Genomic DNA, 72,089 nt, shown 5'->3' on the forward strand with positions numbered 1-72,089 from the left:
TTTCATTGCTCTATAGAAAAAATAAATATTCCATTGCCTTTTTATTTAATTTTTCCAAATAAATTATAACTTTACATTCCACACAGAATTGTGTCTTGGTTTCCAAATGCTTTTCTCTCTTTATGCACTCATTCCTTTGTTACCCGTATATTCAATAAATATTTATTAAAAATTTATTCTATTCCAGGCAATATTTTGGACACTGAGTTATGTTGACCGTCAATAATTGACATGTGCCTTTTCCTTCTGGAACTTAGAGTTTATTATCAGAAACCAAGTTCATTCAGGTAAATAAAAAATAAATGTAAAATATATGTGATAAATTCAAGCAGTACTTAAAAGGAAAGGTATGTGGTGGTGTGAGAATAGATGTAGGAGGACCTGACCTACCCTATGGGGAAGGGAGATGGGAGGGAGGATTTGAATTGAGATCTAAAGAATCAATAGAAGTTAACTAGGCAAAATGGCACTGTGGCCAGGGAGACGTTCCATGCCAAAGGAATAGCATACGTTTAGGAGCATATATACAGCTGCTTAAGTTTGCCCATCAATAAAGAAGATGGATTAATTTTTAAAAATGACATTAATGCAATGCTCCTGCCTCAGGACAATTATATTTGCTAATTCCATCCAACAAAATTTTCTTTTCCCCAAATATCTTATGAACATGGTCAAATAATCTCTTTGCATAGAGATTTTTCTTGACTACTCCATCTAAAAATGAAAATTACTTCCTCAGCCCAACAATTTCTAGCTTTTAACATGCTATATTTTTTTCCATCATAGAACACACTTCATCTGACATATTCTACGTTTATTTGTTTATGCGTTTATTGTCTGTTTCCTCTTACTAGGCTTCCTGAGAGCAAAGACCGCTTTTCCTCTGAATCATCTCTAGCATATCTATGTTCAATAAATATTTTTTGAATGCTCAGATGGATAAAATCACTTTTAAGAAGGCATATTGTATGCCAATTACCTTGTTATTTTTTAACATACATTCTCCCATTTCATCGGCTTAAAATCACAAAGTTTGCATTATTCCTATTATACTACTGGGACATTTTAGGCTTGACTAGTTCAATAACTTGCCCATGATCATACAACCAGTAAATGACAAAGGGAGGAAGTGGACTTAGCTCTATCTGACTCAAAAGCCCATACTCTTAAAAACTACACTGCACTGTGTTTTAATTTTATGCTTTGTTACCAGAAGCTTTGTTACTAGAACTAGAAATAATGTAGAAAGAAGAGGAAAATGAGTTCCAAGGTATATATTTCTTCTCACTGGGTCTCCTTTCTGTCTGTAGAAAAGAAATAGATGTTCCAGCACAGCTACAGATTTAGGGGGAGTTCCTTGTTAAGTGACTTTAACCAACATACTTATTAACTAGACATGACTCACCTAGTTCCAAGTGAGTGGCATCTCAACCCAGCGGATTCTTTGGTGTAGCTGAACCAATTCCTAATGAGGTTTCATATGCCTGGAATAAAAAAAGAAAGAAAGAATTTTCTCTAATTGCTTTCACAATTGATTCAGCAAAGGAGACAGGAACTTGCTTCCATCCCCCTCTACAGCCAGGTAGACATTTTATTACAAGGTCTTTCAAATGATCTGCAAATCACTCATCGTGACATTTTGTTGTCCTAGTTGGCTTAATTTCCCAGTTCTCTCCTCAAAGCAGCCAAAATTCTCACACCAACATTTCAGCATTTCCAGCCGGTTCCTTTCTGGCTTTCATATTTGTAAAGGTGCCAGTACATCCCTTTCAGCATATGAGCCAGGCCTGGACAATCTCCATAAACATGGGGAGAATCTCCATGACACTAATACTGAGGCAGACTTGGCAGGAGGAAATCACTGCTTTTCCCCAAACATGGAGAAGAGTACAATGTCCATGCCAACCTCCAGGCTGCCCGTGTATTTGGCACCTTTTTCATCCTCTAAACTACAGATTCTTTGATATTTGTTATCCATTTTTTTATTTTCTTGAGCCAATTCACCTTCTGGCATTCATGTACCCCAAACAGAGTCAAGAGGTTTTTTTTGATATATGTTTCTCTACCATCTTTAATATTCATTGTATAGGCAACTATTTTTTTTTCCTAGTAGTAATTTTCTCCTTTCCAAAGCAAGATTATAGACATTCTATGATAATATTCATAATTGACAATGTTAAACCAATAAAATAAATTTCATTATAAACTTGTGAAATAGGCAGCTTGTTTTCACTGTTCCTCAAGTGATTCATGTTTTGTATCTTTTTGACCATTCATTACCTTAAATTAAGTCTACATTAATGTCAGGGGTTGAGGGGAGGGCAAAATGGGTAAAGGGACACATATGTATGGTGATGGATAAAAACTAGACTATTAGTGATGAACATGATGCGTTCCATACAGAAACTGACATATAGTAATGTACCCAGGAAATTTACACAATGATATAAGTCAATATGACCTTAGTAAAATAATTTTTTAAAAAAACGACCTTAATGTCAAAAACATGGAGAGGGAAAAAGAGACAGTAAGAGGAGATGGTGATCACTGACCAAGAGAAAAATGTTACTTATTTCGCGATATTGCTGAAAACCAGCCCACCACTGTCCTATGTAAAACGTCGTCTCCATCTGGACCTCCCTTATCTTTATGGGTTATTCTTTCACATACACATAAAATGACCTCTTGTTTTCTTATGCAACCCTGTACCTGAAAAGCAGAAAAGTTTGTTGCAGCCATCTCAAACAGCCATGGTCAGAAGGTTTTCATTTAGGAAAAAACAAACAAAATAAACATTTAACGTGACATTTTGAACATTTCAAAACTACTAAATTATTTCATTATAAAGTAAGAATTCTTAATGTCCTTGGGTAAGGAAACTGGATAAAAAATACAGCATGAAGAACCAAATGACAAAGAAGATGAGGTTGTCCAGAAAGATGTGTGATAATATGGGCAAGCTGAAAAATCAGTCACCAGGCTAAGGATGCTCCAACATTGGAATTTCACAGCGCTATACATGAGCCAGATTTAACTTCACCTGTAGCTGAAGCCTTGGACATGGCCCTATAATAGAACTAATAACATCTTTTATTATTTTATCATGTTGTATAATTTCCCAGCTATATTAACAATAACCATTTCACTAGGTCTGACCAAATCATTTTCAAATTTTTAACATTTTAATAATATACTTATATTTGTGTAAAGTTTGTTATGAGATATTAAGAAGATTTATTTATTTTTGGTAATTGTCAAAGTGTCACTATTTAAAAATTAAAAATATTATTTCATTGACATTTTTCTTTAAAAGTTGACAATAACAGATCCGAGAATTGGAGCCCAAACATCTACCAGCAGATTAAAAAAATATTGTCAAGGTGTTCACTAACGTCTGTTAGAAATAGTTCAATATTGTGATATTGCTGAAAAAGGGAAAGTAAAATACAAAAATATGTGCAACAGGTAAAATTAAGCACAGAATAACTGTGAAGATAAAAAGACGATAAGGGATCCAGCTATAGCCCCACCTACAGGGGGAGATACGGAAGAACAGCTGCGGAAGAGTCAAATTATTATTATATACTTTAATGTTAAAAAATATAATAATAATATGTAAAACCACAGAAATTAATATACAGAAGTATTACTTTACACTTAATCTTACTACCCCATTTTCCAAAGTAGTATATTAACTTCTATGTTTTCAGTATAATAATTCTCCCCCAACCTCCCAACCCCGATACCCCAACATGCTCCTTCTCTCAATCAACTTCATCTCCCTGGCATCTAAAGTCTCAAGAAACTGCTATTACAATAGAACTAGTGAACAATATATTGGAATGATATAAGACATTGTAAGATTCAGTGAAAAAGATTCTCTGGACGGGGAGAAGTAGAGGAAAATTATAGTCAGTAAGAAGGAATCTTGGACGAAAGTGCACTCCAAAGGACCCCTATGCTCTTACCCCTTAGCTCCAGGTGGAGTCCTGGGGCAAAGTGTAAATGACATAATAACAAAAATGGGTTTTGAGGTTCTGAAATTATAGGGAACTTGTGTGATTCTTCCTAAGGTAATGGCAAGCCTCATAATTATCCCTCACCCAGTGTTGTAATGTTCTCTGCATGGTGTGGTAGAAACAGCAAAATGTGGCTAGGAGAGTACCAGTAAGGACTGTGATAGCCTTTGATAATTTCCCCATGCTCACTGGTACTTGGAGAGTAGCCAAGTATTCCTTGTGCTCTCAAGAAGGGAACAAAAGTAGCTGGCACAGTCAGACTTGAAATACCCTTACAATTGGAAAAAGTGGAACAGAATGTCTGTATGAACTGGTGTGTAGCATTTAACTGACCTAAAGGCAAGAGAGATCATTATTCATCTTGTGTTGTAAGTAGCTTGGTGTGGATAGAGTTTACAAGAGGGGAGAGGGTGGGAAGCTAGAGAGAATTGTGTTCCAGAAGCCAAGAGAAGAAAGAGTTTCAAGAGAAGAGGGACTATAGAAATCAGGACAGCCAAGGACTGAAAAGCATCCTATGGATTAGCAACCCAACAGTCGCTGGTAAACTGAGTGTCCGCAAGAACTGTGCTGATGAGTGCAGACACCAAATTGCAAGTTTCTAAAAAAGAGGAAACAGTATTTTAAGTGAAAATAGGTAATAATGTACTTATAATGGTACCACAAATATTGGCAGTGAGGACAAAGACGTAGAGCAAGCAGTCTACAAGGGGCATATATAGTTGAAGAAAGTGATGTTGTCATTGTTTAGACTAGTGGAAGAGACATGAATATCGTCAAATAACTATTGAAAGAAGCAAACAGGGTGCTTATAGGCAGCACAAAGAGGTGGCATAATTGAGGGAGGAAGTGAGGAGTCGGTGTACTTCAGATCACAAGAGAAAAGTTGTGTCTTAGACAGAAACGGTGGCCAGTGAACATTTTTTGTATTAGATTTGCCCTGGATATCCAGAGATTTCAGTGTCAGCATAAGCAACGAGGTATGAAAGCACGTTTCTATGGAAGCTTCGGTTTGGTCACTTTTTATTTAGTTCACTCTTTTTGATCTCATTTTGATCCAGCATGGACTAACTCTCCATTTTTTGATAGCCTTGTCTTTCTAAATATTTTGGATTTCTATTTCCCTTCTCTGCGTCTCCTTTTCATTTGCTGGAGCTGAGATCCCCCGTACCTTCTGCTCACACCTGATGGGAGTACCTGGTTCTGAAAAATGCCACATTATGTTTAAGGTGCATGTGCATCTGAAAATAGTTAGACTATGACTTCACACATTTTAGAAACAAAAATCACTACAAGAAAATCTCCCAGTTTTAAGGAATTCTGAGCATTTATTTGGAGTGCAGACCATCAATAACATCACGTAAGCCATAAAACTCATCACACTGAAGCTTGAACTTGCTAATATAGGGCTCCAGAATAAGCTCCATTTCTGTCACATTGACATAACTGTTACAAAAGCGCTGTAGTTCCTGAGACTGTCTTCTTCTCCTTCTCCTTCTTCTTTTCTCATGGTGGGCATGAATCCCACAGTAACTGTCCACAGGATGCTCAGGTACTCAACATTGATAAAGAAATCTCATCTGACAAGGCTGCATTCCAGAACCGCTCATGGATTCGTTCCAGGATCCCAACTGAAGTAAATAACTTAATTATTGTTCAGCATTTTGAGTGACTGACAAGATCAAAAGATCAAATACCATGGTGACAAAATGTGTTTTTACCATTCTAAATAGGGACAATACCAAAATATTGCTCTCATCACTATAAGTAAACCAGGATAAATAAGCTTTTATAATGGAATTTTGTAACTATTAGTCAATATAAGCTATGCAGAGTTTAAAAATGCAATGAACCTATTAAATCAAACCTAAGGCTGAGAACTGGAACAGATACATCATTGGACAAAGACCATGAAGACTTATTCAAGCTAAGGAAAAGTTATTTAATTTATATTCCAAATATTCAAAATAGATCAAGGTAATTGGTAAGTATTCTTGATCTACATCCTTCCTATTTAGAATGTGTTTTACTAGGAGGGAATAGTATCTGCATCAATGAAGGTCATTGGAAAAAAACAATAAAACAAAACAAAACAAAACAAATAGTTTTAATTGACTGTCATTTCATTTTACTCATTTGATTTTTAACTAAAACTATCAGGTCTAGATAGTGGGATAATCTGCAATTGTCTATTAAATACTCTTCATATATTTGGTTAAACAAATCAGATCAAAGGACTCTTAAAATTGACATTTAAAGTACCTCAAATAACCAAGTCAACATTCAGATAGTGCAATAGGTTATTCTCCTAAAAATGTCATGGTGTACACAAGTTGTGGGAAATTAATATCTTAAGTGCATTCAGAAAATTTTCTTCTTTAAAAAATATTTTTATGGTAATATATTTTAAAGTGAATAACATAATTAGTTTAATGAATGTTCCTTTTTGTTTGTTTGTTTTTTGTTAAGAAGATTGGCCCTGAGCTAACAAATGTTGCCAATCTTCCCCTTTTTGCTTGAGGAAGATTGCCCCTGAGCTAACATTCCTGCCAATCTTCCTCTATTTTTTGTATGTGGGATGCTGCCACAGCATGGCTTGGTGAGCAGTGTGTAGGTCCACGCCTGGGATCCTAACCCACGAACCCCAGGCCACTGAAGTGGAGCATGTGAACTTAACCACTATGCTACTGGGCTGGCCCCACAGTGAATGTTCTTGAAAATGCATATTTGAGTGCCGAACTGCAGAACTGCACTCTAATTTATGTACCTGAGAAGCACAGAGTATTGACTGCGAGCAATTCAAGCATGAATTCAGTTATATACAATATGGATTATGCTCTTGAAAATCCCCATTTTAGAATTTGCAATTTATTACTATGTCAGAATATACATGTCAGGTTATAGAAGCTCGTGAAAATATGATTTTCTACTTGCTAAAATAAATCAATATGGATAATATAACAAGACTATCAATAGCATTTATTTGCCATAAAACAGTAAAAAGTATATATTGTAAAACTAATTTTCATTGACTACCCTATGCTACCTAGAAACTTTTCATTTTCCTAATCTCCAATTTTCAAACTAACTTATAAATTTGTTTCACTTAGTTGATTAGTATATATATATAATCATATATATAGTATCAAACAATATAAATATAAAACATATTTATTACATATAATTAATATATTAATTATATTCTTATATATTATAAATATATATCATTATTAATATATTAATTTTATTATCTGTATAATATATAACATTTATATTATTATGTATAATATATAACATATATATTATATAATAAAATTGTATAATAAATATATAATAAATATATGATACATAACATTATATAATAATAAATTATCTATTAAATTATATAAAAATATATATTAATTATATTGTCATATATAGTAATATGATAATATATTAATGTATTATTGTTAATATGTTAATATGTATTTTAATATATAATATATTAATAATATATGTGTATACTCATATTTAATTTTAATATATAAATATAATATATAGTGTCAAACAAAAAAGACTTTAGTGAGATATATATATATATATATATATATATATATATATATATATGATGTTTTCATGCTTTCACTTACTTCCTATGTATCACATTTATACATACACTTCCATAGTTATTTATTTTTTAATATACAGTCAATTCTTGCTATTCACAGTATTATGGTCTATAAGGTCACCGTAAACCCTAAATTAGTAATACTTACCAATTGTTCTTAGGGGAAGTGCAAGGTTAGGTTCCAGTGTGCCTCTGGTCACGATATTTTTATCAACCAATCAATCAATATATAAATTTGTTTTATGTATGTTTCTGTTTAAAGGCGCCTTATTTAATGTATATTGTTGATTCATTAACGTTGAACTACAACCAACAGCACTCTAACTCATGCCTGAACAAAACTTATCTAACACATGTATTTTCTCCATAAGGCACATCACAGCCTTCTTGTGCTTAGGAACACTAGACAGCACTTCAGTACTACACTTGGGGGCCATTTTAAACAGCAAAATCACAACAAAAAACATAAAAGTGCAAGAAAATGTGGTACTAAATACACCATAAGAGGAACGCATGTTTACGGTGTGAAAGCTGAAACAGGAAGGCAGAGTGTCTCCTTGTTTGACCTCCCCCGGCTAATGTGCACATTGGTGACTCGAATTTTCCCCTGCTCTCTGCATGTCCTCAGATGACTGCAAAAGTCCCGTATTGAATTTGGAGTTACAAAAAAAATCTTAGCAAGCAAGCAAATTTGCAAATATGGAATCTGTAAATAATGAGGATCAACTATTTATCAGCTTCCTCTCCACTAAGAGTAGCAGAAATACAATTCTGGGCAAAAAATTCCATCAATTAAAAAAAAATTGTAGTGGGGGTAGGGAAGTGTGAGCATGTGCAACATGGCTGTCTCTGGGCTTAAACCAACATTCCTACTAATGTAAGTTTAATTTTTCAAGCCTTATTACGTATGTAAAAATCATCCAAATGCTTCTGTGAATTCTGAAGCAGATAATAAGTGGTGGGAAGGAAGAAGGGAGGGAACTGAGAAAGAAATAGACGGCAACTGGTGCAATGAGAAATGTACTGGTAAAGGAAATGCTCAGGGATTCAGAGGGATTTAAATCTGGGTCTATTTGAGTCCATAGCCATGTCTTTCCAATTCTGTCTTGCTGCCTGTCACTGAGGACATTGAATTCTTTAGTTAGGCTTCCCTATTTAATTAGACAGGCACACTACATATTTCTGAAATAATGGAAACACTCAACTTGCACCAAACTTATGAAAACATGTTGCTTCACAGAGATTGTCAGATGGAATTGTGTTTAAAATAGTCTGGTTCTGTTTTAGGGAAGGAAAATAACAGGAGCAAAGAACTTATTAATATTTGTAAAAAGGTAGTAAAATTACAGTTCATATAAATGAGAGTGTAAAGGAGGTTGACATGAAAGATATGCCAAAAAAAAATGAACTGACATTTATTTTCCACATGTGGAGAAAGATGGAATGGGGAAACAAATACCTAATGACTGACAGAGCCTCCATTACTATAATTGGAGTTTTCTTAATAAATTAAATAATTATTTAATCAGTAATACAAAGTGTGATGCTATGCCTTGGTCTTTACATCTTAATATTTTTTCGCTTGAAGAATGAGACAAGCTTTTCCAACTATTCATTTTTATAAAGGCAATTATTGGTTCTATTATGCAGGGTTACTTTTTTTCTCACCATTCCTGCCTGATGTTTTTGGCCTTCCTTGTGGTTCAAATTCATTCTTCCTAAACTGCGTTCTGTAAAAGTGAGGATCTGTCTTCGGTAAACTCAATTTTTGCTTGCTTTAAAATGCATTTCACCTGCTGACTTAAGTTTATTTTACTATGTGTACAAATCTTATTTAAACTTGTTTTTTCTTATACTTTGCACACTTTTAATTCATTAACTTTCAGTTTCTGTTTTTGCTATCGAGACATCTAGTATTATCTAATTGTAATCTTTCTTTTTCTCTTTCTTTGGGTATTTTATAGTATTACCACAATACTCCTCAGAGTGGACTTTTTATAATTTTTGCTTGGGTTTATTGTTTTTACTGAGACTGTGAAATCATTACATAATTAGATTTAGAAAATTCTCAGTTAATACATCATAAAGTATGTATTTTCCTATTATTTGTATTCTCTTCTTCTGAAACTCCGTTTATATATATATGTTAGATTTTCTATCTATCACGTCTTCTCACCTCTCATGTTTTTCTACCTTTACCTTATGCTTCATTATAGGGAATTTTCAGATGTTCAGTTTATTGACTCTCTTTTCACCTGCATCTAGACTATTGTTTTACCTAATCATTTGTGTTATATTAATAATAATTATTTTTCCATGTAAATAATTTACTTATTAATTGTATTAAAAGCCATTAACACAGGTTCTTTACTATTAATATTGTTAATAGTATTTATTTTTCTATTTATATCCCTTACTAATCTGACTGTTTTAAAAGATATTAACTTGTTCTTTATTCTGTTACATATTTTCCTTCCTTTAATATTGTGAATATACCTAAAGTATAAACTTTATTTATTAATTCCAATATCTGAATTAGTTTGGGTTCTAAATCTTTGTTGTTTCTTAACTCTGGTTTATGGCGACTTGTTTTTTCATGTGTTTTGTGATTTTTGATTATAAATTTTGATTGGTACAGCTTTATCTATAGGAATTCTATACTGACTTATCTTTTGGGATACCATTTTTTGTTAATGCTAATGTGAAACCCTGACTCCATAAGATGGCATGACAGCAGGGCTATAGTTATGAATTCTCATGGTAAATATTCTTCTTTGCATCTAGACTCAGTCTCAGGCAGAAAAATGTCCTTGTTTGTGTTCCTCTCTTTTATCAGGTACATGTAAGATACTTAATTTGGAGAATTTGGCTAAAGATATCTATCAATATAAATCAAAATTTGTATAATTAAATGGAAAGACATAAAATAAATATGATTAAGTGATAAAAAAGTACATCAGAATAAAAGGATTCAGACCAAGACAAAAATTACTTTTCATATTAATTTAGGTTTTTCCTTTTCATTAGTATTCATTTAGATTTTTTCCCTTTTGCCTCTCTTAATGTATTAATGAACTAATAAAGCTTAATATTTTGAGATTTAGTCCTAGAACTTTATAGTATTAATATGGTCTTTAGGTAGCCAAATATAACAGGTACTTTATTCTCTACATATCCAGAACACATGAACCAGTTAACTGACTAAAATGTGATATTCATAAGAATATCTTGAGAAAGTCTGTTTGTTGTTTCAGCCGCGAAGTTTACCTGTGATGTACAATAGATGTTCCTGGCAACACAATGACATATGGTTTTATACACTGAGAGCTCTGCCTCCCTTAAGACGCAGCAGTTCCATTCAACTTCAAAAATGTTTTTCACAAGATTAGAAATGTTGAGTTACAATAATGTGTTTTGTTTTTCACAAGACTAGAAATATTTTTCACACTTATTCTTTGTGCTATGGAGAAACCTGGCTTAGATGCCATGGCTGCTGCCTACTTCCTTGAATAGTCTGTGAAAATAACTTTTGAAGCTAATAGACTTTACATAATTTCAAAGAAATAAAAGAAAATTGCTAAAATAAGAAAATGTGCTTGTACTGTACCCAAGGCTAACAACAACTGCAGATGATGTGTATTATTTTCACGGAAATCAAGATGATACAATTAGAAAATATGAATCCACGGAGGGACTATACCGTTCTCAACAGAGAGTAATAACAAGAATCTCCACTTACCTTAGCTGTACGTGCTGCTTCTCCAGGGTTGCAAGGCCTGATTTGGTTTATTTGTGATCCTGCAGTAATTTCTGTCAATCACAATGCCTTAAAAAGAACAAAGAACAAAAAACAACCACGTCTAAACAGAAGTACTCTACAGTGTATATAAAACTCGTAGGGAAAGAAGGTGATAAAATGACTACATTCTTACAATTAGAACACGACTTGACAGCTTTAATCATTTATCTTCTCATCACTTTTAAATATCAAAACCACCTCCAGAGGTCTCATCAGAACAAAACATCACCTAATTGGAAAATGAAATTCCCAAACCTATGTCCCTATTTGGAAGTAGAATATGCTACTTTATTTTGAAGGAAATAGGTGTTTACAAAGCCAAATGAACAAAGTAGCATTTTTTCAAAATAAAATTGATATGTAACACTTTCCTTTTCTGATGCTATAAGGTGTTATTTTCCTTGGTTAAGATCTTGGGCTGTGAAGCTAAAAGATGTGATTTTGAATTCTTGCCCTGTTATTTTTTAGCTGTGTTACCTTGAACATTGCTTTTATTTTTGTATTTGTATATTTATGTAAAATGTGATGAGACGTCTCTTTGAAGGTATTAACAATTACGCAAGATAATACTCGTAAAGTGCCTGTCACATTCTTTGTACTAAATTGATGCTATGGCTATTATATTATTGTTACTCAAATGCAGTGCTATTGACAGCAAGAGATAATTTCCCCTTCAAGTTTTGTGCAGGACAGTTTGGTGGGAACTGAACCCCTGCAATGATTCCCAGGTGGGAACAGCCTCCCCCTCCCCTATCCTGGAAAAGCTCTTAAAGGCAGAGATTTGGTAAAAAGTGCCATTTACTGATTTAGCTCCTGCATTCCAAGTGTCCTCAATTATTGTAATCTTGGCTTACATAAAATAAGGTTTTCCCAACAATACCATCGTGATTATTCAATTAGTATTTTCCCTTATGTGGGGTCCCTTATGATTTACTTCCTATGAGCGATGTTCAGACCTCAGCTGTGATTTGTGCTTCATCTCAGCTCAAATAAACCAATTCCCCTACTGAATTTGCCTTCTAAATGAATGGCTGACATTGTGTCTATGTGTTGATTTTAAAAAGTGTGCTATGTACTTCATCAAGTGGACATGCTACCTCTAGTTTCATATGCTTTGCATTATCTATATGTAAGAAATCCCAAATTGAAATGTTTTTAGGAGAAAAGTTCATTGCGGTTACTTTTGTGTATCTGTAATATCATTCAGTAGTTGTTGATAAAAAAATTCATCAAAATTGACCTACATTCTCAGACTGAGATTATGAATTTATAGATCTAAAGGATAATTTTGAAAAGAGTTGTGAAACTGTAAAGAAATTGGGAAAGGAATGCTGATGGAAACTTTCATGGAATCTGATCTATGGTTTTTCCAAATACTTTATCTTATAAACCTGAATACATTATTAAATTGAAGTGATGTATACAGCATGAAAATAGTTGGAAATGTTCTCTTCCAAATGCATGCCTCTATATAACAGAAGTACGTAATGTAATTGGGAACATACTTGCAAATACAGCTTCAATGTGTATTTAGCAAATAGTCAATAAATGTCTGCCGTATACTGGGAATATGATGATTAATAGTGTAGCCCTGACTAAGGAGTTTTCCGTCTGGTGGAGGAGACAGATAGGCTAGAGTACAAGAGGTGCAATAATGAGATACGCACGGAATGGGGACACCTAAAGGACTCTTGAACCACTCTCAGATGTATGAGAATCTCCTCAAAAGACTAGGTAAGAATGTTCCAGATTGAAGGAGCAACATGCAGGAAGGACAGTAAGGCAGAGGATTAGGAAAATGGGGTGTGAAGACCAAAAGGTGGAAGCAGCTCATTGTGAAAGTGCGTAGAGTCTAGGTCAGGGGAGCATGGAGAGATGAGCAGACCCAGATCGTGAAGGACTTCATAGGCCACGATAATCAATTTTGATAATTTCATGAGAGATATGGGAAACTATTAGAGGGTGTTAAGAAGAAGGGTGGCATGACCAGACTAGATTTTGGAAAGATCAGTCTGGCAGAGGTTCTGAGAAGGGATTTGTAGAATGCACACTGCAGAGAAAGGGACTCAGTGGGAGCGGGTGGACACAGGGAAGCAGGGAGAGCTGATGGCCTCTAAACCAGAACGGCAGTGAGGATGCAGAGCAGCAGACAGCCTGAGAAATTTGTGCCTAGACTCAACCAAAGTGGGGACCAATCTCTTCATGTCACTTTTGGGTCACTTTTACCTTTCCACTCCAGGTTGAGATTATGCACATTTTGATGAGTTGAGAGGATCTTTCAGTGCAAGAACTTCCTGCTTTTCTGTCAGTGTGTCATTTGTGATCAATAACACAAACGTAGGCCACCAGGTGAACTGTCATGTCCCTGTCTAACTCTACATAGAATAGGTAAAAGTTAGTTGAGCCAAGAATGATTTCATTGCTAGAAAATGTTAGTCTCATCTAGACAGAACATATTGAAAAGAGAGAAAAAAAATGTGAACTATCTCAAAGCCAAGTATTTCACTTACAGATGAAATCATAGTTCAGTGCTGTCAGTGTTATTAAGTAAAAATTGTCATTAAACTGACATCTTTTCTAAGTACTAAATTAAGAATTATTATGTAAAAACTCTAATAATTATTACTAACATTTGTGAGGATTTTACCATTTACAAAATATTTCCTAATCCATTTTCTCACCATGAGAAAATTTTCATATGATATAATGTATTCTATGTGATATTAGCAATATATTTTGTAAATCTGAGATCACTCAGACTTTCTACGTATGGGTTAGCAGAGTCATGCTCTTTCCAAAACATATTCTCTGTTGAATGTAGCCAGCCACATCCTTACAGGAATTCATCTGTTTGAGCATATTATCCTTTATTTGAAAATCTCTTCATTGGCTTCCCATAAAAATCTGTATTGATTTTAAAGTTTTGTTACTCACTTATAAGGCACTTAATGGCCATAGACCAATATGTGTACTAGATCTATTGTCTCTATATGTCCCTTGTTACCCATTGAGGTCACGATGAGCAAGCTATTTAGTCCTTCCAAAAGCATAAACTCAAATCCCTAGAAGCTGAGGCTTTTAGAAAATATGTTCCCCGATTGTGGAATGTAGTTGCAATGTCGATTCATTATATTCCATCTGTCTGCATGCAAAAAGAAACAGTTGTGTTCAGTTACATCTCAAAATGCCTAAGATTATTACTTTTGGCTGTCATATCTCTGTATCTTAGTACATGTATATCTTTAATGAAGTATACTGATATGCTTTATCAAACTTATTAAGCTTCAAACTGATTATTTTTTAGGCCCGCCAAAGGACATCAAACTTCCTCCCACCATGATCTCCTACTGAAGAAATAAATGGGTTGTTCTGGCATTTGGATTCTAATATACCAGACAGGAAAAGTAATTTTAAAAACAGTATAAACTCTTTCTTTTATTCCCAAACATTCACTTTAGGATCTCAAAGAAAGAATTGTGGGTAAGCCAGTTAAGTTTAAAATTAGAATCATGAAATAAAATTTGAAATGAATACAGAGTGTAATTCTTGCATCTCAATATATAAAAATAAATGGGGACAAAACTTCCTCGTAGAAGAATTCCAAATAATCTTTGTAGACATTCTTCTCTCCAGAAGGTAGAGGTTGATTCTCCTCTCCTTGAGAATAGGCTAAAAAAGTAACTTACTTCCAAAGAATTAAGTATGGAAAGAGAAACAACCCACTTTACAGTGGCAGACATTAACTTCATCAAGATTAACAGCGCCAGAGATATATCATGATGATATCATGTAATCTCTGGTATAATTTAATGAGAAGTCCACTTCACTTCTGTGGTATTCCTCCCCCAAACCCCTAACCCCAATCTAAGCATAAAAAAACTATCAGACAAATCAAAATTCAGGGACACTCTACATCACACCTATCTCCCTTCAAAACTCAAAAGGTATTTGGCTTTCTCTCTCTGTCTCATTTCGCTTAGCATAATACTTTCAAGGTCCATCCATGTTGTTGCAAATGGCAAGATATCATCTTTTTTTTATGACTTTTCATCTTTTCATGTATTCCATTGTGTACATATACGACATCTTCTTTGTCCATTCATCCACTGATGGGCATTTTGGTTATTTCCAAGTATTTGCTATTGTGAATAATGCTGCAATGAACATAGGGGTACATATATCTTTTCAAATTAGTGTTTTCGTGTTATTAGTATAAATACCCAGAAATGGAATAGCTGGATCATACGGTAGTTCTATTTTTAATTTTTTGAGGAATCTCCATACTGTTTTCCATAGTGGTTGCACCAGTTTACATACCCACCAGCAGTGTATGAGAGTTCTCTTTTCTCCACATCCTCTCCAACACTTGTTATTTCGTGCCTTTTTAATAATAGCCATTCTAATGGGCATGAGGTGATATCTCATTGTGGTTTTGATTTGTATTTCCCTAATAATTAGTGATGTTGAACATCTTTTCATGTGCCTATTAATCATCTGTATATCTTCTGAAATTTATACAGTGGTATAAACCAATGTTACCTCAATAAAAAAAGAAAAAAATAGACTAAACATATGGAAGCAATTTAAAAAAACTGACAAGGTTATTAAAAACAAAGACAGAGGAATTGTCACAGACCAGAGGAGACTAAGGAGACATGATGATTGAATGCTATGTGGTTTTCTAGATTGGATCCTAAAACAGAAAAACAATGTTCATGGGAAAACTATGAAATCTGTAGTTAATAGTAATTCACCAATGTTTATTTCTTTGTTTTGTTTAATGTTAATATTAGGGGAAACTGAGTGATAGGTATACGGGAATTATTATTTGTACTATCTTTGAAACTATTCTATAAATCTAAAATTATTACAAAATAAAAAAGTGCATTTTGAAAAACAAAATGGATATTCCAAGTAATTATCTGGAAAGGCAATGAAGAAGCCAGACTTTTGTGGAAGAAAAGGTTTTCTTATTGCCTAATTTTTCACTATACTTTGTTGTAGAAAATATAGTTAAAATATTGAATTACATTAAAAGTTTCTAGAATGTATAGCATATCTGAGATTCCATAAAATTTGTTTATTCCACAAACATTTATCAAGCACCTACTATTCTTAAAAGTTTGCTAAATATTACTACACCTACCATATATTAAATATAATTGTATTATCAACATTTGCTTTAATTTACAATATCCATAAATGTTTTGATCCTAAATTTGAAGAAATGATAAGGTCAAGATGATAATTGTTATTAGCCGAGTAACACTTTACCTCATGGATTTTTTTTTTAGGAACTATTTCCTAGTACTTATCTATGTAACATGCAATTTCAACCACAGATATTGAGGTCCTGTTACTAAAAGTTAAGTTTGAAGGCTGTTTTTATTTTCTTTTATCGTTTTACCTTTGCATGCTTTACACTTTGTCTTATAATATTTTGGAATTTTTAAATACAAAAATGGAAATCCAATAAACAAAACATGATATAACATGCCATCCAAATAGAAAGCATGAGCCCAGAGTGCATCAAGGTCCCCTCCACACTAACTAACTTTTAGGAAATTTTGACCACTCTGAGCTCTATTTCGTTGTCTAAGAAAGAAAGAAAGAAAGAGGTGCTCTTTAAGAGAGCCTGTAGAATTCTAAATTTTATCATTCCTGATAATACCATAAAGAGAGAAATTCTTTGGTCTAAAAAATAATTTTAACTCTTCTCAATTTTATATTTTTGTGAAATGTTTTTGGCTGGATAATATACTATTAAAATCACAGCCATATATTAACAAGCATAACATCTGTGGACCTTTTATGCATATCTCCTTTGTACTATTTACATTAACATGCCCAATCAGTTAATCAATGCACTAATGCAATTTCAAGTGTATACATGCATGACATTGAACAAGATAACCTACTATAATATACTAGACACTCAGGCTCATACACAGCAAAATTTCTTTATTCTTTCTGGCAGCATACTCTTCTAGAGTACTTTCTAATGTCAACCACACCTTCAATCCTCAAAGCAAGCAGCAGTGGAAACAAGTCACTCTCCAGTCCCAGGTATTGCTCCTCAAAATATGTGAAGTTTTGAAAAATTGTCAGTGAGTTTGGAAATCTCATAAGATGAAATTTTCCTGCACAAACTGAAGTATTTGCATTTTATCTCTCTTATAAATATCATATGCATTATGTATGTTTTATAATGTTGCATGTTTTTGATATCAAGTACTAATAGGCTTAAGAAAAAATAGAGATAGATAGAGGGGGGAAAAGAAAAAATAAGAGATTGATGTAGGAAAATATGCTTTTTGGAAAAACAGGGCAACATTAAATGAGATGTTTCTTTCTCCGGCTAAGTACTTTCAACCAATCTGGGCAGATGATGTGAAACGAATACAATGGATCACGTAGATGTGGTCTGTGGTCTGTCAAGACCTTGGGCCATACAGCTATAACAAGTCACTCGTTCCTTTTCCTTTTCAGAAAATCTTTCTCAGCAAGAGGCAGCTAGTTTTTTCGCACAGCAAGCAAGACTCAGCATGTGAAGCTTTGAACAATCCTGCACTGCAGGGAATGTTTTGCAGAAACTGCATGACAAGATTGCCAAAAGGATTACCTCTTGATTTCCTTTGTCCTTGGGTTTATTTCATCTAATAATGGGGCAAAGATGGTGCCTTCTACAATGAAGAGAGAATTTATTCATGAGTCGCAAGTGGCAAAATTTTTTAAAATCCTTGTTGCTCATAATTTTCTAAGAAAACAATATCTCATTGAATACAAGGTATATGTTTTTTCTTTTAAAAAATGTTTACCATTATACTATAAATTGTAAGCATAGAACAATTTGTTTTTGCAACAGCTTGAAGCCAGAATCCTAAAAAGAAGTATTTCCCTTCTCTTTTTACTAAAAAGGTGTGAACAACCATCAAGAACACAATATAGATTTAAGTTAAATGAAAATCAGCCCATTCAACTACTACAAAATATTCTGTAAATAAAATAGTACTATAAATTCCAAAGATGTTACTTTGAGGGCTGGCAAAAATATATATATATATGCGTAGGTATCAATTATGATTGCAGTAACAAATATAGCTACCCTGGCCTAAGAAATAGCATGAGGTTAGTGTCAGAACACCTGGCTTCAAGTACCACTGCTGTCACTTAGCATCTGGCAGTCTGAGCGAGGCTTCCTTACCTGTGTAATGGGGATGACGATGTTTCGCCTGCTTAACTCACACAGTAAGTTTGAGGATACAATAAAGGAAAATGTATATGTTCTCATAGAATTATAAGGATATATTCCATGAGGAATAAATTAAAATCTACTGCACAGAAAATTTATCATCGTAGTGTGCTATGTTCAGTCTACCATAATCATTCTGATATATCCAGATATTCTACTAGTCATAAGGTCAGGGAGTTATAAGAGTACATAGGAGTGTGAGGACAGAGGTGAGCTGGGATGAGAAAAGGCTTTCTTCATGAAGTACGTTTGATACTGAGATCTGAAAAATGAATAGAAGTGGCAATTAAAGAGATCAGGAATAAAAATAGCCTCCAAGTAGATGCCCAAGCAGATGGAAAGGTTGGTGATAGCAAGGGGAGCTACTGAGGCTGGGGTAGAAAAGAGGTGCAAGAGAGTGGTGTGACTCAATCCTGGAGAGTGAGGGAGGTTTCAGCTCATGTTAGCCTGTCAAATATAAGTCTCAATCTAAGGAATAACAAGAAAACATTGAAGGGTTATTTACAGCAGTAGAGTGATATAATCAGATGTCCAATTTTAAAAGACCATTCAACAATACTGTGGACAATAGATTGGAGGAGGACAACTGTAGACCAGAGGGACTAGTTATTTGGTTATTTCAAAAGTCCAAGCCATAAATGCTAACTGGACAAGAGGCATGGCAACAGAGACAGACAGAAGTGAAAGGTTTTGCGATATATTTTGGGGAAAGAATTGTCAAGACTTGGTAAGGGCTTGAATATGGCAAGAAAGAAGAAAGAGTCAGGATATCTCATTGCTGAGATGCTCAGTGTCTGATGGTTTGTTTACTGTGATAGGGAATTCTAGAGGAAGACTATGTTTGCCGAGGGGATGTCAGGTAAACAGTGGAGGTGAATGTCAAAGGAGACATCTATGCTACAGATGGAAAATAGAAATTCTTTGTCGTAACAATGGCAATTGAAGTCATCAGTATGGATAAAATCAACAGGGAAAGGGCATTAGAACAAGAAGAAAAATAACCCGGGACAGCAGTTGAAGATCTCCAAAATTAAGAATGTTTGTGACAAATGTGCCAATAACGTGCTTACAATGAAGTGCTATTGTGTTTGATACTGCAGATAAAAAGATTAATAATTTTCAGACATTCTCCACAAGTTCACAGTGTAGGAAGGAATGAAGTAGACATATTCAAGCATCTATAGGTGCTATTGGTTTCTGTAAGAACACAAAGGAGGGCCACTTTTTCTAGAACTGTGTGTATGGGAAGAGAAGAGGGAAGAATTCTCTCTTATCTGTCCACTCGATAGATATTTATAGAGCCCTACAATATTCCAGGCACTATTCCAGTTGCTGAGGATAAAGTGACTAAAATACACAATACCCATGCTCATAAGAAGCTTAATTTACCTTATAAAGGAGACAGACTATATACAAATAAACCAATAGACAATAGACAAAGTAATTTCATAGACTCATCATACTATAAAGATAATCAAATGGAATGATGGGATGAATATTGGTGACTTCAGTGAGGGGAGGGGTATGTAATCTGGTCAAGGAAGGCCTCACTAAGGAGATACCCTTTGAGCGTAAACTAAGAATGACAGGAAGCAGCCAAACATAGGACAATTTGTGAGAGAGAGAGAGAATAGTAAGTGCAAAATCTCAAAGTTTGGAACTCAGTAAGTGTGTTTGAGGAAAAGGCAGGACATTCAACAAGATTGTGGCAACATTCAACTAGACGTAAGCAGGAAAGAAATTTTTCAGTAAGGTGATAAAGTAGTCTATTCTGATCATTCTTATTTCCTCAATGAAATATTAGGTAATATCATCAAGTGTCATTGAGGGTGGAAGAGAGAGTGTTGATATGTGAGGAGACATATGGTATGAACTGTTCACCTTGAATAGTAGGAGCATGAACAATCAGAAAAGCATAGTGAGATTTTTTTGACAGCGTAGAGCGATACATGATCTTAAATTTAAGTGAAAAAGGTCAGCACATCTGTGTTGTTTTTTCTTTCAGGCCATTTAATGAGTTCTCTTCTCGTGTGAAATTTGCAATAAATTGGGTTAGAGGTTCTAGTTTTGCCAGTGGAATACGACAGAAGGAAAATGGTGCGAGAGAGTCATTGTAATAATGTCTGATAAAATGCAAACTGGGGAAAGAGGGAAGTAACTCTATGAGGCAGATGAGGGTAAAGGACTAGAGTCCTTGGTGAGTCTGAACAAATACTTAAGTAAAAGTATTAGATTATGTGGGCTGGAAATGACTGGCCAAGAGTAGAATTCTTTACATAGTGATTTTCCATCTTGTGCTGTTAACAGCGATGGCGAGTTCCACAGCTGCACTGTCCAGTATGATAGCCATTAGCCACTGTGGCTATTTTAATTTAAATGTTGATTAATTAAAGTTAAAAGCACCAATACAGTCACTCAGTTTTCACTAGCCACAATTCAGGTGCGCAATAACTGTATGTAACTAATCGTTATTGTACTGGACAGTGCAGAGATAGAATGACTCCATCAATGCAGAAAGTTTCATTGGACTGTGCTGGTCAAGGTCCCCATCTTTGAAATGGCTGATAGAGGCAGAGGAAAAGAAATATTAATGTAAATGAGGAGGACAGGAAAACAAGAAGCTATGATGTTGGTTGAGTGTGTAACGTTTACAGGATCATAGAGGCCTAAGACAAAGAATGGTCTTTTGAAGAAAACTGGAAGCAGTTTCAAATAGCTGAGAAAATGAGGATTGGAGCCCAAACACACTGACACACACAATTTCACTTTCATTAACACAGTCAAATCCATCAGTAGCCTCCCTGGGGAGGCTTGTTAGGAGCCTTGCTAGAATCCTGATATTTAGTTTCCTGTTGTTTCAACAGTTTACCCTCAAATGAGTGCCACACATAAAAGCAACTCACTGCTGTGTCATCAGCTTCTCACCAGTCTGCTTGTGTAAATAACATCACCATTCCTCTCAACAAGCAAATGATTATTCAAAGTGCACATCGTAATGCCTTTAGTGACAATAAATGAACAGCTAATAATGTGACAGATAGGGACGTCATTAGGATTGTCAAATCTAATAGAGATAATATACTTCCAATTGGCAAAAATGTATTTGTATATTTAAATGTGAATACATATACACATATACGTGTAATACTATATGTGTAATACACACATATACACGTGCGCACAAGATATATACATGTATATACATATCCCTATAACGTCATGCTTTGCAAGGAATCAGATAATTAAATAAAATATTATTCATTAAATCTCTTAGCCAGGATGCAAAAAAAACCTTTCTGAGCAAAATGGTAATAGAAAAAATACTTGGAAGACTGTAAGGGATTTTCTACTCTATTTCTTCCCATATAAAATCAAGTAAAGAGAAGCAATTATCAAGATAATTCAGGGATAGCAAAGAAAAAAAATCTTGCCTACATTATCTGAATAGTTAATGAAATACTTGAGCTTGAGGCCTCAATTATCCAAGTAAATGAATCCCTTTTCCACTATATTTTGTATGTAAATTTAATAAATAAATTAAATTGGCCTAAGGTGCTAATTTGCCTAAGGTGCTAGAGAAGCTCTTTTCTTTCCCTCAAGGTACAATTAAGTCTCTGTTAGACTAGGTTCAATGTTATTCAACATATAACATGTATGACCGTTATTCCTAGGAACATTCTGGTAAACTGTGATCAAAGCATAGTAAAGCTGCAGGCTATGCCCACACATAGCCAAAATACCCATATCCAAATGTAGAAATCAGCTTTCTTTGCCTAAATGAATGCCATAGGAATATCGCTCATTTGGTAATTAATGAATCTTGATAGCTTAAACTTTTCTTTTTACTACTATGTTTTTAAAATATTGAAATTATAAGCACAAAAAATATTTAATTAACACCATCAAACAGGTCACAGCCTATTCAATTTGGGCTTTGTTAGACATTTTTCACAACAAATCGTAAAATACAAAAATATTATTTCTTGTCAGATGTTTGAAGTCAGCCTTGCTTAAACTATCAGAGTTCTGAACTGGTGAGATGTGATCAAGGCATTATTTTTATAAGGCAGACATAAGAATACCTTGGAAATGTTTAGGAAAAGAACTCCTAAACCCATAGTATACCCTTGATAAATACATTCAAATTAATTGATTTAAATGAATTCTTTAAAGAGGCGTGGAGTCAAATTTCCAAAGAGAGTGGTTTTATTTTTAAAATGTCATTATCATCCATGGTCTGTTGCCATCTCAAAATTCAGGACTAAAGTGTATGGCTATAGGGATATCGGCAAGTAGAGCAGATGTTCTGGGCTAAGTCCACTGTGATTCCAACTTTATCGTAGCATGTTGCACATTTTGAACTTATGCTTTCAAATTCAGAGAACAGAGATCAAGTGACTGCCCAAATAAATCAATAAGAAGCAACTTGTTTAGTAAATTAAGTATCGAAATGCTATGATCATAGTTTCTTCTCTTTGGTAAACTGAGTACTGTACTGTGACTCTCCCTCTGACATTCTTTTTTCTTATATATGCCTAAAATTTGAAATTAGATATGCCTGCAACTTGCCAAGAATGTAGCAGTACTGCACTGCCCTGAGGTTTTCTTCTAGATGAGATTCAGCTGCCTTGCATCTGAAAGCAATTGAAGACAAACTTTAACATGAACAGAAATGGATTCAGGCCGAATGTCCCACAAGTGGTAGAGAGGGCAAATAATAGATTTTTGGAAGTGGTAACCATGTTAGGCCAACCCTAAATTCAGCAAGTTAGATTCATGATGCCAACAATAATGGTCACAAGAATCAAAAATAAAATTGAATGTTTTGTATTTCCTGCCACTATGCAGACTGATGGTGGTTGATCATAGCCAAATACACTTTAATATCTTCACTTATCTATGATTTCAAACAACTTTATGAATATTTGGTTTACTTCACATTCATAACAACTCTGTGAAATAGGCCAGAAACATTATCCATATTTTCCAGATAAGAAAAGTGCACCTTTCAATTACATGACTTGTTCAAGGTTTCTTGAGTAAATAAGTAGCCCCACTCACCTTTACTCTATGTCCCATTCTATTTTCATCAAACTATATTTTCTCAACCTTATAGTACATCTATATCCACTCAAGTTCATTATAAACTCCATTAATCTGCTAAAAGAGTGAAGCACTGTTATTTTCTTCATGTCTTTCTTAAATTTCTAATAGTATTAAACACGTATAAATTGAAAGTATTTTCTGAATCAAGTAAATTTGGAGGGAGAAAATTCATTGCATTACAATGCAGTAATAAATTTGTATCTGACTATAACTTTTAAAAATATCTACATTTTGAATGAATTAGTGAATCAAATTGTATCTATAAACAATTCCTTATTTAAAAGTGATGCCTTGTTTAAAACTGATAAAAAATATGCAAAACATGACATACTCTAGGAAAGAAAGATTTTTCTTACTTTTAACACATTGAATATAAAATATACCTAATCTCTGATTTCTAAAGTACACGATAATTTGATTTCCAATGGGGTTTCCAATAAGAATTTGCAACTTTTCTTGGCACTTATACTTATTAAGCCAAATTTTATTGTACATCTTTTTAGGACAAATCCATGAATTAAAATAATATTGTTATTAATTTGAATGAAATTTTACACTCTTTCTCAACATTATTTGAACCCTTTCTAATTAACTATATAGAGCCTTACTTTAATACCAACACAGAAAGATAAGGTGTAGAAGTTTTGATTTGTTTTGGAGAATTTTAAATTTGGAATCTGTTGTAAGAAATCCTATGAAAAATAGGAATTAATTGGAACATCTGTTAAAATTCTTAACTTAAACTGAAATTCATTTAGTATCAAATTTCTTTTGAGCCTATTTTCCAAATCCTCAACAGATTTCTCACATATTTCTGCAATCCGTATCTATGATAATCTTGAAACGATAACGTGGCTACTGTCTTCACATCTCTTGGACCTAATGAAGCACCTTGGAGTGTAATTACATGGCATTTCAAATTACACCAATCAAGCAGTTAGCCTATTATTATTGAGATAATTTCATAATAGCAGGGAAGTTGAAGATGGCCTATGGGGAGAAAAAGATTGTACAAAAAATAACTAGTTCCGGCCGGCCCCGTGGCTTAGCGGTTAAGTGAGTGCGCTCTGATGCTGGCGGCCCGGGTTCGGATCCCGGGCGCGCCCCAAGGCACCAGTTCTCCGTCCAGCGCGAGGCCGAGTCCCACGTACAGCAACTAGAAGGATGTGAACCTATGACATACAACTATCTGCTGGGGCTTTGGGGGGAAAAAATGAATAAATAAAATCTTTAAAAAAAAAAAATAACTAGTTCCTTGTAATTTTATTTCAAGTGCACATCATTTACCTTTAATAATATTTGAGACCTGAGCTGATAACCAGCTTAAGTCAGTTGCTTCCTCCAATATAGAAAAATTAGGTGACTGTTCAATTGTATTATTTTAAATTTAACTATTTACTTATTTTTATAATTGAGCAAAGAATTTTACCATTAAAACCTATGAAATTTGACAGATAAAATAACAGCAAAATAAGAGCAATATTTTCTTCAAGTTCTAAATATTTGTGAAGAAAAGATAGAAAATTGAATTCTAGTGCAATTGTTATTCCATGAACACAGACCACCAAAAACTGAAATTTCCTTCTTACCCTCATGGCCAAAAGTACTAGCTAATGCTTATTGAGTGCTTTCTGTATATCAAATACAGCCCTATGAAGCTGGTATTATTACAATGTCCATTTTCTGAGTGGGGAAACTGAAGTCCAATGAGGTTAGGTAAAATGCCCACAGTCGTTGAGCTGGTAAGTGAATTTAGTCTTCTAGTCCATCTAGTCCAGAATCCATGCCCGTATTTACTAAGTTTATGTGAATCTGCTTCTAGATGTTTGTTGCTTTTTTTCCAATGGCGTTATTTCACTTTTTTTTTTTTTAATCCCAGAGACCAATAGCTTTCTTATTGCATTGGCCAAAGTGGAAATTAACTGCCTTATATTTGATTGCATTATTCTAGCCGTGTTTACCATGCAGAAAATTGTCACCTGAAAGAGTTTCCAACTCAGAGTTAAATAACTGTATATAGTAGGGTTTTACTATTGTATTCAGAGTGGATTTTTGGTTTTCTTAACAAGTTTATCTTGTTATGTCAAGCATAATCGAGATGTTCCCTGAGATCTAATCAATGCATCAAATCCCATTCAAACTATATCAGCTAGATACTCTAAGCTAGTCTTCCTTGATATGTTCATCCTGGTTACCCAATCAAAACTATGAAATTTAGAACAATCCACTGTATTTTTTATATCCTATACTAAAATATGCTGACACTTTCACTTTATTCCTTTACTATATACAACATGGCCCTAACCTTTGCATTATGTGTCATTGCTTCCTTGGTGTCTCCTCAGTGAGTAAAAGATGAACCTCAAACCCTGTCAAGTGGTGATCAATATCAGTCTTCAAGGAATAGCTTACTACAATAGAACCTCAGGACTCCTTAATAGGACACACTGTTCATCAATTGCTTTAATATATAGTCTGTCAATAATTGTAATGCTATGATTGAATGTAAGGTACTTCACATGCTATATATAGCATTTCCAATGTCAGAAGATAATGTTCCTATATGATAGTTCTCTCATATAAGCTGATATCAATATTTTAAATGATAAACAATAAGATTACATCTAAACCAACCACATTAATACATCTAATACAAATCAAGACTAGCTAGCCATAGTCTTATTTGTTTACAAACTGCTAGATGTTTAATGCAAAAATATTAAGAAGAACATTTTGAACCAAATTCAGTTATTCTACTTTTCAACATAAGGGGACAATGATTTAATAAAACCTAGTAAACTGGGACTATTTTCTTCACTATTTTATGCACATTTGTGATTAGAAACATATATTAATCACACTCAGGACAGGCACAAGGGAAGGATTTTGATAGAAACCAGAAAAAGCCCAAAGCTATGATTATGTTTAAGTTTTGTAACATAGCCAAGTCCATTATTCATATTTATAATTTAAAAACTCATAGTGCTCTCAAAATATTTAGACCCCTCCTGATTATATTAATATTTGATATTTGATTAGGTTAAAATGCAAGTGTGAACCCTCCATATGGTGCAGAGTAGCACAGAGACAATATGTTCCATGTGGCCAAGCCACCTTGGATCTTTCAATAATAAATATTCACAAGCTCCATTAACACCACATCATCATTACTTAAATTTTAACCTGCCAGGTTTTGGGTCAGTGATAAAATTTGGTCAGTATTCTCACAACAGCAGAATTAATGTAGAAAATGCAGGGCACAGAAGTGGACAATTTTGCTGAAATAAGTAAAATGAAATCCTGGAATAATATTCTCTCCAATATAAAAAATGGGGAGAAATAAGAAAATATACAGCAAGACTACTGAGAATCAGGAAAAAAACGTTTAACCAAATTAAGTCTCTCCCTCTCCTGGTTGCCCAACTTTAAATTCTTGTATGAATTTTCATTTTTAGGAACATCTTAAGAAACACTATAGCAAATTGATGTAAGAAGATTAGAAGGCAATAGGAATGTCAAATAAGGGGAGATAATGGTTCTGTAGGCACATGTTATTATTTCAGACTTGAGAGCTGGATGGTGAAGTCATTTTGCAAGGCTAAATATTTTAGATAATTTTTTACGAGCAAAATATTTATGAAATATATCACTGGAAGGTTAGTGCAGTTGTTTAGTACATGGAGAAAAGGCGACCAGAGTAACAGAATTGATCCCTGGTTTGGCCAGTTAATTTAAATGTTTCGTGTTAAAGGTAAAGTTCACAGGGTGAATAATTTTTAAGAATGATGCGTGGTTTATAAGAAGATCAAATAAAACAAATTTGGCATTTTTGGTTTCCTCTTCAGCATCCATCTTCCACTTTGGAGGAGCCATAATGGGGAGTCAGAGTTCACTCCAAGAACAAAAGTGAATCTTGAGAACCAGACGAAATGAACTGGTTTGTTCTATCCCAGTGGTCACGCGAAGGGGTGTGTAGGAGACCTAACAAGGCCTGAGCCTCAGAACTTCCCCTTGGTTTGCCTGGACAAAGAGAGTCTTTCTTCCTTTCACGTGCGTTCACTTGGAAAGTGAAAAGCTGCAATTATTTTTGCTATCATAATAAAGCCAACTTATCACTGAAATGGATACATTACGCACAGCATAGTGAATCACAGAGAAACAGATCCGGAATCTTGGTGACGAGAATGACTTGATTGAACCATACTGAAGTTCACAATATTTCAGGACTGATTCAATTATCTATGCCAATAAATATCTTTTACCAAAATGGATTTTTTTCTTATTTGCAGGAAAAGCATCCTAAATGATAAAAAACGGAAAATGAGTAAATGGACTAAGACCTATTCCGTTCTACAATTGCGAAAAAAGAAAAAAGGCAAAATATACACACACACTCACAAGTAACTCAAAGCATATAACTTATTGAAAACAGTTTGATCTTATTCAAATTCTAAAAATTCTGAAATCAGATAACTATCTTTTCTTGCCCTCACTTTCATTATTTTTAGCTCCCTGTTTTTAGCCAGACTTTTCCCGTGAGAGTTGAGGGTAGAGAATATCAGAATTTTCCTGTAGACCTTAAAAGACTTATTCCTTGAACAGCAAGGGGTTGTAGCATTCATTGAAGAATTAAAGAATGTCATAGCTTTAGGGAGATGGAGGAGGTCAAAGAGCTTGGATATTTTGGGGTTCTGATACTGTATGACCCTTTCACCCTTGTGACAGTGACACATCACATGTATGCACTTGGACAGATGCTACAGCAGCAATCTCAGCAACGTAATCTGGCGCTCCACTAGAAAGAATTTTCCTTCGCTCTCCACTAACCGCCTAATCTTAGCTTATTCTTCTGGGAATCGACGCTCTCGGCATTTTCTTTCACCACTCTGTAGAGTCTGACTGCAATGTAAGCAACACCTGAATGGCTCATTGAAGCCATTATTATTAGTTTTAGAGAAACTCGTGGGGTCTGCATTGACTTTTATCCTATCTCATTCTACCTTTGCACTGAGTAGGACTATATTAGGACAAAGATGCCTCAGTTCCTGAGCAAGCAGGAGGCAATATTATTTTTTAAACAGCAAAGAGCATAGAGGTAGAGACAGTGATGGATTTAGTAGGGTCTTAACTACACAGATTATGGAAATTAAGATTCTTTCTCAACAACTTTACAAAAGAAAACTTAGAATCAATGGGGTTTTTATTGTCTTTTTTAAAACTCTAGTTTCTCAATATTAATTTAAAGCCTTTTCAATACTAATTGTGTATTATCTTTGTTAGCGGGTACAAAAGAATTTATGTGGGACGTGACAATATACACATGTATTTGTGTATACATACATGAAATGTATATTTCAAGTAGTGACAAAGAAAAAGCACAGGTTAGCATTGCTGGTGATGGCTTTGTTAACACTGAGAGGTGTGATTCTAAATGACAATGTCCACGTGTATATAATGAAAATCATAAGCTTATCTACTTATACTTGATACCTCTGAGAGTTTTCGGTGGTTCATAATTAGATCTCCCCAGTGCTTGATTCACTCCTATGCAGGAAATAAACCACTTACTGAAATACATTATCACATTCTGAACTGGAAGTACTTTAATAAGACTAAATGATATGCTGGAGACCTGAAAGGGCCAGTACTAGAATATCTCATTTATGTTGCTGTTGTTTTCTGACTCATTACTTTTACCTTTTGATACTTCAGCTCCTTACAGAGTCCCTTGTGAATTATGTCTGAGAATTCTGAGGGGATGTGCTATATGTGCTCAACGGGCTCAGCATTTGTGCTGCTCCATCACATACTGCTCTGACTCTGTGCTGCCTTAGAGTCCCCCTCTGTTCTGCAGGCCGTCGGAGGTCTCTGAGGGCATCCTCTTGCTTCGCCTGCACAACTGGTGCTCCACTGCATCTCTGGAATGCAGATATAGTAGCCTTTCCACAGCCCCCACGTCCTTTGTCGTCCCTCCACCTCAATGCCAGGTCCGGAGGCACTCAGAAATTCTCTCTTGCTGACTTGAAGCTGTGAGATTCTGCACCAATTTTCAGGGAATCAGAATGAAACATATATGTCTGATTATGGTCACATGATATTAGAGGAACACACCACAGCGCTGCTTGGGTGTCAAGGTGTCACAGAGTCCCTTGAAATGGCACTTCTAGGCCTTTTTTTCTCTAAGAAGCAGGCATTGTTTTATTATTTATTGTTTTACTGTATTTATGTTTCATGTTTTCGTATTTTATTAAGAGTGAAACCCTAGACTTTCTTATTAGGTCAGACTCATTTTGTTTAGCTCATTCTCTTAAAATGAGTCACCTCCCATGTGAATCTTCAGATTTTCACAAAATAGAATTCTATGTGATTTGTCCCTTTAGTTCCTCTCATGTGATCTAAATTACCTATAACTCAACAGTGTCCAATTCAAAATTACAGCTTAAGTTAAACAAGTTCACATTCATGCTAACTATTCTCCTCTATAGTCTACTTGGGTAGGAGTAACTGATTCACTCATAAAAATTAGGTTTGCAAATTCATAAACATTTTCAAATTCACTGAAATTGTCTTCAACTAAAAACTGAAAACCCCACTCAATACAATAAACATTTCAATTCAATTCAGAGTTAAATTAATATCATCCTGATTTGACTGCTTCTCTGTAGGTTCATTTGAGAGGCATTTCTTTTCCTATTCAAATCTAATCCCTTCAACCACATGCAAAATGCATTGCCAATTCCTTTCTCAACTATTTTGCCTTATCAGTTATGTCCTATCTCTTTTCTACCAGATCATTCCCTTCTAAATAAAGGCATACTCGTACTGCTCATTTTCTAACCAAGGAAGGGAAAGAGTTGGCCTCAGACCTAGGGCACGCTCAATCTACCAACCTCCTCCATTCCTCCCTTCCCAACCAAACTTCAAAATGTTCAAGAATTGTTATTTATATTTTCTTATTCTTCAACTCCTTGCAATCTAGTTTCTGCCTCCCAACCCTCAACCCAAGTTGACTTCACAGGGAAAAAGTAACAAGAATGAAACAATCAAATCTCACTCTTCTCATTTCCTCAGTTGCTTGTTGAATTGATCTGTTGTCTGAACCCAGAGGAAAGCCAGAGGACAAGAGTCTCTTGATGCAGTCAGCCTCCTTTTGTTGTTAGTGCCGTTGAGTCGATTCCAACTCCTACAACCCTGTGTACAGTAGAGAGATTCCTGCCTGGACTTTTTGCACCACCCCCTCACCTTCCAATCCTCCAGCAGTGCTCCATTGCTACGCACAAGGTTTTCATGGCCAATTTTTTTGGAAGTGGGTGGCCAGGCCCTTCTTCCTAGTCTGTCTTAGTCTGGAAGCAGCACTGAAACCTGTACACCCTGGGTGACCCTGCTGGTATTTGAAATACCAGTGGCGTAGCTTTCAGCATCACAGCAACCCATCACCCACAGTATGACAGCCAACTGAGAGGTGGTGTGTTTCCCTGACTGGAAAGAAATTGTGCCATGGAGGTGAGAACATCGAATCTTAACCACTAGACCACCAGGGCTGGCTAGGCAGCTTCCTCATGCAAATAAAAATTTCCAACCCAAGTATTCTTGCCAATATCATACTCATTTCTTTGGAATTGCTCCAAACTCATAGTGTTGACAGAAATGGTGGATATAGATGGCCACAGTTGTAACACATTTTCCCAATCTCATGACCACAGTTAATTAGTTAGGATTGGAACATAATCATTGTCTAAAAAGAACTGATTATATTCTATTTCCAGGAAATTTGCATTTGGGACACAGTTAGATGCTACACCAGTAATATCTTGTAGAATATGGGCAGGAGCCAGTGACATGGTGAGATGAGGTGTGAACAAGCTGTCTTAAGCAAGGGCATCCGCTCAGCTAGAGGAGACAAGAACAGAAATGCCCAGGGAAAATGAGTTCAGAATCTATTAGCCACCAGACTCAAGAGTCGTTACCTGATAACTTCCCACTTCTGAATAAACTCAGTTTTAGTTTTTGTAGAATTTCTATCTTAAAAATATACACTTTTTAATTTGAGCAAGCTTGCATGGATTTCTCTTCCTTGCAAATGATTAAGACAACTCCAGTAAAGATAACGAATGGTTTATTAAAGTTAACGGGCTAAAAAAAAAAAGAAATATTCAAACAGAAGTTTGTACGTCTTTCCAAAAGACATAGAAAAATATATATCAAAAAAAACCTTTTCCAAGTGAGTACACTTTTCTGAATTATATGGCAAATTGACTCAATTCTGATCTCCTTCACTAGTGCCCAGTCACAGTTTTTAAATGTGAATTTAATCAAGTGTTTATCCCTATAAACTCTCTATAGATTACCAATCAGATTTCAAATAAGCATAGGAATCAACACCTGCCAGAAAGACTTATTGATTATCAGCTGATACCAACTTAAGAAAACTACAGTAGCACCTACTTTTAAGTATTTAGCACTGATTATCTAAGTTTTCTATTTCTATTCTTTACTCCTTTTTATGTTTCATTTTGACCATTAAGTTATTAGGAAAGGAGACTAGGTAAAATAAGTCTTTTAAGTATTTCTGAGACCCCTGGAGGGTAACCAAGGGTAAGTTACCATAAATTCTTTATATATTTACCTATGGAAAAATATATTTCCAATTTTAGATTCGTTATGGTATATCTATTCAGATGCAGAAGGTAGTGAGGATTTGGGAGATTTTTGCCTGCTATTTACATAATGTAGAATTAAAACCAAGTAAGTTTCACTGAATCCAGCCGTGTATGCTGTGCACTGCATAACTCCAGAAAGTACTATGTATATGGACCACAGCTTAAATGTCCATTCCCTCTCCTCAGCTGTGCAATGTAAAATCTGCACAACTGGCGTTGGTGATTGTGCCAGATCCATCAGAACAATTAGATGTTTTAAATTACTGTTTCTAGAATGTAAGCTCCAAAAGGTCAGAAGTTTTTGTCCCTTTTGTTTACTGGGTATCTATAGCACCAAGACTAGTGCCTGGGATGCAGTAGGTACTCAATAAATCCTTATTGCATGAATAAAGGATGAAACTAATGGCATTGAAATTACCTGTATTAGTTAATTAAAAAACAGAATTCTGACTTCTCTCTAGGCTTACTAAATCCCCATATCAAGGATTGGGCATAAAAATTAATTGATTACTATAAACACAACATTTTGGAACCAGCTTTGTGGATTCCCATCTAGTCACAAGACTAAGTGGGCATACTAAATTCAGGATGTATACAGAGAAAATGCCAATCCTACAACTCCTCAACCCAACTCTCAAATAGAAGATTCTGGTAAGTTTGTAGCCAATAACACTTACAAAGAGGCCTTGTGTGAAAAAAATAAGATAGGGGATTTGCAGACTATTTTATCTGGACTATACAGTGGTAAATAATAATTTAGTTAAAACTTTGAAAATTAAATAAAACCTAAAGTCCACTTTGAGACTTAAATTAAATTTGTTCTTCTTATAAATAGACCAAGATTGTCCAACTAGCAGAGGAAACAGAAATTTGGTTTCGGAAACATGGTTTATTACTTAAATCTATGTAAATTTTTTAAGACATCAGTATACAGTTTCACGATATCTTCATTGTGATAACTAATATTTACCAAAGCAGTTCCTTGTGCCTGGATGTTTTATATATGATATCTTTCAATAAACGCTGAATGATGATGCATGTTATTCATATAAGGAATTAGATAGCTATATCCTTGTGATGGTGCTCAGGGCAAGCTGCCCCAGGAAGCACCACTCTGGTATGCGGATTATTTCGAGCTGAAGACAATAAGGACTCAGAGAACTCAGGAAGAATATTTGAGTTTCCCCTCCCAAACTGCCTAAAGAATTTAAAACAAAAGATCTGTTTCAAGAAAGAGTTGTTATCATGATGGCTGTAAAGATAATGTAGGATAGAGGTTACAATGGGAAAGGCACCAAGACTCTTTTATCAAAAACTCTGTCTCTCCCTGACCACATTATCTATAGATGACCCTGAAAAGAATTGTCCTCCTGTCCTCTGAAGTCCCAGGCCATTACCCACCCCCAACACGTTCCTCACCTTTAGCTGCAATACTTAAGCAAGCAGCTTAGACAGAGGGGCGAGTTGCTCATTTCTGAGTTTCTCCCATGTATACATGTTATTAAACTTGGTATTATTTTCTCCTGCTAACCTGTCTTGTTGATTATTTGGCCAGCCATAAGAACCTTAAGGAACAGGGCAGAGGGAGATTCTCCCTCTTCCCCCAACACTTGCTAAAGTTCATACAGACGTTAATGTAGAAATAAGGGAAGACAAATTAGTCAAGCAATTAATTGTGTTGCTAAGTCTAATCATTTGTTTGTTTTAGCTAAAATTTTCTGCCTTTATTGTAGTCATTAGTACATGACAGTGAATAATCTTGTATTGAAAATTCCTAATTAAGTTGGGATTTTTTTTAATTTATTGCAAAACCTGAGATTCTGTCAATATGGGTAGATATATAGTGATACTTATAATCAAGTCATGGGGTCTAACTTAGGCTAAGAAATTATTTTCCACAATAGTAGAACCATGAAGAGAGTTCATAATTTTGCTGATGGTTCTTCCCTTTGCAGACATTAGCCATCTGAAGGAGGAGCGTGTTGTAACTCAAGTAATGCTTCCATTAATCACAATGAGAGTTAAATGTACTCTCATTTAACTCTTGACATATAAATGTCTGGAGAATGAATCCCCTTAGGTATTTAAAATGAGTTTCAGTTACTATACATCTGTTGATGTAGCTTGGTAAGGTATTTTTACACTTTCAAAGAATCACCCCCTTCGGCAAGATTAAATAAGAAAGCATCAGATGAGCATGACTTTGCCAAGCCTCTGAATTTCAAATGCTCCTGAGGACTCTGGAAAGCTCCTGAAGCAGCATCTGTAAAATATGCAGGTGAGGCTGGGAGAATGATCCAGACTGTTGGTACCGCAGGTAACTCAGAGACACCCAGCAGAACACACGCTCTGCCGACTACTCCTTGTATCTCCACCAGATCTCAGCAAGCAAGGCAAAGCTCCTCACCCAATGCAAAAATGGGAAATTTGTCTTCTTGCCAGGTTTATGTAAATACTGTGAATTGAGTTGTCTGGCTTTTTTTTGTAACCAAGGCATATGTAGATCCAGCAAATGCAAATAGCTTCCTCATTTAGGGTATTGCTACCTTTATGAAGAAACAAAAGAGAATTATTGGAAAACTGTATCTAGTAAATGCACTTACAAAAATAAAAAAGGAAGAGGAAGAAAAAATCCAACAAAATTGTTTAGAATTCTTTGTACTCTTCATGATGTTCAGGTCTCTCTTCAATCAAATTAAGGATTAAATGTTTTACCATATAAATGCAGAAATACTTCTGCACTGAAATATCTTTATTTTGATGTAATTGGAATTTCAGTCTAGCTGGATTCATAATACTTACCAGTATAAGAATAATCAAAATGAAGGCTAAGATGGAAGAGAAGAGACTACAAGGGAATAAATAAGTGTGTGTGGGAAGCATCATCAATTTTTTATTAAGAATTGAAATAAGCTGGCATATTAGGGGCTGGAGAGTGAAAGGGAAAGAAATAAATAGACTAAATCAGCTAGAAATAAATAGACTAATCAGACACAGTTTTTGCCAAAGTTCCATACAAAGAATAATATTAGAAAAAAATTAACAAACCAGGAGTCTAGCTGTACTATTTTTGCACAGATTAAGTGTGGAAACTAGAGACAAAAGGTAGGAATATATGCATAGAAATTTATAGGCCTCAAGATGGAGACGTTTCTTATGACTAGTCACATTTAATATCTATAAATGTCACAGAATGTGAAACCAGCAAACAGTTAGCCATTGATGATTAAGCAGCTAGTAACTACGGGGGATTGGAATTGGCCATCTCAAAATATGTTTCTGCCTGGAAGACACTTTAACCTCCACCCCCACTAACTGACCAAAAGAGTTTGGGATGAGAGGCCTGCCCCCAGAACAGACCATCACTATAAACATCTCCAGGTATCTGGGAGGGTCCTTGCTAAGCCCATTCTTAGTTCTGGTTACCCTTTGTAAGAAACATTTACATTTGTAATGAAAATCTCCATTTATAAAGGTATCTTCTTCCCGGTACCAGGAAGAAGAGGAGGATGGCCTTACCCAGAAACTTATCAGAATGAAGGCGAGGACTTAAAGCTGCATGATAAGCTTATCCATTGTTAACTGTGTGTTTAGGCAACATGCTGTCTGACTCCCACTAGGTGCCTAAGGATAACATCTCTCTGGAACCTGGGGCACCACGGTAATGGGTGTTTGAATTATTTTTTTCAGGAATTGGAACCCCTTGTCCACTTCAGGCTGGTTGAGACCACCAGCCCATCAACTGGGCCCACACAGACATATGTCTGATAAGCGACCTTTTGACATCAAGAGGTTGGAACTCCACCCTCAGGGCATGCTAACACTGCCATTCTGTGAACATGTGTCCTATGAAGAGGCATGAAGCCTGACTACGCTTGCGCAGATCATCAATTACCTCATCTCTCCTCACTTCCGATCATTTCAGACCACCTTGCCCCCTTCTCCGTAAATACCCCTGAGTCCCTATTTTCGGGGAAGCAGATTTGAGATTCACTCTCCCGTTTCCTCACTTGGCTGCCTTGTGATTAACAAATTCTCTCTCTCTGCTCCAATCTGGTCGTCCTGGTGTTTGGCTTTCTGGGCTGCAGGCAAAACGGGACCTGGTGCGGTAACAAAAGGAAATATATAGTAAGATTCATAATTTTGAAAATAACACTAAACTTCTGGGCAGGTAGCAAAATATCAAGTTAATGGCTATAAACCTGGAAGATTTTATGAGGCTGTACAGGTGGTTAGAAAAGTGGCCGAGAAATTTGAAAGCATTCAAGTGTAAGATAATATGAGTGCTAAAGTGTAATAAGAACGCATGTGCAAGACGTCTGTTAGACCAGGAAAGGAATTTAGGCGTCCTTTCCCTGATGACAGTAATCCAATATGCTATGTGTTAAAAATATAACCCAAAAATATTTCATCACTGAAAAGTGCACTGGAAGCAAACAGAAAAAAATCGTTAGATATTAAAGTGTATCTAATATGCCAGGCACTATTCTAGGATCAAAGAATAGAGCACCAGATAGGGTCTCTGATTTCATGGAACTAGATTCTAATGTAAGGGAAAAACTAATAATGGTGAGTATATTTCAGGAATGTCAGAGCATGTGCCCAGAATTGTCTTCCTGAAGATATCAACACAGCTCACTTCCTCAGCTTTTTCAGGTCTTGGCTCAGATCCCATCTTCTCAAAGAGCCTTTTCCTGAACATCTATTTAAAATTGCAGCATTGTTCTTATTGGCCAACACCTCTGTTTTCTTGCTTTATTTTTTTCTGTATAACACTTATCATTGCTGACATATCATTGATTTTCCTTATTTATTTGTTTATTGCCTATCTCCCCCAACTAAATGTACATTTTATGCAGCCAGAGATTTTTGTCAATTTTATTTACTGCTATATCCTCGATGCCTAGAAGAGTCCGAGGCACTATAGATGCTAAGTAAATATTGTTGAATTAATAAGTAATGTCATGTTTTGAAAAAACATACTAAACTAATTGGATAGAGATTGATGAGGGTTGAGGGCTATGTTAGATAGTGCGGTCAAGAGAGTCATTCAAATAGATGATGAGAAATGAGAAAGAGTCTTCCATGTAAAGATCAGTGGGGAGGCAATTTCAAAAAGAAACAAGTTCAGAAGCCAAAAGGAAGATAGGAGGTAAGAGAAGCCTGGGGAGGTGTGGTGGATGTGAGGGGAGGAGAGATGTGAAAAGAGATGGAATCATTAGATAGACAAAAGCCAAATTAGGTATTGCCTTGTGGGCAATAGTAGAGTGTTGGGATTATATTTTGAATATGATTGGATACTGTTAGAATTTTTTGAAAAACACTCTTTGGTTATATATGGAGTATTGCTGGGAGGGGTACAGTGAGTAACAGTAGAAACAGAGAGAACCTCCAAGAGGTTTTTACAGTGGTGCCAATGTGAGTAGGTTAGGGCAGAATAACAACATTGTTTCAAAATAGTAAGGAAGGGGTAAGATCCTGCTCAAATCCTTATCCAGCTCACAAGCTTCGTGATATTGGGCAAGTTATTTAATCACTATAGGCTTTGGTTTTCTTATCAATACAATGGAAATAATAAATTGCTTACTTCAAGGCTTGGATGATTGGATCACAGTCAAATATTTTTAGGTTATGAAAATTAAATCTGATGATTTTGCATGGATTAATTCTCCAGATGTAAAGGTATATGTGTGTTATTAGAAACACATGGTGGGATACCCACTAGATATAAATAAAAAATACAACATTTATTCCCTCCTGGAATATATGATGCAGAGCACTTAAAATTTGGACATATGCCTGAAAACCACCTGCAGAAGGAACAGAAAATACCTCAGAGAGACTCAGGAACTGGGCGTAACAGGAGCACACACTCTATTCTATTTTCATCTCCTCCCCGCAGGATCAATGCTCCTCATAAACCTGCTTCTATATACGGATGTAAAAAAATGTGAGGAATCCATTTACCTAAACACTGTCAGAATTCTGGTGCCTATTCTCCTCACAGAAAGCATAAATTAAAAGTTTTTATTATTGTTTGCATTGTATTGATATAAATTATTCTTGAAAAGTTATATATTCACAATTAAGACACAAAGAATAGTAACTTATGTGAACATTGCTACAAAAATCAGTTTGGAATATTGGTAACACTCTCTTCAGTGTTGCCGTATTTATTTTCAAAAACTAAGTTAAACATATTTTAAGTTAAGATTTTCTTAATATTACTGTCATTTTAAATATCATTTTTATTGCCATGGAGTAACACCTAAATCCACAATCAGCTATGAGGTAATATGTAAAACAGTGAAAGAAAAATGAAGTGCTCAAATAAAAGTATAAAATGCTATAAATCGTGAGTAATAAACAGTTACCCTGTAATATAATCCCTTTATCAATATCCAAGGCTCTAAGAGTTATTTATTCTCTTATTCTTACAGAAAGAGCCCAAATTTGATTTATCTCATTTCAATTAAGGAAAATCTACCAAATCTGTTTCTACAGTATAAGAAAAATAAACCAAACATGGAAATAAGGCAGAAAATGGCTACTGGCTATGTCTTTAACATCATACTGGAGTATTGTACAACACGGCTAGCCAGCACTATTTAACTCTCTGGAGGCATGCATTTTTCGTTTGACTTGCTATTACTAGTGATTTATGCCCAGAATTTGTCAAGGTTAGTATTAACTTGCATATTGTTGTCTAGTAGAGAAGCAAATAATTTCTGTCTGATAGAAAAGATAACCACAAAATTTACAGTTTTATTGACCTATAGGACATTCAACAATTTTGTTTCTAAATTAGCCAATTAATTTCAGCATGCTTTTCCCAACTAACTATAAAAATTCCTGTGCCTCAAACGCGCTGAATCAACCTTACCATTCCTACTGGGTCCCTCAATAATGAGTCAAATACATCTTTGATATGTGTGCCCACCGTATATTTGTATGAGAGAAACGATTTTTACAATGAAAGTTATGCCTTGACAGTTTCCAAGACTCTAACAAAATGTTCAAGTAGACACTTGCTTGAGGCAATTAAGCTTAATTGCTAAAGAAATGCACCTTTTGATCTGAAGGATCTCCGGAGTACTTTTATCCCCTCTTGTACTTGGGATTAATTCCCAAGATGCAGTAGAACTTTACCTTCATTGAATTTCTCTCTCTCTCTCTCTGGTTTTGTTTTTCTTCTTGTTCTTGGCAAAATTTGGTTCTTGTGTTGGTTGTCTGATGCTAAGGAATCATTCTCCACAGGGAACAGCAATAGTTGAGAATCAAATTTTGTGGTCTGACCAGCTGGTGATCTCTGCCGGGGTGATGGGAATCTCTCTAGGGTTAGAAATGAAAGAATATTTGTTTTTTAGTCCTCTTTTTCTTTGTTTTGCTCTTTATCCACAATGAGTTTTAATCAATTAAACACCTCATGCCCACTGGAAAAGAGAAACACTTTTGAGATCTGGATCAATGAGCTTTTATGTTCTTTTTCTGTTGACCTTGGTGAAGGTGTAGACCTGAAGCTGCAAGTTCTCTGTGTGTCTCAGCATCCGTAATTGAGGAAAGACTTTACCGCTTGTGTAAGAATTTGAAATATTTTTGTACCTCATACGTGTACATAATTAGATTTCAATTTCTCTTAAAGGAGCTCTGTATTTGCTTTTTATAGAAAAAAATAAGGCAGACATTACTATAAAGTAACATAAGATTCACAGGGATGGAGAAGGAAGAAAATGACCTCACAATTTGAATGTGCTAGTCTTAAACAGAAAAAGAAAACAAACTTCTCTCAAAATTGGCTAACTCAGAACCATTCTATATAAGAATTCAAGTTTATATAATCAAGGTGAACCCTTGGTCAAGTCAGATTGGTTTTATAATTTTAGTTAAAAAGACCATTTGTCTTTTATCTGATTTTATTTATTTGAGTTATGACACAAACATGCATCATATTTTAAAATATGTCTTGTTTCTCAGAAAAAGATAAGTTAATATGAACTTTCTAAACTTCTTATATTGGTATACAGATCATTTAAACTAACAGTACTCCATTAATGTTTAATATTATAGAAAATGTATATGGTAAAAATACATTAAATTATACTTGTAGCCAGCTTTTCAAAATATCAACAGTCATTATGCTCTCTAGTATGTCATCTTAGACATAATTTCTCAGATTTTCAGTTAATTTAAAATCCTGGGACAAAATTAATTGAATTAATGGTAATATTTGGATACCTGGATAGTTTCTAAGTAAGAAAAAATTGAGAATTCTGGACCAGTTAATACATATCTAATTTTATTTTCTAATTTAAAATTTCATAGAATGACTATACCTTTTGGTCCTATTTGTAAGTGTATTCATTTTTGCCATTTGAGAAAGCATTCAAGAAATAGTTCATGCTGTAGGAGTTCCTACTATGTATGTTTGTGAGCTTTGCCCATATGCTAAAATACTTGTATATTAACCCCTAGTTCTCAGTGGCCTACCTCCCAGTGTTCTCTATGAAAGAGAATTAATTCATTTGCTTAAGAGTTAGAGTTAATGTCATGATTGAATCTATTCTGGCACAATAATGGCAAAGAAATACAACAGAAGGTAATGAGATGTTTCCCTCTCCTCCCTCTCCCTCTTTTCTCCCACTCCAAGGGACAAAGAAAAAGAGTTTTGTCCTAAAATAAAACATCGGCTTGTTCCAGAATAAGAAAGAGTATAGAGTAGGACAAAACTTAAGTAGTAATGTAATTTGTAGAATGTTCAAGGGAAATAAATTTTATTTGCCTTGGTTTACAATTTATTATGGGTTGAGTTGTGTCCCCACAAAAGATACATGGGCGTCCTGATCTTCAGTACCTGTGAATGCGACCTTATTTGGAAATAGAGTCTTTGCAGATATAATCAAGTTAAGACGAGAACATTAGTGTGGGACCTAATCCAATATGACTAGTGTCCTTATAAGAAGAGGAGAGAGATGCAGAGAGGAGAATGCCATGTGAAAAGACAGAGACTCAAAGGGAGGAAGAAGGTCCTGTGAAGATGCAGACAGATATTGGGGTTATGCTGCCACGAGCCACAGAATGCCTGGGGCTGCCAGGAGTTGGAAAAGGCAAGGGAGGATCCTCCCTTAGAGACTTCAGGGGAAGCATGGCTCTGCCTGTAGACTTTCAGAGTAAACAAACACACAGAGACAGAGATTGGATTGGTGGTTACCAGAGGGGAAGGGGGGAGGGAGGAGGGGGAAAGGGATAATTCGGTACATGTGTGTGGTGATGGGTTGTAATTAGTATTTGGGTGGTGAACATGCTGTAATCTATGCAGAAATAGAAGTATAATGATGTACACTTGAAATTTATACAATGTTATAAACCAATGTTACCGCAATAAACAAAAAATTTTAAAAAAATAAAAAATAATTAAAAAAAAGAACTGTGCGGGAATAAATTTCTGTTAAGTTGCCCAATTTTAGTAATTTGTTATGGCAACTCTAGGAAACTAATACACAATTCCTGTAAATATTGAATCTGAAAAGAAACAATGAAATGTATTAAAACATCAAAGTCGACTCAGTTGTGAGGGTTTATTCATAAAAAAAATCGTGAATTCTTTACTGCTAAAACTTATATTAAAGCAAAACTAAAATTTTGGTTTTCTCATGGATAAAATGACTAATTGGTCTTAGAGTATTTAGTCTGCTCTTAACAAATAGTAATTTTTACCTTTTGGATAATCTTTCCATATAATAGAAATTCAGTAGTTTGCCAGGATAATTTCTTGTGGTTTATATTGACTTTGTTTTATCCTTGGTTATTTTTAAAAAGAAATAATGAATATTCCTTGCTTCAGAAAGAGCTAACATTCCTTAAATTTGTGTTACCTTCTTTTATATTTCTTTAAAAATATTATATTGGCCCCCTGGCTAATAGGTGATATAAGCTAAAACTGTTTATTGTTCTGAAGCATCTGTGCTCTTTTCTTAATCAAATGACAGTAACTTCTTTAATAATTCTTTTCTTTTTTCTAACCCAAGATCATATCCTAAATTCAGAAAAAAATTTAACTTTAAAGATGTCTTTTATATCCAAAATTATCTTTGATATTTCCCAAATGGCTGTTGCCAACATCATAATCATTTTTTCTTTCATCTCAAAAAAAGGAAGATGCTAGAAATAATTAGATTTGTTTTGTATGCTTCTTACTTATTAACTAGCTCAACTCTAGTGTATGAATCTACAAGGGAAGAGGTATCAGATGAAAGGTGAAGCTTAGCCTTTTTTGGATTAATTCTATACAAGTAAAAATTATTACTATAAATATGTTTTAAAGATTATATCCTTTACAGGATTATTGATTTCCCTGGAGATGTAGCAATGCCTTCATTGTACATAAGATGTTCTTAATCTCAGGGGAAACATTGATCAATTCCTTAGGAAAGAGTTGTTTATTTCACTCTGAAACAATCTTGTCCATTCTGATACCTTTGGTTCCTGTAATGAGATAACAATCGCTATTCAGTTATCATCAATGGGTTGCTTCTACTTTCCCCCTCACACTTGCCTGAAGGCTCTGCTACAAACTACAGATTTTGCTGAGTTTTCAACAATGAAGGACAGTCTCAAAGCCTTATGTAAAAAAAAAAAAATTGTGCCAGGTATTCTAAACTACTGTTCCATCAAGGAAAAGATTCATGGATATGGGCTTTTGAGTTGTCATTGCTTAGAAAACTGTCAGGCTGTACTGGGAACTGAGTCAGGATTTTCTTTCTCTTTTTAGTTGAGAAACAGATGATTCATGAGAGCAGCCTGCTGGCCTGAGATCCAGTGGAATAAGAAGTAATTGAGAAGAAGTGAGTGAAACACTAAAAGAAATTTAATTGTGATTACTTTTTATTGCAAGTCTGATGCCGTTGTTGCTACATATTCAGTATTCTACTCTGATGAGTAGATAAGGAAGTCTTTTCTTCTTGATCATTTCTACCTCTGAATTCAATAGACTATGCTTTTCCAAACTGAAATAGAATATTCTTCAAATAATATATTTTTCCCTGATCCCTCAGAATTCAGAAACAATGCTGTTACTAAGTCTCTACTTTGAACAGCAATGTAGTTATTTTCACGGGTTTAATAAAGGTTGTCAACCTGTTTATAAGAATGTAATTGCACAAATTAATTGTGTAACCAAAGTCATAGCTGGAGTGTCAAATTTTATTTGATCCCATATGATAATCCCACTATTAAGGAAAAAACATATTCTACTTCATATATGGAATTAATGCCTACAAGGCCCTCCCAGAAAACAGGTCAGGTAATTCTATGGTTACAGATTCCTGGCCTCACAGATAATAAAGAAGGTTACTTCCTAGCAGGCTGGAAATGAGGACCTTGAAGAGAGAGGAATTTACTCTCAATTATAGATACTGCAAATAAAATCTGTGAAGATAAATTTTTTGTGTGTGTGAGGAGATCAGCCCTGTGATAACATCTGCCCATCCTCCTCTTTTTTTGCTGAGGAAGGCTGGCCCTGAGCTAACATCCATGCCCATCTTCCTCCACTTTATATGGGACGCCACCACAGCATGGCCTGATGAGCGGTGCGGGTCGGTGCGCGCCTGGGATCCAAGCCGGCGAACCCCGGCCCACGGCAGCAGAGAGCGCGCACTTAACCGCTTGCGCCACTGGGCCAGCCCCTGTGAAGATAAATTTTTTGGGATTGGTTTATGAGAGTCTGGAATAAAGAGTCAGCAAAAGTGATTAAAAAGAAATCTCTGGAAAAATAGAGAATGTTGAAAATGCAATCCTAGATTCTTTATAAAATTTCCAAATGAATATTAGCTCCCTACCTTAATAATTTCTCAACTATGTATCAGTCTAGATTTGTTAACCATACTACACGGAGACTTGTATGGCTAATTAACATTTTTGCTATACCTATGTAAATTATGTAGGCCAATAAAAAAAACGACACTAAGCTTTTTTGTGAAAATATTTGGAGATCATTTGTAAATTATCAACTGACTGTTAAACAATTATCCAAAATATGGAAATAAAGCAATAGGATGGCCAAGTGTCCTTTCAATGTCACACTGGGCATTGTCCAATTAGCCTATTCAAGGATTATTAATTGTCTAGACCAGGGGTTGGCAAACTATGCTACATGGGCCAAATACAGCCCATAACATATCTTTTTATGGCCCTCAAGCAGAAAATAGTTTCTACATTTTTAGTGTTATAAAAAGCGACGTAAAGAAGAATGTGCAAAGAGACTGTATGTGGTCTGCAAAGCTTAAATGTTTATTATTGAGCCTTTTACGCAAAAAGTTTGCTAACCTCTGCCCTAGAATATGTTTTTGTCTGATTTGCAATTTACTATTTGTTAGAGCCTAAAGCCTGAGAAGTTGCATGTAAATTTGTAGAGTTTTGTCCCTTAAAAAGGCAAATTATTTCTATCTGGTAGAAAAGGCAACCTTAAATGTTATGTTTTTAATGACTTACAGTATATTAACCAATTTTGTCTCTAATGTAGCAAACTTATTTGAGTTCTGAGAGACTATATAAATTGTTGTTTTTCAAACGTTTTTTAAAGGAGCTTTACCATTCTTCTTGATCACTCATTAATGATTTAAACACATTTTGGTATGTGCTCACTATATATTTGCATGAGAGTTATGTTTTACAATTTTTGAAAATTATGTTTTGACATCTGATATTTTAAGCATGAGTATTAAAGCAAATAAAATATATAAATAAGATGAAATTTTTCCTTTGAATTCCAATATGAAGTTTACGTTCTGAATTTTTCTGAAGGAAACAGATTCAGAGATCAGGGTTGGTTGCAACTGTGAAAACTGTATATATGTATGTATGTATTATGTATGTATATGTATGTTATATATATAATCCTCAAAGGTGCTTTTCCATATTATTTTTTATATATATATATACTTTATATATATCATTTTTGGAATCAAAGTAAAGGGGCCACTCACATGTTGCTATCAAAAGCACAAGAGAGATACATATATTAATAACCACTGAGATTGCCATTATTAGCTATTATACACCAGAAAACCTTCTTCCCAAATGAGCTAGTGATTTGTTGCTACCTTTACAAAACATTTGAAGTTCTAAAATTCTGTGTTAAAATTCAATGTTACCACAGCTGTAGTAAAAGCATCAGCTTATTTTCTTTTTTCTTTTATGAGATGATTAATTTTCCCTTAAAAATAGTCTACACGTGTATGCATTGAATGTCATAAATGTGTGAGGCGGTTAACCAAATGAAGTAGAGTATTGATTTCAACTCAGAGAGTTGTCAGTCTGAATCTGCCAAAATTTCTTTTACTATAATTTTTCAATTTGATTGAATTTCAATTTCAATTTTTCAATATGCCTACTATAACATATTGAAAAAGTTCTTAAATATAAAGCTTTAGCAACATTATATACAAATACTTGATTAATAAAAGATAACTTACACAATAGCACATGAAATACTTCAGATGTTCTAAAATACATAGCCTATAGTTAAGTCAATTATAGTACAGCAATTCAAAGAATTGTTTTGTGATCACTAAAATAATTGCTAAGAAGACTATGTAATAATTTGGATAAATTTTATTTTATAATATGATGATAATTGAAATTTTATATGACTATAATATCATATTTTATAAAATGATGATATTATACTATTCTAATTAACATGTACATGCAAAAAAGTTAGGACTGAAATACTCCAAGATTCATGTATTTTCTCTTTTCTAAATATTATTGTTAAATTGCATATTATCAAATATTTAATCATTCAAAAAAGAGATACATGCATTTTATTATGCATCACTTATACTGAAACATCGATAACCAAATATTTTTAAAAATATGAATAAATGCTTTTAATTCAATAAGTTCAGTCATCCTCAATATCTGGTACATAGTAAGTACCCAACAGAAGTCAAGTAACTGAAACATCATATTTATCACAAAAGACAAATCAATTTTGAGTTACTCTTATGTTGGCAAGGTTAGCCTTTATTTAATTGTTCCTTTGGTTCTGTGAAGAGCTGCAACTAATCTTAGAAGGATAACTCACTTTCAGATTTGCAAAATTGACACGTCTAAATGTTGTGATCTCAGGAACTTTGTTTTAAGATCAGATAGGTTTTCAAGGTAGCTAATGGGAATAAAACAATGTTCTTGAATATAATGTGGAGACTCTTACACCACCTTTAGAAAGAAGAAGATACTAAGAACTTCTAAAGCAGGCGTTTAATACAACATCTTCTAGTCCCACATTCTCCTCCATGCTGCTGCCAAGAAATTTGCATTTAAATAAAAATAACAATAAATTATATAGAAATCTAAAACTGCAAGTCACACGGTAGATACAAGATTCGGGTAAGAAGAGTGCGTTGAGGAAGGATTGATGATTCACTCCGGGTGAAATGAGATTTGTCTGTTAGTAAGAGTTGCCTACGATTTGAAACAACAGGATTTAAGCATGAGAGAACAGTGGGGTGTTGCTGTTTCAAATTCACCCCGACTACAGTGTTGAAGTACGCAAGGTGCTGCACTAACAACAGACTGGTGCTTAAACATGGGGTGGGGGATGTGAAGATGCACACGCTCTGTTAGAGGGAGGTGTAGTATAGTGGGAAAGAGTGCTTGCTGTTACACCGCAAGAACTCAAATCCCAGCTCCACGTATTATTAACTGCCTCCCTTGACCCATAACCTAGCCCAGTGGTTCTCAAAGGTTGAGTAAGAGCATCAGAGACACCTAGAGGGCCAGTTAAAACACAGATTGCTGCTTCCTACCCCCAAAGTTTCTAGTTCGATAGGTCTGGGTTGGCTCAAAAATTTGCATTTTTCAGGTAATAGCGATGCTACAATCTGGGAACGTACTTTGAGACCTGGTCCTTCTACACTTCATTATATTCATCTGTAAAATACTAATAATTAGAGGGTTGGTATAAGGATTCAGTGAAATGATTTATCCAGGGCTCTTATGCAATGCTTGCTCCATAACAAGCACTATGAATGTGCTGAGCTAATAACAGAAAACAATAGAAATGGATGCCTACTTTTGACCAGACATCAGATGGAAATCTAAATGAATTAAAAGTCTAAAAGTAAAAAGGTGAAAAAAAAATCTGTGATTTATAATATATTGTCCTGGGTAACAGTTTTTAAGCCATGAAACAAGATACAGAAAATTTTAATCAATTTCATAAAAGGGAAATTTGAATATAAAAGATCTTAAAAGTTTCTTCAAATATAACTTAAATAAACATTTAAAACCAACAGACAAGTTAGAAATTTGTCTTTATATCCTAAAAACACTGACAAGATTGTCTTTAAGAGCTTCAAGTGTTCTTAAATAGTCATAAGAAAAATGTAAATATCTTAATTTTGAAAAATGGACAAAGGATATGAAATGACAATTCAAAAAGAGAAAATATAAATAATTAGTATGCATATAAAAAGCTTCAATTTCACTGGCAACTGAATGAATGCAAGTTAAAATAAAATTAAGAAAATGTTTTTCCTATTAACTTGGCAATTAAATACATATAATACCCAATATTGGCAAGGAAGTTGGGGGAAAAAAGGGTACTTTAATAAATTTATCATGAAAATATTGATTATAGCCATCTAAAATACAGCTTTAAAAGTTGTATATGCAAATCCTTAAAATATGTTTAACTTAGTGGGACTACATTCAGGAAATTATCTTATGTTTAAAAAAACAGGCATCATTTTTATTATAAAAATTGATATATTTAAATACTCATCATTGTATCCCCCACAGGAGGTATCGCTCTTGTACCAATATATGCACATCAATAATCTTTGTTGAATTAACATATTAAATAATAATATAATGTTCATTAATTACATAGTTTATGTAATAAGCATATGATAAACTATGTAGTTTATTATATTAGTATATATTACATATATTATAATAAACTAATATAAATATGTGTAAAGTTTGCCTTTTCAGATTATAGAAAATCTGACTCTCTGACTCTCAAAAATGTTCATAATATATTATCTATTTTAAAAATACAAGTTACAAAAGTGAATGTATAGTATTAATTCATCTGTTCAGTAAACTTTCATTGAGAACTCTGCTTTAGGCCAAACAGTTAATTATAGCAGTGAATGGATTACCAAATTATGGTAGTTCTGCCATCATGGAGCTTACACGGAGCTAGCATTTTAATTAGGGATGTGCTGTAGACAGAATGTTTGTGTGCCCACCACTGCCCCAAATTGATACAGTGAAACCTAATCCCTAAAATGATGGTGTTTGGACATGGAGCCTTTGGGAAATTTGGGTGGAGCCCTCATGAATGGGACTAGTGCCCTTGTAAAAGAGATCTCAGAGAGCTCTCTTGCCTTTTCCACCTTGTGGGGACACAGAGAAAAGACAGCCATCTATGAACCAGAAAGCTGGTTCTCACCAGATACCTAACCTGCCTTGATCTTGGACTTCCCAGCCTCCAGAACTGTGAGAAGTATATTCCGAGGTTTATAAGCCACCCAGTCTATGGTATTCTGTTATAGCAGCCTGACGGACTAAAAATAAACTAATGATTAAGCAAAGCTAGGTAGGATGTCAGATGGTCATTAAGGGTGGATAAATGCCATGGCTGTTGGTGGTGGCAGGGGGTTGGTGAAGTAGGGTGGTCAGGCAAGATCTCTCTGAAGGTGGTGTCTGGATGAATACCTGTGAGAAGTAAGGGATCAAACCATTCAGATATTGGGAGAAGAACACTCTAGGTGGAGAGAATAATATTATTTTTGCAATATATAATTCTTTTTTTTTCTTGAGGAAGATTAGTCCTGTGCTAACATCTGTTGCCAATCTTCTTCTTTTTCTTTTTTCTCCCCAAAGCCCCAGTAGATAGTTATGTATCATACTTGTAGAGTTATAGCTCTTCTATGTGGGACGCCACCTCAGCATGACTTGATGAGCAGTGAGTAAGTCTGTGCCCAGGATCCAAACTGGCGAACTCCAGGCCACCAAATTGGAACGTGCAAAATTAACTGCTGCACCACTGGGCCAGCCCCATGCAATATATAATTCTATCAAAAGAAGAAGGAGAATGATAAATAGAAGAGAAGAGATTGTATGCGTGCAAGGAAAAATCCCAAGAGGATATATATGAGAAAGTGATTAGTGATCATCTTTGGGAATACATACGATTATTTTCTTATTTTCTTTTTTATCTTTATTTTTTGAATAGCTATTTAACAGTGCCAGCTACATAATTTGTGGGGCCCACTGCTAAATGAAAATATGGAGCCCTGTTCAAAAAGCTAGAAATATGCTGTCAGCAAGTCAGAAATATAAAGCTTTTTCGCTTCTTGCACATTCCTTCTCTCAATTTGCCGATGGTGTTTTGTACCATTCTTTATTATATCATACAATGCCAGCTTTTAATGCAAATGTAAGAACATTTGACTTGCACCAGAATCACCAAAATTTCATAATTCCTATTTCATAGTTTGTGCACACACGTATATTTATTTATTACCGGAACAATGGAAATGCTGCATAAAATTAACCCAACCTTACATTTCACTTCCAGAATGTGCATATCTTACCAACACTCTTTACCTGCTATGTACCGAGTGAGGAAGGGCTGAAAGGAAAAGGAACCATGGTTTGCCCCATTATTCCCTTTCTATCAGTGTCATAATTTTCAGTGCAAGCGGTTGGCTAATACACAAAACAGCATGGGCAAGAAAGGATATGATAGTGTTTCTTGGTCATTTGTATTTCTTAGACCACCACTGCCTTCTTTCTGTGTTCAAAGCAAGTTCTAGTTCAAATGGAAAGTGTGGCCTCTCAGGCTGTCAGTGTACTTGCTTTCTCAGTCATGTATGTACCAGCCTTACCTTACACTGGTTTGAGGTCTTCTGTACTCCCACGCATCATGGCTTCACCAGCATTCTGGGTTTTTGGGGCATCATGAATGCTGTAATGGGGAGGCAAGTAACAGTTGACAGGCGTATTGCACAAGCCTCTTGTCATTTCGGGCTTTACTTACAAAACACAAGTTCAAAGATTATGTTACTAAGAATTTCAAGAAGGAAATAACGGAGCATTGAGCTAAGCTTGGAACCCATCTGAACATGGGCCCTTGTTTGATTGTTCAGGTCACAGGCTCATGAAGCCGGCCCTTCAGTATAACTTGAATAATTACATCCTCTGGTTATACTAAACAATCATAGTATGCATATAAAACCACATGTTAAAAGCTACAAAGTTTTGACCAGGCACCAGGCTATAATTTGTTGTTAGTGCCCTCAAGTCGATTCCAACCCCTAGCACCCCTTGTACAGCAGAGCGGAACCCTGCCCCGTCTTTTTGCACCATCCTCTCATCTTCCAGTGTTAAATGAGCCAATGCTTTACTGCTATTCACAGGGTTTTTATGGTCAGTTTTTTCAGAAGTGGGTGGCCAGGTCCTTCTTCCTAGTCTGTCTAGTCTGGAAGCTCCACTGAAACCTGTCCACCATGGGTGATGCTGCTGGTATTTGAAATACTGGTGGCATAGCTTTTAGCATCACAGCAACACGCAGTCACCACAGTATGACAACTGACAGACGGGTGGTATGGTTCTCTGACCGGGAAACAAACCCAGGCCACAGAGGTGAGAGCGCCAAATCTTAACCACTAGACCCCCAGGGCTGGCTACTGGGCTATAATAGATGCTTCTCATTCATTCATTTATTCATTCATTCATTTATAGAAAGTATTCTCTGAGCTCCTTCATTTCTCCACCACCAAGGGGAGTGGGAAGTGTCTATCTAATGCAGTGACGAGGTCTCAGATGGACCACATCACAAGCCACATATGTGTTCCCTGCAGTTGGGGCTCTGTGACCTAGTGCCTGATTCATGCCTGAAAAGGCTAAAATAGTCAAGAGTAAAGCAAGAAAGACAATCAATAGGTATGTCTGGAAAAAAGCTAAAGCTTCCATTCAAGGTGGAATATTTCAGTGGTCATTGCTTTCCATAGACTATGCACTGCCAGGGAGGGTCATGCAAGCAGAAATAAGTTTTGCCCCAAATGACTGCCTGGAAAGTGAAGGGACTCCAACAATGAGAGTCTGTGTGTGGAGCAGATCACAGGGAAAACAGCCAAGCAGGGGTCTCTTCCACGGGACCTAACAAACACGCTGTGAGGGACCAAATTAGCCACTTTAAAATGTGAAATTGGAATGCCCAGATAGTGTGTGAGCCACAATCAGAGCGTAATTCCAGATGAAATGTTCTGTACCTTTAAGCTCCCTCACCAAGACATAATTTTTTTTAAAGTAGATGCCTCTTGATTTATGAGCATCAAACTGCTATCTCTTTTTCTGAGAGACAAGACCTTAATACTCAGTAGCAAATATGTAGTGGTAACCATGTTGTTTTCAATTTAGAAAAGCCGAGGAGGAACTATAGATTATTTTAAGAGAGTCTTTCAAACATCTCTGCCTTCTATGTTTCAATTACACTTAATATAGCACAATAGCATTAGAAACAATTCAAACTCTGTTCTGGACCAGAGACTCAAGGCACGAATGAGCCATTTCTTTCATGACACTCTGAAAGTTTAACAGTATCTCCAAAAGAGCTTAAAACTACTATGGTTGCTACTATCAATTTATGGAATTCCATATCAACAAGGACAGGAAAAAAAAGGTCTTCTTCTTAATGACATAGGCTTTTTCTCGTTAACAATTTTTTTTCTAAATTGAGTCTCTCATTAATTATTGATTTCTGACATAATAAACCCTGAGTGCCTGCAAACCAATTATGCAACTTTTACAAAAACGGTTTTCAAACATTTTCTTCCTCTTAAAATGAGCTCTGTTCTAAAGCACCATTTAGATTGTAATCTTCTCCAGGGCAGGAGCTATAAATTTAGGATTTTTTAAGTACTCCAGAGCTTCTAGAATTGTATTCTGTGCACAGTATATACTCAGTCAATATTGATGGACCACCAGCCTTTAAGATCTGTACAAAGGAATTTGCTTTCTGTTAAAACTCAGAAATTTGAGTCCCCAAAGATTACCATGGCCCTAAAGGATAGAAAATAAATAGAGAGGGAGGACATAAAAGATTAATGTTGATTCTCATTAAGGCAGAAGTTTGAGAGAGATTGAGCCCAGCCATCCTCTGCCACATCACACACAGCATTTTGTACGACTTCTGGGTTCTGTTTGCCCGAAGGTGGCTGCTATCCTGTTCTTTGAGATGACAAGGAGATTTACAGCCAGAAACCGTTTCTATTTTATTAAATGACAAAGAGCCACAGATTTTCATGATTTTATAAATATGTGTGGCAAGAAGGAAAAAGAGTTTGTGAATTAAAAACAAAATCAGCAAGCGAAGATAGATGCCACTATTTATTTAATGGGGAAAAAAGTATACATGGGAGTGAAAATGGATAACGAAAATGGATTTAATAGATTAACAAAAAGTAGAATGAAAACAATCAAAGGAAAAATTTCAAGCCTCCATAGTTACACAGGGCATTCAATGAGGAGATCTTAAGAACAACACTTCCTTTGTGAGTATAATTCGGATGGGCAGACTTCTCATTTTCTAAAACAAATCTGTCCTTGAGAACTTTCCATGCCCCACCAATCTTTTTGTTTTTTCAGAAATATTGTGGATCCTGAAAATTCAGCAAGCTTAGATGGGACATTAAAGTGCGTGCATGTGTGGCTTTTTTGTCTTTAAGTGTAAAGTGTGTGCATGTGTGCCTTCTTTGTCTTTCAGTGTTGATTGATTAAAATATGCCTCCTCAAAATGAAAGGGATAACCCTCCACAACAAGGGCCAGCAAACTTGTTCTGTAAAAGGCCAGACCAAAATATTTTTGGCTCTGAGGGCTCTACGTTCTCTACTGTAACTACTCATCACTGCCATTGTAGTGCGAAAGCACAAGAAAAAATGAAAATAAATGGGTGTGACTGTGTTCCAATAGATTTTGGAGAAGATTTGGCCTGTGAAGCTGTAGTTTTCCAACTCCTGCTCTATATTTACAATCTCACAAATGAGCATTTCCGCGGGTTCAATTGCCTTTCATTTAGTGGATATTCAGAAATGGAGGGGACGCTTGTCTAAGCTGAAGAAACGGGCAAATCAAGGCAAATGATTCTAGAGGAGATAAATTAATCCTGAATTCTAAAGATCAAACTAGCCACGTTTTGATGGTGAATTTACCAGAAATACTGTTATAAACATCTCTTAAGATCTTATAAGATTTCATAAGAACTATCTTATAACAGAAACTGTAAGTCCAGGCTCATATGTATTTAAAGCAAATATAATTTATTTTGTGTGTGTGTTAAGGAGGACATTACAGTGCAGATAGCACCTGCTTGTATGCCAAGTATCTTGTAGAAATGTAGTAAACAATAATTAAATGCAATAGCCTTAATTCTCATTGTCTTAGTATTTGTTTTACTGAATGGATTTGAATATTTAAATAACTCAGTTTATTCTTAACTTCCTAATCCCCCCCCCGCCCCCCGCTGCCCCTGCCCCACCAATAGCCTAAATAGATAGTGTGAGGTCAGGATTCCCAGAAAGGCTGTCAGGGATGCAACCTTTGATAGATCTATTATTCTTTCATCAACATACTTCATAATACTGAAAACATACAAAACACATTCATGTTTTTATGACTTCCTGTTTTGAAATGCATGTACTTTATTAATTATGCTAGTTGTTTCATTTGAACAAGTGCCACTGGATCACTAATAAAAATAGCTCAGGTTTTAAATTATTATTTTGTATCCCATATCTAAAGAAATAGAGAACAAAAAAAGTTAGAGATTAGATATTAGAGAAAAATAGAAAAATTGATTTTTAAAAAACTATACTTTTCAAATGATGCAAACATACTGAGTGAAAGAAAGTATTATTAAAAAAGAGAGGCACGATATCATATCAACTTGGATCACCAGCAGCGACGCTGCCATATCATTCTAGGCACGCTATGGGATACTCTTCAGGAGGCTATCTGAATCTTACATTATCGGAAACAACAGAACGGCATGGAGACTCCTGGCTGTTCTTTTACTTAGATTCAAAAATTGTGTGTGTGTGTGTGTGTGTGTGTGTGTGTGCGCGCGCACATATGTGTGTGTGCGTAGCCCCAACAGGTGTAAATCAACAACACTTGTTTTTATTTTTCACTTTGCCATACTTATCAATCTTTCAGTTGAAAGTTCTAATTCATATGTATACTTACATAGAAGCCAAAATTTGAATAAACTCCACATTAAATGATGAACTAAATATATTTCAGTATTTGTCAGGCCCCAGTTGGCTAGCTAATATTCAAATCAAAATCAGAATGCTCATGAAAACCAAATGCAATCTAAAGAGCAACATCTTAATCCTATGAAATTGTCTCTGATTTTTTAATTGTAAAATTATGTTATTTTATTAGAATAATAAATAATTCATAAGGTATATATATGATAAAAATAAAATCTGTACCTCTGTAGTTACAAAAAGCCACACATAAAGTTAGAGCTTAATTTTCTTACCCAAAGTTTTCTCTACTGTTTTGTTGATCTGATCATTTATGGTCTTCAATCTGCATATATATTTGACATCATTTGTGAATGCTTTATGATCTACTCCAAAGTCTTTCAGTCGGTTTTATATGCTATATATAACTCTTCTGCACGGAGTTGCTTGTAATAGGCCTAAAATCCATTCTTATACTAATGTCCTTGTATTATCTTTCCAGTGTCTAAGCATAATGTTCTTTGTCACCATTAAGCTTAATGAGAGCTATTTGGCACGTTCATGAAAAATATCTCTTCTTCTCTTTAGAAAATTTGATAGTTAGCCAGAGAAAAATCATGATTGGGATTTTTCTTTCCCCTTTTGCCAATAGTGAAACTAATAGAGTAAAATGTCAACCCCCAATTTACATTTTTAGAAAGAGTAATAAAGATGGAATAATCATGATGTCTTTAAAAATAAAAGCATAAATAGCATCTTCAAAAACAATTTCCCACCTCTGAGAGGTTCAAATCCACTTAATGATAGGTGACAAGCAGGAATAGATTCATTTGGACTTTTTTTTAATCAAAAATAGTTTTGTCTGCTTTCTGGTCGAAATTTCTAGATTCATGTAAACATAATTGCACATTTGTTAAAATCAGAAGAAAAATGTTAGTTTTCTTGCCAAAAGCAGCAAACACGGGTAACGACAAGTGACTTTACTTTTGCTAAGTTTGCTTCAAATGCATATATGCAAAAAGCCAAATCAAATTTGTTAAATATGAACGTTGAAGAGACATTAGCATCAATGAGCTAGCCTGTAAACTCTTGGTTGGATAAAGTATTAAAGAAATGGCTTAAATTAATAGAAACCAACAACAACAACAACATATTAAGGCAATATTCAAATCAATCAGGTGAAAAATAACAATAAAACATCAACCCCACCACACATCAAACAATTGAAACACTCCCATGATTCAAGGTCCTTACGGATATTTTTCAATGTTCAGCAATTTCTATATATAATCAATAGCATGGAAATGAAATATTTACAATTACCTGTACATAACTGTATATTTCTGAAAAACTTTACCAGATCATGAACTTTAAGTATGGGGGAAATTAGACATTTATTTAAATTAAAGAAGCAGGAGTATAAATACACTAAAAGGGTGCAGCAAAATGGATTTTTGAAGGACGTCAACAATTTCAACTCAATAGCAATTAGGTATTGTAGTACATTCAGGACCATAACTGTTAAAGGATCTAATGGAAACAGCTCTTAACAGGAAAAAGTTATCTTTATTGGATGTGTTGTGTGTGCCAGGTATACTTCTAACAACTTGATTATTATGTGAAATCCTCACTGCAATCCTATGAGATAGGTGCTATCATTGTCTGTATTTTACACAGGTAGAAGTCAAAGAACAAATCTTTTAAATAACCTACCAATATCCCAAAATAGGTGGGAGGTAAGTGGTAGAACCAGGATTTGAAAGTGGAAATATCAAAAACTGCCTGAGAATTTTTTTAAAAAATTTTAACTTCCTATAAATAAGACACACTGTAGGTAAGTAACACATGTCTCTTCTGATATTTTTTCTATGTGTCAGGGATCTGGACTAAAACAGATGCTTCCTTAAAAGATTTAACCAGAGAGAGTATAATGAAGGGATTATTTGCAGAGGTTTGGGCAAGGTTAAAGGGACCAAAGGAAGCTGGAGAAGCATATGGGACTAGTCTAGTGGATGCTGTGGTGTTCTGCCCAGCTCTCTCCTCGATGATAATCCACCCCTTCCCCCAGCTATGGGGAGATTTGGGCTGATAGCTCACAAAAATTGTCCTCTGCCAAAGAGGGCTACCTCATCCATGGTTATGCCCCTCCCCTGGGCAACCCACATCCATTGACAGGTCCTCAGAGAATGCAGAGGCCCAGCCTGCTGACCAAGCGCATCAAACTTCTCTTAAGGGCCATCCCAGCTTCAGAACTAAAACCCTGTTGCCACTGCATTGGAGGACAGCTGCTCTTTCTGTCCATTCCTGCTTCCTTCCATCTCAGCAGGCGTTTCTCCTGTGTTCACATCCCAATAAAGCTCCTCCACAGAAATATTCCTCTCAGAGTCCATTTCCCAGGGAACTGACCTAAGACAACTACCAAGCTGCTAGCATCACAGGGCCTGTCTGTGCAAGAGGATGAGGAAGAGGTGGTATTGGTGCCAGTTAAGATTAGAGCCACGAGAGAAAAACTTGCGGCAGCAGGAGAAGTGCCTGTAGGAATGCATGACAGCTAGCATCTTGATAAGGCATGAAGGCAGAGAGGAAAATAAATAAGCAGAATACTCGCTCGCTCTCTTTATTCTCCCACCTCTTGCCTGTGCCTTTCATTGGCTGATCCCAACTGGAAGATGAGAGCAAGGAGCATGGGCATTATACTTTATGAAGTATTTAGCCTTCTGGAGCATAGAGCACGACAGAGAGGAGAAGACAGCAGATCTTAACGGGTATTGCAAACCAAGGATAACCAACACACTTTAGAACACAAGTGACTTAACTGGTGCTCAGTCTCACGTTATTTGAGAATAACAAGGCACACTGGGCTTTACAAACTAATCAGTCTTAGTAAATATGAATGCATACTACAATTGCTATCTTACCCTATATAGAGAGTCAAATAAAGTATAAAACTTTCAGTAATATATGGTCAATAGTCTAGCTTTTGTCACTTTGCTCAAAATGACATCATAGTTTGAAAAATATCTGAATCGAATTTAAACCCTTGTTATTAACCACCAAAACAAGTCACGAGTTGGACAGCAGGCCATGATATAATAAAAAGGAAAGATGGATTGAGGGCCACAAGAGATGCTATAGACAAGAGTGACAGCCAAAAGAGCATACAAATAGATCTTATTTCCTCCTTCCAACATTTATTTTTTAAATAAAATCTTCTAACTTTATTAGATATTTTTCAAATATTTTCACATTTTTTCCATTTGGGGGAGTTGGGGAAATGGAAAATGAACAGAAGAAAAAGGTTTGAATGCATGGATTGACAGACCGACAGACAGAGCAAACACACATTGTTTGAAGAAGGACTTTACCTTCCTTTCCCAATAATCTTCAACTTCACTTTTTGTTAAACAATTAAAAAAATAACCCCTTAAAGAATATTAGTACCCAGTGAATTGATTTAATTTAATGATTTCCTCCTTTTCTTTAACTTTGATTCTACATCCATTCTGAGATTATATCCGCTTTATAGCACACTTTCTTTGAATAAATGCATTCTCTTTCACACAATCCCAAAGATATCCTGGTAGATGATGATAGATATTTGTCTCAGATCCTTTATCGGTATATACATATATGAATATAGACCAGAACAGGTGCCTTAGCAGAGATCTGAGCAGAAGTTGATACTATATGCAAGGTCCTCTCTACTCCTTTCTTCATTAACTAGAAAACACCTGCATTTTCTTAAGGATATGTGAAAACATATGGACTGCAATTTGCTGCAAGCTGCAATTATACTATGAACTTTGAAGAATTCCAGTTACATGTAAGTTCTAGTCAATCATATCTTGCACATTAGTCATAGTTGAAAACTAAATTTATTCATCTGATCAGTTGGCTGGCTATAACGGGATATACCAGTGAGAGGGTAGAATAAGATGATGCATTTAGTGGAAGGTGGCTGGCAAGGAAGGGGGACATGAGAGGGTAGGGTGCTGCCTTACAAACAACTGAATCAAGTAATAAAGACAACTCAGAGCCCTGGAATTGTCCTCTTATTCCAAGCGATCCTATTGGCCTAAGTCACAGTGAGGCAGGTCTCAAAAGCAAAGCTTGCTCTCATTAGCCAAAGTAAGAGAAATTTAAAGAGGCAGAGGAAGGTTTTCCCAGGCACAGAGGACAGCAAATGCCCTTCCTGAGAAGAGTTGCTAGAATTTGAGCTTGTCTGAGCCGGAAAGAATCTGAGAAATCATAACTTACTTCCTCTTTATTATACGAAGAAGGGAACTGAGGCTCCGGGCTAGAGTCAAACAATAAGTGACATGACTGAGCCAGGACCTGGGCTACCTGGGCTGCTTACTCTCATGTGAAACCACATTCAGTCACACTGATAGCTACCTGGTCTGCAGTGAGCCCAGTGTTTTGCATTTATCTGTAAAATCTGGACTCATGTGTTTATCTATAAAATATGAAAGTATGTCTGTCTCTTCTATTTACTTTAATGGCTATTGTGATGACAAAAATAAACAACATGTAACAGTTTTATAAGTGATAAAGAATTGTACACAATTATGAAATTTTTATTTCTATTCATAGTCTCTCATTCTCCTCTTTCTTGTGTCATGCATGGTGGGACAGGTGGTGGAATTTCTCTGGTTTTGCTCCATTGATCAGGAGGAAAAACGATGGAGTAGCTCTTCTTGTAAAATTAAGAGGGGGCCTCACTTGTGGTTTGAAATATTCTGTTAACAGAATAAAAAGATCCATAACGTCTGACTCGTTTGAGTTGCCTTGTTCACCTCCGTACATTTAATGGCTCTGACTAAATATTGTTTTCAGTAAGCCAAACCATTTCTCTGAGAGAACATTTAGTGAATGTTCAATTAATAAATAGGCAAGCAAGCTATGACAACGTGGCTAAGTTTAAAGTCACAATTAACTGAAAACACTTGTTCTGAAAAATGTTACCTGTGTTCACAGGATTGATCAGCAGAAAAGCGTTAGAGGAGGGAGGGAAGGAAAGAAGGAAGGAAGAAAAGCAGGGAGAGATGTAGGGAGGGAGGAAAGGAAGGAGGAAGGAAGAAAGGAAGGAGGGAAGACTTTCCCCTGAGACACATCAGCCTTTCTGGTTTAGACCTGTATTACTTTGACTCTAGACTAGTGTAGATCTTTCAGACTGTTTAATATGATATTGCACAAATAAGTGTACTCATTACTGTCATCCAGAAATAGCTCCATATCTTCAGCTCTATACCTCTAACCTAAATACAATTTCTCCTCTTATATTTATATTCCCTCCCCTTCCTTCTTCCCAGTTTTGCCATCCTCACCCCCACCTGTCCTTCAACCGCCAAGTCCCTGACTCACTAGTACCTTGAGGACATTTTCTTTCTTAGTCAGGTCAGTCAAAAACATGTGCAGATGTTCAAAACATAATATATTTTATGAGTTTGACATTTTTACTGCACTTTTTTCCTCAGAAGTTAATTCGGTTTTACTGTTGAAGAAAACTGTCATTTCGCTGTAGGAAAAAACACTTTGCAGTGAAAATGGCAACATTTCTCCCTAGGGCAAAATGGTGGCTTGTGAATCCTCTCCAAAAGAAAACTGAGACGTGACATGAAGTCATCATTTTCATATGAGCAGCCTATTCGTCCTTCCATTTTTTTGACAGAAGTGAATTTTATAAGTTCAAGGATAAAGCAATTTCTCAGATATGTCCTGGCTTTCCTAGAAAATAGATCACAAGCTGTTTTTGTTTTTAAAATTCTGAATATAGGACCAGAAGATAGAGCAACGAAAGCAGAGATTGATACAACTGGAAATACTAAACCCATCGCTATTCTAAGTATCCCCTTGAAGAGGTATAGTATAGAATAAATTATTTACTCTTATGATCTTCTCATCGTCTTTCTTCTCATGCAAGACTAATATCTTGAAATTGGTTTATATTAAAGATAAAATTTGTTATACCTATGATAGCGGACTAAATGGTGGCCCCCACCCCAAAAAAGATATGTCACAATCTTAAACCCTGGAACTGTGAATATTACCTTATATGGCAAAAGATATGATCAAATTAAGTTCTTGAGAGGAAAAGCCTGGATTATCCAGATGGACTCTACAGACAATTGCATGTATCCTTGTAAGAGAGAGACAGAAAAGGACGTGGAATGTGACCACGAAGGCAGAGATTGGAGTGATGTGACCACAAGCTGAAGAATACTTGGAGACACCAGGAGCTGTAAGAGGCAAGGAACAGATTCTCTCCTAAAGCCTTTGGAGGCAGCGTGGCCCTGGCAACACCTCGCTTTCAGACTTCTGGCCTCCAAAACTGTGAGAAAATTAATTTCTGTTGTTTTAAGCTACGAAGTTTGCGGTAATTTGTCACAGCAACCCTAGGACACTAATATGCCTATTAAATGAAGATTTAGTGAAGGTAGCTCATTGAAATGATGACTGAAATTTTGGCATGGCATATCAAAGGCCACTTACTACAGGATTTAATGAGAGCAACTGAATTTACTGCTCTTAGTTTTTACACTTTCTATAATATATATTATGACATAGGATTTGCTTGTGCCAGCTGTTTCTTGGTGATTGAAAACTTGCCCATGGATTGGAACTGGAGTTGTGTCATTCCATGTCTTATCTCTTCTTAAATATCATGTTTAGAACTTCCTCAAGAAAGATTTCTTTCTTACGTGTACAAACATAATCAGTCCTTCTCTCTGTTTTGATTTCGTATTTATTTCTAATAATGTTATATTATTTTTTGTTGTGATCAAAGCAGTTTTAAATCAGTTTTGTCCTTTTAAAAGTGTCAGTATAATTGATCCCTCTGATATTTTCCGTACCTGTTCCTTCCATGGTGCCTAGAAAATCATGTTTTGTAAACAGTACTTATTGACCAAATGGCAAGTAAAAATGTTTCTGCTTTAGCCTGTATATCCCCCTTCCTGGTTTCTGCAGTCACAGCTAGAAATTACAAATGTGAAGAGAAGAGCAATACTGTAAAATGACTGTTGAGTGGAGCAAAGACATGAACCAGAGAGCACAGCAGAATTCTTCGACTTCAGATACAAAAGAAAATTATTTGTGACCACATTATTCATGTGCTTCCTCCCCTTCATCATCGAGTGGACAAGCTAATATATGAAAATAAGAGACTTCTGACACAGGAAATACTCCATTCCAGGAGCTCTCAAGCTTTCTGAACTCAAGAACCATCTACATATCCCAGGGGTCCTGAACAATACTTTAAGAACCATTGCTCTGTTCCATGCCGTTTGGCAACTATTCTGTCTGATCATTGCTGTAATTCCAAATAGTGTATTTCAGTGAAAGTTAAGAGATAAGGATGGAAAATTCAAGTATTAAAAACTATTTTTAGCCAGCTGAAGGCTGCCCTGGGTGATAGAAAAAAAGGTCTTGCTCTCATTGACCCTTGTGTTGAGGGTATTGATTCTGTCTGAACAACAGTCAATTAATTAGAACATATGAACATGAGCTGAATTTATTATTTCCTCTGGTTCCTTGTTCCATCTTCTTAAAACACTTTTTATCCCAATTTTCATTAGTTAGTAACTCCATGTTGCTGACTGAGTACTAGGATGTCTACCTGTGCTAAACACTTTGCAAGTAATATTTTACAGAATCCAATTCTATAATTGGATTTTTATAGAATTTTATGGAATCCAAACTTCATATCAAATGTGTGAGGCAAATATTTCAAAGATAATTAAATATTCATCATGGTGATTGGAGTTCAAACTTTCAGGGATCAAGAGAAATATGATTCAAAGCATGAGCAAAGAAAAACTAAGCCAAAAGAGAGAAAATTTTCTTAAACAGGAAGAAGGTTGTTTATATTCACTCCAAATTTTATCTCCTGGGGAATGTGCTTAAAGCAATCCTTGTATATAATCCTATTATATGTGTGTGTGTATATATATATATATATATATATACATAGATATATGTAATGGCTGCATATAAGAACCCTAAATAAACTATTTAACTGATTTTCGAAAGTGTTTTGTAAATACTTATGTTGGAATTTTCTTGAATCGATTTCCTAGGCACACAATTTATCATAGATTCTATTTATTTTAAGATTCTGTAGTGCCTTATTGCTTATAAAAGGCAACAGTGCTAAGCCATTTCAGGACTGACTTAAATAACTTAAAATCTAATATTAAATAAGGAATTGGGTTTTAAGAAACACAGCATTTACATGATACTTGGAGCTGGATGGCTCATAGTCATATTTTTTTTTCTTCAAGATAGTTGATGTAAAAGTTAACTTGGCACTTCAGTAAGTGTAAAAGAGAAGTGAAAAGGTACTTGACATGGAAGGCTCCCAAAATAGAGGTCAGTGTCAAAAATTCTCACAGTAGCTTAGATATCTTAGCAGAGAAGGAGGAAAGGAAGCCACCGGTGAAACATTTGAACAAAGAAAAGGATTAGTCATTTAGAAGTCATAAAATCTCTAGCTGCAGAGAACCATAGAGGTCATTCTGGACAAACCCTTCCACTTTACAGGGAGGGAATTGAAGCTATGCTCTCAGCTTATACTGGCGACTCTTGGAACTATGGATCCTCTTCTATACAGAAATTCACATAGTCAAGAGATAATTCATTAACAAGTATTAAACATTTATTAAGTCCCAGACACTCTGTAGGTGCTGGGAAAATAAAAGCTAATAATACTCAATCCCTGTTCTCAATAAGTTTACTGTCTGTTAAAGATTGAGAGAGAGATGTGAATAGAAATAACTGCAATGATTGTGCTGTAGAAATAATAAAGAAGTCTGTTTAGATCATAATGAAGGTGCTAAACAGGGGAGGCCAAGAGCATAAGAAACAGGGAGAAGCATGGACAAAGGCACATAGGTCAAGTCTTCCTTGCCATCATTTTTCCTCCTAAACTCTCTTTTCACTATTTTATCCCTTCAACTGAACAAATTCCCCAACTCTTCTCGCTCAGTTTCTCTGTCTCTCTCTGAGCTCTTTGCTTCTATCTCTCTCTCTCTTTCTCTCTCTCTCTCAACCTCTCTCTCTCTCTTTCATTTAGCCTTTTGCAGCTCTTACTCAGTGATTGACAATTTCCATCATATTATCAATCTCTATTCAAAAAATTTCCTCCATCTTCCACCCGTGCTGTAACTTCGCTATTCTCATAGGACACATTGCTTCTCTTGTTGACCTCTTGGGTGGAGTGTATTCTCATTCACGTCAAGTATAACAGAATCAGCAGGAGACATCAGAGTCCTTTTTGCTTTTTATCAGTGCCTCCAGAATTTTTCACAACTTTTCATCTTATTAAAATATAACCACCAAACTCCTGCTCCTTCAAGGCTCATATCATGTCACTTCTCCGTCCTCTATTTGTTCTCTGTCAAATGCCCAGTGAACTTCACTTAACAAATGAAAACTTCAGCATCTGGCTCAACTTCTTTGCCCCGAATTCTGTTATCTTTATTGAAAAATATTAGATAACATGCTGATCTCTTAGTTCTTTACCTTCCCTTAACCAATTAGCTATTCCTCCATGCCCATAAAAATAATACAATGAAAGGCAACAGTGGAAAAACAAAATGACATATTTTATATTGATTTACTTGTTGAAATGATAATGTATCGGGTATACTGGGTTAAAAAATACATTATTAAAATTAATTTTACCTATTTCTTTTTACTTCCTTTTGTGTGGCTACTAGAAACTTTAAAATAACATGTGTGGCTCTCATTTTATTTCTTTTAGACAGTCTTAACAGATTTTTCTATCTCATTTTGATTAATCTTAATTATTGAAACAGATGAATTAGAATAAACCCTGTGGGTTTATTGTTCAATCTATATGAATCACTTTTACTTTTCGTATTATAAACATGTATATTATTTGGGAACTTTATTTTAGAATAAGTCTACCTTCCCTGTGAACTAAACATTTTATAAATCAGCAGTATTATGTCTACTAATGCCTTTTCCACAAAGCCTGTTTTGTTAGATATTAAAATGTATTTTGTAGTAGATTGGGTTATCATTCCAATTCTTCACTTCTTTCACAGTAATTGGATCAAATATCCACACCACTTCCTTTGCACTGCACTCCCAGTGTGGTCCGAGTATCCTCCCTACTCCTCGGGCTATGCTTTGGCCAGTGGGATCTTAGCAGACGTAATGCAAGCTGAAGTTTGACAAGGATTCACTTACTTGCGCTTGAAAGGATGGGCCCAGAAGGGAGAAGAGAGAATTTTAGAGCAGAGCCAGGTTGCACCAGCTGTGTCCAGTCGAGATCAGCCAACTCCCAGTTGTGAAACGGAGCCTAGCAGAGATCCATAGAGCTGATCAGCTGACCCACAGCTCACATGTAGACACTTAAACAATAATAAATTATTGTTGTTTGCTGTGGAGCTTTTGGGGTTGTTTGTTTCCTAGTGTTATTGTGTCCTTGATGAATTGATACGCTATAGCGTATTTCTTTTGGTTAATATTGCCTGGTATGTGTTTAACATCATTTTAAAAAAAGGAAACAAAACTTGCGTCATGTTTTAGGTTTGTTCCTTACAAATAGCCAGAATTTTAAAATCTGGCCTAAAATATTTTGTACCATATTAATGAGTCCATTTACATTGATTATGCTTACTAATATTTAATTTTTAACATCTGTTGCCATGCAATTTGTTCCATCTACTTTATTTTTTAATTCTTTCCTTTCTTGCTCTTATTTTCCTGGAGATATTTTATTTTTGTATGCGTGCTTGCTTTAGAAAACAATTTTATATAGACTACAGATTTTTCAGTTGTTTTCTCTCAACACATTGAAAATATTATACTATTGCTTCTGGGTTCCTATTGCTGCTGAGTGATCAGATGTCAGTCTAATCATCTTTTCTTTCTAGAACATTCATTCTTCTCTTGAGTTGCTTTTAATATATTTTTGTCTTTGGTGTGCTACAATTTTACTATATTGTATAAGGTATGAATTTGTTTTCAATGTATTCTGCCTAAGATTCTGAAATCTGAGAGTTGTTTTTTGTTAGTTATGGAAAATTTATTATCTTGTGAACATTGCTCTGCACCATTCTCTATAATTTTCTCCTGCAGGTACTCTCATTACATGTAGACAGGATGTTCCCACTCCATTCCTCATGTCCCTTAAAAGCTTCATTTCATAACTTTTTATTATTATTCTTGCTTTTAGACTCTCTACGCCATTCTTGATCATTTACTGCAGAACCATATTCCAATTACTTGGTGCTCTCTTCAGCTTATTTAATAAACTCATATCTATATGCCAAATTTTCACATTAAGTATTATATTTTTTCATTTCAGATTGATCTATTTGATTATTTTTCACATCTTTCATGTCAGTTTGTAGTGTCTCCTTTTTTATCACACTTTTCAAACTTATTTCTTCAAACATACAAAGCATCCTTATATTATGTTTGTACCTGTTTTTACTATTAGTGTATCATAGTGGGTCTGATTCTATAGTTTGTTGTTTTTGATGACTCTCTTATGTTTCTCAGTCTTTTATTGTGAACTCCTTACTGGAGATTATTTGAGATCTGTGTTTAGGAGTATTTTTCCAAAGAAGGTTTGAATTTGCTTTTGTCAGCCACAGAGTCTCTGATGAGACCTAGGCTTTAGACTAAATCATTACTTGGAGAAAAGTAGTGAGAATCCTATCTCAGTCCTTTGAGCGCTTGCACTAAAATTTTCTCAGGGGAGACAAGATCCTACTTTTGTTCTACACAGAAACATGGCAGAGAAAAGCAAGTTTACTTTTAGCAGTAGATTTTTATTCTAGCTCACCACTGATGGTTTCACCTCTCATATTTTCTAGTTTTGTGTGAATTCTCTGACCTTAACTTCTACATAGCTGAACTTCATAACTTTTGTATGCTATGTTTTCCATACAAAGACTATTAAAACCCTAAGGCTTGTACATTCAGAGACTGGAGATGTCCTCATGGCAAATAAAGATCCCAATGTTTTCCTCTCCCCACCCGAAGAAGCAGAGAGGAGTTTCTCTCTAAATCTAGTCTGCCATATTGCTGGAAATGTAAGTTTTCCATTTTTTAACCTGCCACGATCTGGCTCCCACCTCAACTCTCCAATGGACCTGATCTCTTTTAAAATGCAAATCAAGTTATATCGCTTTCTTGCTTAAACTATTTTTAGAAAACTTTCAATAGCTTCCATTATGACTAGATTAAAATACAAGCTCCATCAAACGGTCTCTAGGGATTTGCATGGCCTTAGCTCTGCTTACCTCTTAAAATACTATTGGCAAGAATTCTCTTTTTTGCTAATAATGGTACAGCCTCATTGGTCTCTTCAGTTTTTGAATGCATCAAGTTCCTTTTCCCTAGAGATTTTGCACAACCTTTGTCTTCTGCTTGCCATGCTCTTCCTCTGGCTGATTCCTTCTCTTTCTATCAGGGATGGTCCAAGTTTCACTTCCTTTAGCTGTCTTACCCTGATAACCAAACCTAGCAGTGTTGTTCACTTTTATCCTCCATAATAGCATTTCATTCATTTCCTTCTCAGTTTGTAAACAGAGATTTATTTTTGTCTCCCTGCCCAATTAGGTTTTAAGTTCTTTGAGGACACTTCCATCTGGTTTTTGTCATCGTCACTACCCAAGGAAATGACAACTTCATAATATAATGTTGAAAGGATTATTTTCAGCCAATATCACACTTGTATCTCTTAGAAATATTCAGAACTGTTGATTTTAAGCATTTTATCTTACAGCTTCAATAGTTTTTCACCTACCAGCTTATTTCTAACCCCTCTTTCTCTGTCTCTCTAATACATATATTAGAGATATGTATCATATGTATTTATATTATAGTTATGTAATATATATTTTCATAAATATATATGTATTTCATGCCCATAGTTTATCATCTATAAGCAGATTTTGCACAATATTTTTTAATAATTCAGAGTCTTTACTTCCTTGCCTACTTAATTGTTCCATTTGAGTTTTTTTAAGTCACTCAAACAAAACATTCCCAAACTAACTTATTGAGGATCCCCACTTTATCTTTCCTAAACCTGATCTACAAATGTTTGCTATCTTATAAATGTCGTTTTTCTATCTATTACATAAGCAAAAAGCTTGAAATTATTCTTGATTTCTCTCTTTTTTTGACTTCCCAGTATAAATTCATTCATAAATTCTATCGATTTTACTTCTTTAATGTCTTTTGAAGGGTCTAGTTATCTCCATTTGTACTACAACCACCTTACTTCCTGTTTCCATTATTTCTCAAGTTATACTGCAATAGCCTCCTATTTAATATATGTGTGCATCCCCTTGGTGACTTTCTAATCAATTCCCTACATGGGAGCTGGCCTGATCTTTTCAAACACAAATCTGAGTCTATCACTACCACCATTCTCTAACTGGTTACAACCCTTCAGTACTCACAGGATTTAAAAAAAAAAAAAGACCAAACATATACACAAACCAAAATACTCCTTAACATGGTCCTTATGTTTGTGAGTGATCTAAATATCAACATCTCAGCATCATTTTGCATCATAGTCCCTCCACTCCACCCCACTCTCCATCATTCCAACATCAGCCTTCTTTCAAGCCTTATGCCAACTGTGATCCCTCCAGAAAAAGCTTTTAAAATATTATTTTCTCTGTCTGAGCAGTCTTTATTCAATTCTATATGTAAGTTATTCTGGATTATCATTCAAATCTCTACTTAATGTACTTTTGTTCCCGTCAGGGAATCATCCCTGGCTTTGCTAAGTCAAATTGTCCTGTATCTCATTGTAACAATTACTCTTCTTTAAATTCCTATTGCAATTTTTTTCTTCCTCTGAGGAAGATTCACCCTGAGCTAACATTTGTGCTCATATTGACTATTTTGTATGTGGGCTGCCACCATAGCATGGTCACTGACAAGTGATGTAGGTCCATGCCCAGGAACTGAACCCGGGCCACCGAAGTGGAGCATGCCAAACTTAACCAGTGGGCCACTGGGACCAGCCCTCTTATTGCAATTTTTATTTAGGAAACTATTTGATGCTTTTTCTCCACCCCCAAGATCTAAAGTATTGCGAAGGCATGAGCTGTGTCTCTTTTTTTCCTAGCTATTATACCTCAAAGCTTAGCACAGGATCTTGTCATGCCATACAACACAACAAATATTTTTTAAATAGTGAATGACAAAGGGCATGGAATATGTATGTTTCAATCAGTTCTGTATACCTAACATCTACCACATGGCTTAGCACAGAGTAAATGATAAAAAATATGATGAATGAATGAATAAATAAATTACATCAATTGAGTTAGAAGAACATCAAGAAATGTAATAAGGTGGAAATCTTATGGTATGAGGATAAGTACAGAGAGCTAAGGAGCCATATCTTGGGAGCCCCAGTTGGCATAATAAGGAGTATGTCCATAATTCAAATACCACAGAGATCAGCTGAAAGGTTTTGATCAAGATTGTCACAAAATCAGATTCTCACTCTAGAAATATTATTTTAGAGGTTGTGCAGAGTGGACTGAAGGGAATCAAGACCAGAAGCACAGAGATTATTTGGGAAAAAATTACACTTATAAAAACAGGAGTTAATAAATACATGAAATAAGGAATGAAGACTGAAATTGGAGAGGAAGATCCAGAGGAGGCAGGATCTGCAGTACTTGGGGCCTGACTGAATATATATGAGAAGTAAAAATGGGATTGGATCATAGGAGTTCAACAAGACACAAGAATCAAATAAGCACAGAAATTAAAAACAAAAAAGTTTCTGGCTTATGTACCTGGGTAAATAGTATTTTTTGTGCATAATATGGAATAGAGGTGGAAAACATATTTGAGGTGGGAGTAACTGTATATTTTTGAACGTCTGAATTTAATTATACGTGTAGCATCAGATGATCAATGGACAGACTAAGGACCTTGAACTCTAAAGAATGATTAGTGATATAGACTAGAAAATCATCAAAGAGTTGTGTCATGGGAGTGGAAGTCATAGGAGTAATGGAGATTGCACAGAGAGGAAAAGAAGATCCACAACAGAAACTGGGAACACCAAAATGTGACAGGTGGTAGATAAAGAGATGCTGGAGAAGGATACGAGGAAGACATAGTTCTAAATTAACGAGGAAAAGCTTGTTGCCATGGTACTCAAGAGAAGTCACAGTTTCAAACAAGAAAATGACCAACAGCCTTAAACACTCTAGAGAAGTCAAACAGAAGAGCTGAATGGAGACCATTAGATTTGACAATTAGGAGGCTGTAGGTGACCTTTGGCTGGCTAGCCTCACTGGAAAGTACAAATGAAAACTTGATTTCAGTGGGCTGTGAATTGGGAGGAAAGAGGATCATTTCCAAGTAACGTTTGAGGAGCTTGAGAGACGGTCAAAGGTTATCCTTAAAGGTGGATATAAAACTGAAAAAGTTGTTTTTTTAAAATTATTTTGCCGTTATTCGTATTTCATAAGAATCTAAATATGTAAAAGATTTTCAAACTCTTTCTGAATTATACAGTCACCTTTTGTTGTGTTTTCAGAGTCAGGTTTGCCTAACAAATAGGCAATCCTTGGCTTTCTGTATTTCTGTCCATTTCAAACAATACAGGTAATTGGATTCCACACAACAAACCAATTTGGCCATTAAGACAGCACAAATTCCACATGGGGTGTTTTGAGAACTAGTGTTTTTCATCATCATGACACAGACTGTGGCTCCAACACTTGCTCAAAATCACACATAACCCATATAATTGATACCAGGGCTCCAGGGCTTCTGAAGGTTAATCATATCAACCTCAGTCCTTTACTGGGTATAGTCCTTGAAGTAAAGAAAAAACAATCCCCTATTCCCTGATTTAGTGACCATTCTATTGAGTTGTATACCTGCAGTTACTATTTGATATTGGACATTTTATGACAGATAGAACATATGGGCTAAGACATGTATAGTTTAATGAGCGTAAAGAAAGCTTAGTGGGAATCTGAAGACTGATTTCCTCTTAATAATAGTAACACTGTCAACTGCTTTTGCAGAGAAGGAGTCTATATTGATATAAAAATAGAGATAATCTCTGGCTTCTGATAATCCTTAAATGCACGAAACTAACGCCCGCAGTCCTTAGAAAAAAATAATTGATGTTAATGATTAACACAATTTTCAGACATTGGGTCACTGTATTCAGGGCCAGAGTCTTGATCCACTAAGTGGCTGTGATTAACCAGTGGTTTGACTTGTGCCTGCTGGAAGGTTTCTCTCATTTCCTTGGCAGTATTATTTCATCAGTTAGTTGGATCGTGTCCAGTTTATTTGGCAAAGATTTTGTAGAACCATACTGTGTCCATTGCCTTTCCCTGACAATGATTTAATCTCATTGTAAGAGTGTCAAAGCTGCTTACCACGCAAGGCAGACTATTCTTGGATTTGGAAATGTTGCTTCAATTTCATATGAGCTCACAGTTAGCTATATGAATAGGAAATCTCTTTATAGCAACACAAAAACCATTAATTCACTTGTAAGTGTGTGTGTGTGTGTGTGTGTGTGTGCGTGTGTATTCTTTGATGTTCCGGGTACTCCAACAGAGTATTTAAAGATAGAAATATGATAAGAAGTGGTTCTCTAGCCTTTAAGAATCTATTGAACATTTATTTGTCCATTTTATATATTAATTTAATAGCACAATTATGAGCAAGGTACTGGGCTAGATTATTTGAATATAGAAAAAGAATAAGGCATAGCACCAGCCTTTAAGGAGCATATAAGTCCAGGACGCTGTAGACATCTCTTTCTAAGAATACGAGAGTTTATTATTTTGGGGAGTGATTAGAAACTTTCTTCTTAAAACAAATTTATTTCTTAGTCCATTTGTGCTGTTACAATAAAAATACCATAAAGTAGGTGTTTATAAACAGGAGAAATTTATTTCTCATAGTTCTGGAGACTGGGGGGTTCAAGACCAAGGCACTGGCAGATCTGGTATCTGGTGAGGGCCACTTCCTCATGGAAGGCCATCTTTTCACTGTGTCCTCACAGGGGAGAAAAGGCTAGGGAGCTCTGTGGGGTCTTTTTTATAAAAGCACTACAATTTGGTTCAGAAAGTCTGTCATTACTTGAGAAAGACCAGCTGTTACTGCTAATCTTTATCTTATTCCACCATGATCTTAGAGTTCCTGGTTTTGACCTAGGCCCAAAGAGAAGGTAGTCAATAAAAAATAAAATAAAATAATACTGTATGGTATGTTAGAGGTGATATGGGTTAGAATGATATGTTCTATGGAAAAGAAATCAAAGACTGTGTTTAGTTGGGGTATAAGGAAGGCCGGTGAATAAGGGGGATAGGAACCTGGGTTACAACTGTAAACAAGG

Source organism: Ceratotherium simum, chromosome 2, assembly GCF_057802395.1.
Source record: "Ceratotherium simum simum isolate JZ-2026a chromosome 2, ASM5780239v1, whole genome shotgun sequence".
Lineage (NCBI taxonomy): Eukaryota > Metazoa > Chordata > Mammalia > Perissodactyla > Rhinocerotidae > Ceratotherium > Ceratotherium simum.